At 35.6% G+C, this 70,304-nt stretch overlaps 6 protein-coding genes across 10 annotated transcripts; 3 read left to right on the forward strand and 3 right to left on the reverse strand.

Annotated features, from left to right (window-relative positions):
* Window positions 1-246: 246 nt before the first annotated feature.
* itcha (itchy E3 ubiquitin protein ligase a) lies at window positions 247-21,166 on the reverse strand. Of its 2 annotated transcripts, none has more exons than XM_038306521.1 (24): window positions 21,038-21,166; window positions 18,700-18,762; window positions 14,742-14,883; window positions 13,716-13,840; window positions 12,924-13,055; window positions 11,969-12,014; window positions 11,687-11,865; window positions 11,282-11,516; window positions 10,946-11,041; window positions 10,635-10,809; window positions 9,722-9,788; window positions 9,498-9,582; window positions 8,871-8,999; window positions 8,710-8,782; window positions 8,528-8,599; window positions 8,341-8,429; window positions 7,955-8,114; window positions 7,722-7,855; window positions 6,515-6,655; window positions 6,300-6,420; window positions 5,897-6,001; window positions 5,315-5,411; window positions 5,149-5,221; window positions 247-4,483 (listed from the first exon to the last, which is right to left on the reverse strand). In XM_038306521.1, the coding sequence occupies exons 2-24, from the start codon at window positions 18,722-18,724 to the stop codon at window positions 4,384-4,386; spliced, it is 2,601 nt and encodes an 866-aa protein (XP_038162449.1). In that variant the 5' UTR covers window positions 18,725-18,762; window positions 21,038-21,166; the 3' UTR covers window positions 247-4,383. The 2 variants fall into 2 exon arrangements, with proteins under 2 accessions (XP_038162449.1, XP_038162385.1); XM_038306457.1 differs by having other exon boundaries at window positions 11,969-12,017.
* Window positions 21,167-25,646: 4,480 nt separating this feature from the next.
* bloc1s1 (biogenesis of lysosomal organelles complex-1, subunit 1) lies at window positions 25,647-28,310 on the forward strand. Its single transcript, XM_038306639.1, has 4 exons — window positions 25,647-25,846; window positions 25,952-26,024; window positions 27,096-27,228; window positions 28,159-28,310. Exons 1-4 carry the CDS (start codon window positions 25,786-25,788, stop codon window positions 28,267-28,269), a joined length of 378 nt encoding a protein of 125 aa, XP_038162567.1. The 5' UTR covers window positions 25,647-25,785; the 3' UTR covers window positions 28,270-28,310.
* A 2,824-nt stretch (window positions 28,311-31,134) lies between these two features.
* On the forward strand, window positions 31,135-34,905 carry rdh5 (retinol dehydrogenase 5 (11-cis/9-cis)). The gene is made up of 6 exons (XM_038307082.1): window positions 31,135-31,284; window positions 32,238-32,315; window positions 32,411-32,733; window positions 32,832-33,090; window positions 33,421-33,584; window positions 34,435-34,905. Exons 2-6 carry the CDS (start codon window positions 32,239-32,241, stop codon window positions 34,653-34,655), a joined length of 1,044 nt encoding a protein of 347 aa, XP_038163010.1. The 5' UTR covers window positions 31,135-31,284; window position 32,238; the 3' UTR covers window positions 34,656-34,905.
* Window positions 34,906-36,949: 2,044 nt separating this feature from the next.
* On the forward strand, window positions 36,950-47,478 carry gls2b (glutaminase 2b (liver, mitochondrial)). 4 transcript variants are annotated; one of them, XM_038306755.1, is made up of 18 exons: window positions 36,950-37,203; window positions 37,609-37,708; window positions 37,859-37,980; window positions 38,809-38,938; window positions 39,129-39,208; window positions 39,897-40,060; window positions 40,245-40,303; window positions 40,899-40,931; window positions 41,035-41,093; window positions 41,240-41,306; window positions 41,429-41,479; window positions 41,585-41,761; window positions 42,608-42,739; window positions 43,401-43,493; window positions 43,575-43,636; window positions 45,143-45,219; window positions 46,811-46,874; window positions 47,009-47,478. In XM_038306755.1, the coding sequence occupies exons 1-18, from the start codon at window positions 37,031-37,033 to the stop codon at window positions 47,163-47,165; spliced, it is 1,800 nt and encodes a 599-aa protein (XP_038162683.1). In that variant the 5' UTR covers window positions 36,950-37,030; the 3' UTR covers window positions 47,166-47,478. The 4 variants fall into 4 exon arrangements, with proteins under 4 accessions (XP_038162683.1, XP_038162759.1, XP_038162833.1 ...); XM_038306831.1 differs by having other exon boundaries at window positions 37,609-37,770; window positions 47,009-47,165; XM_038306905.1 differs by lacking the exon at window positions 37,609-37,708 and having other exon boundaries at window positions 47,009-47,165.
* A 1,001-nt stretch (window positions 47,479-48,479) lies between these two features.
* LOC119797982 (elastase-1-like) lies at window positions 48,480-53,688 on the reverse strand. The gene is made up of 8 exons (XM_038307311.1): window positions 53,532-53,688; window positions 53,334-53,431; window positions 51,502-51,602; window positions 51,226-51,351; window positions 50,531-50,667; window positions 50,165-50,307; window positions 48,661-48,810; window positions 48,480-48,572 (listed from the first exon to the last, which is right to left on the reverse strand). The coding sequence occupies exons 1-8, from the start codon at window positions 53,569-53,571 to the stop codon at window positions 48,561-48,563; spliced, it is 807 nt and encodes a 268-aa protein (XP_038163239.1). The 5' UTR covers window positions 53,572-53,688; the 3' UTR covers window positions 48,480-48,560.
* Window positions 53,689-56,993: 3,305 nt separating this feature from the next.
* Window positions 56,994-61,822, reverse strand: LOC119797900 (elastase-1-like). The gene is made up of 9 exons (XM_038307196.1): window positions 61,671-61,822; window positions 61,442-61,515; window positions 61,259-61,287; window positions 59,937-60,023; window positions 58,782-58,910; window positions 58,384-58,520; window positions 58,145-58,305; window positions 57,202-57,351; window positions 56,994-57,114 (listed from the first exon to the last, which is right to left on the reverse strand). The coding sequence occupies exons 1-9, from the start codon at window positions 61,708-61,710 to the stop codon at window positions 57,103-57,105; spliced, it is 819 nt and encodes a 272-aa protein (XP_038163124.1). The 5' UTR covers window positions 61,711-61,822; the 3' UTR covers window positions 56,994-57,102.
* Between the last annotated feature and the right edge of the window lie 8,482 nt (window positions 61,823-70,304).

Genomic DNA, 70,304 nt, shown 5'->3' on the forward strand with positions numbered 1-70,304 from the left:
TATTTTAAGAAAAAATATTTGTGGCATCGTAGGTGGTAATAAGCACACATCCAGCTTTTTAATCATTTTACTATAATTTGTTTTTATCAATCACTTCAACACATGAAGCTCATATTTTTAATAAATAGAATTTACCTACTGACTTTCACTTATCAAAAAGTTAAAAATAAACTGTGACTACACAATTGACACCAACTTACAACATTGCAGTCAGTACAACTAAAATACACTTTTGCATATTTCTACAGACTTGTTTGTCCCATGATATGGAACAAAGTGGTGATTAGAGAAACAAGCAGGGAATTCAACCAGCTTTGTGTGTCATTGTGCCAGTATTAGCTATAATCTGGTCACATGTAGGGTAAAGTTTACATATTACATTAATCCTCTGCAGTAGTCTGAACAACAGATACAGTCTTTGTTATGCTTGGGCTGGTTTACAGACAAACACAGACAGAAAATAGACTAATGGTAATAAGGACCGGATACAGTAAAGGACAAAGAAAGCATTTAATTGTAAAGAAGGGGGGAAAAAAAAATCTTTGGATAAAGTCAATGTACAAGTGTAGCAAAAACACAAAAGGAAATAAAAAGTAACTTTAAAGGGAACCAGCAGATCATTTTTGTTTTAATTCTTTAGTCAAACGTAACATCCTTTCCAGTTATAGTCCTTAATTTGCAGCACAATCACAATTTAAAGCTCAGAGTTACCAGTAATTACATCGTTTATAAAATGCTTGGATTGTGTGAAACTGTTTTAGACTTAATTTTATTTAAAATAAAGGGTGTATAAAACCTTTGCACCAAAATGTTTAAATGGCAAATAAAATTGCAAAAAAAAAAAAAAAAAAAAATAGATTTTAAAAAATCCAGTTGCTGTGATAAACACAAAAAAAGAGGTCTTAAATGAGAGCTTCCTCAAACAGCATAAGAGGAGGTTGAAAACGATAAAATAGCTCTGTATTCTGACCAGTCAGCAAACTTTCTTATTTTAAAAGCTTAAAGTAGGATTACGACTATTTAAAACGCATCTTGCATGACTACTGGTACCTCTGAAACAGGCCTTACACCAATGAATCTTTTATTGCAGTAGTATAATCCCTCAATGCAAAACTTGCTGCAGTTGCAGACAGATTTTTTAAAAATATTTCTTTTCTAGGTGACTAGATCTGAGCGTGGTCTCCTACCTTTCCCTCTTTCATTCAAAGATCACCGCAGAGACATGGTCTTCAAGAGCACCACATAGTTACGTTCCAAACAGGAATTGATCAATCCCATTTCCTAAACAATAGGGTCATCCTAACAAAGTACACATTAAAAATGCTTCGCTCACATTTATTCAACTGCAACTGTTGGGACAGACATCATTTGTGGCACCATCAATCTTTTGTTTTATTTTATATAATTTCCCCTCAACACACATACAAAATTTTGCAGTTTGATAATGTTACTGCAATAGTAGATTGTTATAAGGCTTTTGGACACCTTTAGAAGAGGTAACAATAATCATGGAGGACTTAAGCTAAATGGCTCTAAATGTTCTAGGCCTTTATGAAATGTAGAGAACACCACTGACATGAAAAGGTTCACAATTTTACTAAACACCTTTCTATACAGCCTGGTTTGATTTTAAGTTCCTAATTACAATATACAAATCTAAGTGAGTCGCCCCCCTCCCTATAAAACTAGGGTTCTGTGTCACTCCTTGGGAAATTCTGCTTTATTGATCGAGTATTTAAATACACAGTATTAAGACATGCAACCTTTAGAGTCTGGCATAAAATCAGACTAACAGCCTCCAGTTTTAGTAAAATGTTTATATTAGGAATATCCTAATTAATATTTAATCAATTCAAGCATGGCAAGAAAGATATTTTAAAGAAATTTATATCATAGTCTTTAACTTTCAGAAGTCTATAAATTTGGATACAATTTAGTCCAGTTGTTTATTTTAAATTGTCTTTAAAAAACTTAGAGCAGCCCAGATAATTAAGAGAAGAATTTGTAAGAATCTAATAGGTTTATTTAAATATATAAGTTAAACAAAGGAAAACCAGTGATTTTATTTAAAGCAAACCTAAATTACATTTTTTTTAATGTGAGAGATTAACAAAAAAATCTAAAGAAAATGGCTGAAATATCAGGAGATCAGTGGATCTGCAGAAATCTGGTCCATCTATGGGAACAATTTCAGAGGCTACTTGTTCTTCTGTTAAATAATGTCCACTATAAACAGCGTGGGAACATCCAGCAGTGACACCGATCAGGACATTTGCATCAACCTCAAAACAAAAGCAAAACATTTTAAAGGTGCTGACTTAAGCTGGTAGGGAGGTGTGATTACACATAGAGAAAACTGTTTTGTGCTAACATGGTATAATGGCTCCACAAGGAAAAAATCATAACCTCAACAGCAACAGAAAAAGAAATATTTAGTTCAAAAATGCACCCATCGCTAATTTTTTTTACTTCTGGATATCCTGTGATGTGAGGAAACTAGAATGAAAATGTGTGACTATCATAATCGCCACAGTGGAAATGATACAAGTCTAGGAATATCATCCAAACTGTAAAATACAGGAAGCAGCATCCTGTGGTGTGTGTTTTCTGCTGCAGGAGGGAATGGTGCACTACATTAAGCTGGGATGATATCGCGAGGACAGGCCTGTGTGGAAATATTTAACAATTTTATAAGACAAGTTAAAGCTTGGGTCATCTAAATCCACAATGAAACCAAGAATAGTGCCAAGTTACATAAGAGCATATATGAGTCAATGTTTTGGAATGGATCACAAAAGCTCTCCTCTAATCCTATAAAATGAATTCTGGGCAGAGCTAAAAAAAAAAAAAAAAAAAAAAAAAAAGGGGGTGTGTGTGATCAAGATGGACTACATAACTGACCAGTTCAACCTGATACTTCTGGAGAAATGGACCCAAGTCCAAAAACGCTTGCATAATGTATCTGATTACAAAATAAATAAAATCAGTGATCAGTGTCACTGTTTGAACACAAATGCTGCAAGATACATAAAGTTTTTATGGAAATCTCTAAAAGGAAATAATTGTAAAAAAAAAAAAAAAACATATTTCAAAAAATGTAAATATTCTGGTGCTTTGTAAAATAGTTTTTAGTAATCCCAACATTTCTACAACATGAAGTTTAGTCTGATTTAATCCCAGGGGTATAAAAAAGCATGCATGTCTTTATGTAAAGTGCATTTAAATGTCTAGTTTGTACATAAGCTGCAAAAGTCAATCGATAAAACCTTTCAAATTTTAAACCTTAAATTTTCTTTGCTTGAGACCAAAGCTCAGCAGAACCCAACTGACTCACTTTTGTTTCATCGCAGTGATTTGGGTTCCTGAAAACCAGCCAAGAACGGGTCCTCGGCTTTGTTATCATAACCTTCACAGTATCCTTCTCCCTGAAAAATTAGGTAAACATTAATGATCTAAGCTGCAGAATTAACAGTAGCATCACTCACTAGCGAAAGGCAAACCACAGCAATAGGAAAGCCAAAGCATGGGACTGTTCTATATAATGTACTGAGTTTTAACTACAAGGTAAAAACTAAACCTTAGAAAAACTAATCAAATACTTTTCTGACTCTAACATTTGCAAAATGATGTTTCCTACAAAACTATTGCACTTAAAAAATACCTTCTTCTAATAGCAATCATAATCTCACAGCTCACAAAAACCATGTGCAAACTAGTTCAACTTATTAACTCAGTCAGATGTTAAGCAGGTAACCTGTCAAAACAAGAGAACGTATTATGCAATGAAAGTCATCACATCTAGCAAAGTTAATAAAAAACTGTATATGTGCTACAGGATTCATGTCAGTGACCTCTTAGAAAAATATTCATCCTTTCATTTGTACATCAAAATCTCAACGACCTCAAACCACAAGGGTCCTTTTTTTATCTTTTAGGTATTAATCTTCATATTTTGACTCATATATTACACAAGTTTTCTTCCTCATACATTATGCTTGTGCATAGGCCCAACAAAGTGGTTCTGAAGAAATGACTACACAGAATCAGTGCCCTAAGTGTAGAAACTGCCCTTTCTCAGCCATACAGTGGGTGCAGGCATGACAGAGTGAGAAAGGCGTCTCGTTTTGTCTCCACCGCCTTAATGTGGGCTTTGAGACATTAGCTGGATAAGGGAGGATAAGGGTGTGGAAGATTTACAGGTCCATTGTTAAAAAAATGAAACTATGATTAAACAACTTTCTATTCTTTTGTTGACATGCTATTAGGACAGATTCTACCAGGGAGAAAGCATTTCTGGACTGCAGAGAGAAACTGCTGAAAGTGCTTCTTTCAATCTGTTCCATGCGCAGGTTGCCCTGATAAAAATCAGGAGTTTTTGATGTTTTACTCCTGCCCAAAGCCTTCAGTCTCCTCAATGGCGAACATGAGTTTCTCCTTCAGCTGCTCATAGCTTTTATAAGGAGGGAGGTCCAGACGGTTGAAGCTAAACAGAGAAACAGAAAGAAATTTCTTGTGTTAAGAAATAAAGTATTAGCTGAACATTTTCCAGCCTTAAATAAAACAAATGCTAAAATGATCATGTTTAAAGAAAAAAAAAAAAAAAAAAAACTTATGCAAAATTGCTGTTTTTTTTTTTTTTTGGAAAGTTTTAAAATGTCACAAAAAAGAAGGAAATGTTTCGATCTACTGGTCTAAAGTGAATTAACCAGGCTGTGCAAAGCTTCATTTAGCCAAGAGGCAATGTTATGCATAGTTGTAAGAAACTGGAAGTAGTGGTTACAAACTAGAATGGACAGCACATCTGAGAAAAATGAAGAGAGCTTTTCAGGTATGTCTTGCTAATATGTTGTAATAGTTCTGCCACATCAAATAGTTGGTGGTGTTACATCCTGTCTGCGGAATAAAGAAAGAAATTGCAAATCTAAAACATGCAGTAAGAGCCACAGGCACCGTAGGCTTGGCAGAAACTGCTGCTCAGTTATGTGAGGCAAGCAAATGTGTTTCCATCTCCGTTTAGGGCTTTCACTCTTTTTTGAAAGAGCCAAAATCCATCTAAACAGGAGAACAAGCTTTTTGGTATAATCAAAGAAAAAAACAAAAAAAGCTGATGGAGAAATGTTTATAAATTTAGCAGGAAAACATTCTTACCATGTGTGGCTTCTCGGAAGCCAGTTTTCTTTTCCTACTTTCTCAATGCAAAACTTCTGTGGACCATTGCTTCCTATTTTCATGAGGCAGAGGAAAATTGAATTAGGAGGAACTCATGATGATGCACAGAATGGCTGATTTTCACGTCGGTGTTGATTTTTCATACCCATCAAATCAGCAAAGCCTCCTACAGGAAGGCGGCAGGTCCCCGTTACAAACTGCAGGAGTCTCATTCGTTTTTCATTGTCCATCTCCTTCACAAACTGCAAACACAGTTATGTTTTTATTAGTTTGCAATACCCGAAAATATATCTATCTCTAATATGTAATATAAAAAAAATGAAATTCATATTTTATTGCTTATTAAAAGAAAATAAATCGACATTTTTTTGCAGAGCTTTAGTAAAACTCCAGCAGCACACAGCTAGCATTAGCTTCAATGGTGTTTAAATAAAAACTTTATGGGAATATTTGATTCTGAATGGGCAAAAGTCAATAAAAAATTTCGGCTCGTCTCCCACTTTCTGAACATGTCTCAGGAAGGAAATCTCCAAATTCTTATTTTTGACATATTATTTTCCATAAAACTTTTTTTCCCCTTGTTCATAGAAGGATTTCATATAATCATAAAAAGAGTTGCACTAAATAAGGAATTATTCCCAAACTGCACCAATACAAAAATGAAGCTTTGATTCACTGAAGAGCTTAGAAGGTTTGATTCATTATATGAAAAATTTTCGGAACAAACCTGCCAGAACCAAAGAATCTGCTTGCTGCTTCGAGCATAATGTCTATAAATGGTGTTTCTCTGCCAGTCAACCAGGTCGATTTCCTGCATCCCACAGAGCATTACCTAAAGCCAGAGAGAAGCATGTTAGAAAAGTTTACCACATGACAGAATACACTATAACAGCGTCTATGCTACAGGTAATCCTTTTCTACTGCTCATATTTGTGAGACTGACAATGTGCAGAACGAGATTTAACGACAAGAAATATTTAGTTCAAAATCTAAACCTTTTTTTTCAATACGTTTTATTGTTATTGCATTAAATGCAGAAAATATATTTTCCACTCTGGAGAGATTATCATCACATTTTAAACTTCTTGCTTTTCAAACATAGTTATAAAAAATTCCAAATATTTTTATACTTCCAACTCCTTTGCATCAAAGTACTGCAGGTACTGCTGAGGAAGAACTTCATTGAAGCCCTCAAAGAACGCCTGGGTCTGCTCCTCCACCCCTCTGGATAGCCTCCACTCTGCCACCAACCTGCAGCAACAGAGACATAGACGTTATACTCTGAAGGATAAAATTCATTAAAAGATCATTATTACATAAGAAGCAGAAGAGAACGCAGCTGCACCTGATGTATTCCTCTTTGTTTTCCTCAGTTACTGGAATGTTTCCTCCATCTGGTTTCAGCTCATGAGTGCTGACCTCTCCCAGGATCTCCTTATCAACAGAGAAGAACATTTCCAGACCGCACTCCTCTATATTATTGTCCCTGCATGACAGAAAAATATTTTATTGCCAATTCTGTTTCAAAGCCTCCAGTGCAGCTGGCATCGAGTGTGAAGCAGCAAACACCCTAGACAAGAGATAGTGGACCATGCAGACACACAAACTTTAGGAGTTCAGAGAGAGCAGTTAACCTAACAGTCATATTTAGGCTGCTGCAGGAATATCTGATGGAATCTATTCCTGCGCCGTAAAAATGCTCAAACCACATGAAGAGAATCCCCCTTCTTGTTGCAAGGCAACAGCTCTACCAACTGCCCCATGGTGCAGCCATTTGTTTGTGAGACTTTGTTTAATACCCAGAAGAAAAAAACATTAACAATGTGGGGGATATATAAAAACCCTGAATAATGTAACCATGTTTTTTTTGCAGGTCTAGAGCCATATTTGACACTTTGGAGCCTCTATAATGGATCTTAATAGAGGATAAAAATGATATAAAGAACTAACTAATATACTATAATAACAAATACCCATCTTAGAGGATTTAATGTTACTTATAACAAATATCTAAATACAATTTTCACAAAACAATGACATTAAAAGAACCAGAAATATGATTTCAGAACTATTTTTCATCTAATTACCTTGGAAATTAATTGTTTTGGTATCATGTTTTTTTTTTTTTTACATCAAATGGTGTAAATTAGAATAAATATCCATATTTAATCTTTATTAATCTTTTTTTTTCCCACATTTTAAAAGCTAATAAATACAAAAAAGCAGTTGCTTGTTTAAGATAGCAACTGATATAGCAGCTATTTAACAAAAGAACAGCATGTATTTTATTTAAAAGGCATGAAATATTTTGCAGCTCTGAACGACTTTTATTTAGTGACACTGAAGGCAAAATGGCTTTTTGGATAAGAAAGGTAGCAGAACGCTAAACCAAGCCTTCATTTCTCATGGAAAAATAAGCAGCTGACCATAAAGAAAAATATCTGACTTCTTTAAACCAACTGTAACATTAATGCTTTTATGAAGTGAGTTAAATTAACCTGGATTGTAGTGTTAATCGTGCCTCTCGTGTGTTTTGCATACGTGCTACCTACTTGATCCAAATAAGTGAATTGTAGAATTCTGGATCTATGGATTCCAGGTCTTTAAGAGCCAGAGGTTTGTTCAAAATCCGCTTGTAGAAAGGCAGCGAGAAACCCGTATCAATGAACTTTCCATGGAACAAAGCCTAAGGGGAAAATAATGAAGGAAACAAAAAGAAAAAAATCCATGTAAATCAAAATGTATTATATCAAGAATTAATTTCCAAATCAAGAGCAAAAAGTACCATGGCAATGAAGCGGCCTATGAACTTAAAATATTTAAGATGATCCGGGTTGATATAAGAAGCAGGGTTGATCTGAAGACAGTAGTTGTCCTTTCCAGCGTACTCAAACAAACAGTACATGGGATTTAGAACTTCATGGGAGAGCAGGAAGAACCATTCTCTGAAAATATAAATGGACAAAACATGTAAGGCACCATAAGTGATGTAATGATGTGATTAAATTGTTAATGATCACAGTATCAACTAAACGTCCAAAGCTTTTATTACATCATGGTCAATGATTTTTTTAAACCTTGGGTGTTCCCTAAAAAAAATAAAAATCATATCTGCCAGGGAGGTGTTTGCACACCCAGCTACTCATGCAGCAAAAATTTCAGAGGGATTACCTGGCTACGCCTCCGTAGTCCAAGCCTTCCTCTCCAGGGAAAATAATCCACAGTCTCCGCCTCAGATCTTGCGGGTGAAAACTCATTATCTTTGAAAGTCAGAAATGAAACCAGTTACATAACTCACCAACCTGCAAGAAAAGACCAGAATAACACTTCGAAACCAGGCAAAAAGGCAAGACCTTACCTGCTGAAAGGAATCCTCAAACAAGGTTTTCCTGGAGACGGTAATCTTGGTATGCTGAGGCATCGATAATTGCTAAAAGAATAAACACAAAACGTACAAAAGTACTTAAAATAATGAAGGTAAAACATGAAAAAAACCACAACAAATGAATTAAAGTGTGGTGTGATAAATAAAGCACAAACCTGACACCAGAACCTGAAGTATTGCACTTTGGCTTTGAAGTCCCGAACATAAGTGATCTGTGGGCCGTTCTCGCTGTAAAAATGAGAAAAAAAGAACGGATTATCTGCAGGCTGCTCTCCCTATTTACCGACACCATTAAACATTATGAAGAACCACTTACAGGGAAGATTTCCCTGTGCGGGGGTCAATGTAGGTTGTGGTCTTCCGGTTGTGGTCTACAAAGTAGGGTGTGCCATCCACAGTGAACCTCATCTCCCAACCTTCAGGTAAGGGTTTGTCATTCAGAAGTCTAAGCAAAATATGTAAATAAACAAAGAAACAGAACATAAATAATCAGAAAATCATTCATTCACATATTGGATTTACAATCTAATCAATCTTGTTAATATTAATGTCTTAGAGTGACCCAGGTTCTTAGAGGAAACTACAGATTAGGGCGATAGAACCAGATTGTAACAGCACCTTTTTATTTATATATGACCAAAATACTGTAATCTCAGAAATATTTTAAACACAACATAATGTCAAGCTTTAAAGTAGCTCAAAGAAGGATTATTTTAATCAATGATAATCTATACCTTTTACAAAATGCATCTATAAATCATCAGTCCTGGCAGAAAGCTGTGACTCTAGCTAACGCACTTGTTCCCTGTTTCCCTTTAGGAAGTTGAGGACAATTTTTTGCAGGTAAACTCAACAAACTGGTGTTATTGCTGTACAAGGATCTGCAGCTGAGTTACCAAAAACAGTGACACTCATCCACAGACACACGATGATATACACTCACCCTTGCGTCCTTGGGTCCTCCCACTGCGTTGTCCGAGTTGGATGATGAACAAAATACACTCTGCCATTGGTATCTGTCCTCTTCTCTAAAATAAAACACATTTATAAATCTTTACATGTGTCGATCTACCTCTGTGCACTCCCTTTAATATTACATTTGTACATTCCTACAACAAATCATTGTGTTTGAAACTTAAAAGGGAATTCTTATGAACATGTATTTACCCCAGCCGTGAGGCAGTGGTCCCAGTGGGTCAAACTCTTTAGATGTGGCTGCAAATTGGTCCTGCAGCTGGGCCAGAAAGAAAAAAAAAGCCATTAATAGTCTCTCTTTATTAAACAAAATAAAAACCAAAACGTATGTGAAGTGATCTTACCAAAATCCTCATATTTCCTCTATAGGTATTAATCTTTTTATTCTTTTTTTTTACATTTATTATAGTATATAATAAAAAAATAGCCATAGTTCAATGTGTGAAAATAAACAACTGATATAAATGTGCTGTGTGCAGAATTAGAATATCACGAAGATGTTATTTTATTTCAACAATTCCATTAGAAAGTGAAACTTCCATCCATCCATCCATCCATCCATCCATCCATCCATCCATCCATCCATTTTCTTTACACGCTTGTAGAAAGTGAAACTTGTATATTATAATTATGCATTAAACAGAGATGGGTATATTTGAAGTGTTTATTTCTTTTAATTTTAATCATTATAATTGATAACTAATAAAAATCCAAAATTAAGTATCACAGAATATTAGAAAATTGTGAAAAGTCTCTATATTGGAAACACCTGGTGCCATAGCCTCATCAGATAATTGCCCCCAAAACACATTCAAAGGCCTTTCCATTGTCTCTCTGTAGCTCGGACTGCTGAAATACTTAGAAACTTTTCATGACCTGCTGATAAAGAAACAGACCTGTTTTCCTAAACTAGAATAAATCAATCAGTAAATAAATAAAGAGGTTTTTAAACCATAAATCCAAGTCATCCCATCTTCTTTGTAAAAGCAAGAGCACCAAACTGGCCAAACATTGCATGAAATGCGCTCAAATATTTAACAGAGCCTCGACTGAAACTAAACAATCCATGATTTAAGGTTAAAGTAATTAAAGTGACTGTTCTCACCCCATAAATAAACCTCTGGTTAAACTGGTGCATTGCTCCCTGAAGCTGGCTGCGCTGGTTCTGCCACTCCTCATAGTTCCGCACCGACTCCTGAGTGGGCCGTTGCCATGTTGTGGTTCTTGTTATGTGGTCAACATAGTAAACTCTACCCATTGGGTCAACTCTACGCTCCCAGCTGCAAAAGAAAAAAAAAGAGAAGAACAGATGAAAAACATTCCCAGTCGGGTATAAACATAAAAGATAAAAGTCGATTTAAATAAAGCAATTAAAAGGAAATCAGCTCCATCAGTTTTAATCATAGAAGTTGATACCCTGTAGGCAGAGGCTCAGGCCTTTCCCAAGTAGTTCTTTTCTCAATGTGGTCGACATAATACACCCGTCCATTCTGATCCACTCTCTGCTCCCACCTACAGTAAAATATAGGTTATATTAAACAAACTCTCAAAAACCCAAGCTATTAAAATAGCACATGTAAATTTGCAGTGACATAAGGGATGTTAAATGACTCTCAATGTTTAAATACATTTTTTTTTAAAGTTACTTTACATCAGCTCTGTTGAAAAATATTTTAACCCAAAATACTTTTAGCTCAATTAATTAAAACCACAACTGGTGATGCACCAACATAACTGGTCATGTTTTTTTACCCTGGTGGCAGAGGGGCATTGTTAATGGGGTTGATTCTGGGAGCCGTTGTAGCTGGAGCCGCTGTTACAGCACCCCCTGGTTTGGGAACACTCGTTGTTTGTGGGGAAACAGCCGATGCTGCTCGTGCAGCGGAGTCATCTGGCTGGTCTGAACACCCGCTTGCAGATGCCTGAGAGGAGCCGTCAGACGGTGGGGCTTCACTCAGTTCACTGGGAGACGAACTACTGGAAGAGCCTGGAGACGAAGGTGGTAATTAGCAGAGAAGAAATGTGTGACGTATGAAATATCTTTGCAGATCTCTGCTGAGCTGATAGACATCAGACACAGGAAGTCTTAGAATGTCTGTCATTTACTTTATTTTTATTTTTAGCAACTGTTTAATGAAAGTCTTAATGCTTCCCTACTTGGTGAGGCAGCAGGTTTTTGTGGCATAGAAGGAGGAGGTCTGGCAGGCCTGGGAGGACGTGAGGAGGTGGAGCCCCCTGGAGACGGAGAGGGAGAACTTCTACCAGTGACGGCGAGACCGTTGGGTACAATTACCCAGTCATCAGAGTCACTGGATGGAGACGTGTCCCTGCTTGACCTGAAAGTGGAGAAGAAAAAAAAAAAGATTTTAAGGATTTAGTAAAAAATTTGATTATAAAAAAACTATGAGATTTTATTTAAAGAAAAAAAGTTTACAAGACCTGTTGCTTGCGTTGCCATTTGGTTTTGCATTTCCATTTGGAGGAGCTACTGGAACACAAGTAGAAAACCTTGACATGTATGATAAGTTTAGCAAATATCTAATAATATAACCACAAATAAGCTTTTCGAAATGTAAAAAGCACAACAGGCAAATGAATAGCGATAGGTATAAATCATTATATCTTTCTTAGTGATCATATAGAAGTCAACTGAAAAGGTAATGACGTTATAAGAAAATACCAGAATAATATCTTAACACAGCTGCTTCAAGCAGTCTAAGAGAGAAAATATGTCAATGTTAAGTATCTACTACCCTCCAGTGGCTAATACATGTAATGCAAGAATGTAACAACTTATTTGGAGGAAATAATTTAAATAGGTTAAACAGAGCAAACTAAAACAATTTGAATGAATTATGAAATATAATACTGTAGGGGTGGAACGGTTCACAAAATCCATGGTTCGGTTCGGTTCACGGTTTCGTGGTCACAGTTTTCGGTTCGGTATATGTCGATTGTTAGCAATGGTTGCACACTGTTTTTATCCACAACTTTCTTTCCGCAGTCATCGTAGGTCACTCTAAATGCAAAGCGCTCCCATACAGCAGACCTATAAAGTGCTGCTGGCGCATCTTCCTACTCCTGTTCTTTCCCACTCGCCATACCCACACAATTCTCCACAACACCTGATTTTTTTCTGCTACACCTTCTTGTTTACTACTGGTGGTTGGCTTTGGTCGCAGTACCGCCACCTTCTGCTCTGGAGTGTAAACGCTTCGCCTATGAGAAAAAGGAGCAGCGCATGAACCGAACGCAACACACGCGAACCGAACGGTTCTGACGGTTTTCAAAAACCGTTCCATCCCTATAATACTGCATTACATTTCTAGACCAAAAAGAGAAGTGTTTCAGTACTGCATTATTTCTACTGTAAATGTATTTCTGCTTCCCATACCTTGATTCCTCTCTGCCAGAGCAAAGGTTTCTGGGTCAACCTGCAAACCATCCAGACAGACTGAGAGGTCTCCAACGTTATCCTGAGGGTCTCTGTCAGAGGACAGCTGCAGCGTCTGCACCACCTCACACACTGAGATTAGGATCAAATACAGCAAATGTTTCAAATGCAACATGATTGAGAAACACATTTCAGAAAAGGAATGAAAGTGGAGAGAAAAAACAATGTTCCTCCACTTTTAAAAAAGAACAAAAGGTGAGTAACTTTACCCAACATCAACAAAAACATTGACAGTGAGCGCAGTCAGTGGATGAACTCCAACAAAACAAGACAATCAGTTTCTACAGAACTATTGAAAACAGAACCAAAGTTTAAACTGAACTTTGGTTAAAAAGTGCCAAAAATATGACATTACTGGCTGGCTCTTTTAAAGCAAACATTTCATGAATAAAATCTGGTGTTTATAGATAGAAATTATTTAAAGTTTAATTCATCACAAAAAAAAACTAGACACCCCATGGGAGGTTGTGCTCCTTTATTATTTATTCTCCTATGGAAAAAACAATCAGATGGTATTAGGTTAGCTTATACCATTTGAGCTCTTTAATCAACAAGTGAAAAAAGAAAGCAACAAATTGAATCAAAACAGCTGTTCAAACAAACGATTTTAATGATTTTATAATCTCTAACATATTATGGTTATTATGAGAGGTGAAAATTTGCTCTCAATTTTTTTTAAATATATTTTTTAAATGAAGGTTACATGGACGAAATATTTAAATGTATACTCACATTTAAGGTCATTGGCTTTGAGGATAGAGCTGATGTCTAGAGTAGCCATGCCTAACAGAAGATCTGCCTTCAGTGTCTGATGACTCCAAACACGAAAGATTAGTTTGCTGACTGGAGTCACAATTCTGCAGGAAGGAGACAGAATAAAATATATATATCAGTGAGATTTTGGACTGAGGAAGGCAATGATTTTACAGGTCTGTGGCATACACTTTCAATCTTGTGTTTTCTATGGGTTGTCAGGAAAATCAAAACATTTTTTTTTTTATTAAAATCTATTGTGTAGAGTATGTTTTTAACACATTCTCTAGATTTAGCTGTTCCTGTAGTTTTTTTTGGTCCAATGATTATATGTGCAAGTAATAAAATTCCATATATTTAAAGTATCTGAATACATCTTGCTTTGAAGTTATAAACTAATTTTGTGATTTAAAGGAAAGCAATATGTGTGACTTGAGTTGGCCCATAATGTAATGCTTTTAGTGTTTTCATAAACAAGCAACTAGATATCAATAGGAATCCTAAAGTTGGGGTCATGATACTACCTATAGTACACAGTTAATGTCTGCAAGATCAAGCTTGATAAAGTACAAAGGCAACATTTTAAAATACAACCATTAGTTTAAATTTCATTGAAAATGAAGAGCTCTTTTTTTACTCATTACTTTTAGAAACATGCTAAAGGCACCTTATGGGCATCTAAGAGAGATGAGTATTGGAAAACTGTATGTTTGCATTATGACAGCTTGACTGAAACCCAAACATAACTTTATGATTCCACAACTTCAGTCATAACAAGTTTACACAATGATACACATAACTATGTGTATAAAGCCTGTATTATGAACATTAAATGTACATTTATGTTCATAGTTTAAATTGCTTCAATGCATTGACTTAAGTATTTTTGACTACATCAAACAAAAATACTGACAGGATGTCTTAAGAAATCCTTTTTCATATCCTGCATTTCAGGTGGAGACCAACTAACTTCTCCTTTTAGAGACAAATAACATCAGTACTCACACAGTGAGGGCCTGCTTCCATTTGGGACTGTGGGTGTTGTTGCATTTCTCTGTCCTCTTTGATTGGCCATCCACAGCTACCTCAACGTAAGGACTGGGACCAAACCAGTTCTTTTTGTTTTCCTTTAGCTTGGCTGAGAGCACTGGAAGGACAATGACAAGCATGAGCGGCAGTGACAATAAAAGAACATTTCTGCTGATCAGACTGATTCAGTTGTATTTGGAAAAGATATTCAGACTTCACTGCACTATTCTTATCTTTTCTTTATTTCATTTTATTCTAAATAAAATCTTCATGTGGCTAATCTTTATATAAATAATCACTTTGCCTCACGAACATTTGCCAGATTTATAAGCAATCGGTACTGTCAGAATAATTAAATTACTGACTATTAGAAAGACTGATCACAGTATGGTCTGTATGTATGCTTTAGCTGCTGTGTGTGTATTAGCAAGATCTTTTTTTAAGCTTATTAGTGGAAATAAAAGACACGTCCAACAGGTTTTCCAGTCATGTGACAGTATTACAGAAGTCTAATGTGGAAACATCCTTGTTTATTTTAAAAGCAAGAGGAAAAACTCAAATATCAATAAATGAAAACATTTATAGAACCAAATTTCTGCCGTTTTGGTTATTTATTGTAATAATCCTGTTAAATTTCAAAGAATCATTGGTTTCTACCGGTATAATTAGGCCCAAAGACCTTTACCTCTTATTAGATTGCTGATTGTTTTATGATCGCTTTCCAACCCAGCAACCACCAGCTGAGAATGTGAATTGCTTGACTTCTACATCTGAAAGCCATGAAATATCAGGAACTAAAATGTTCATAATAATTTTAGAATCCATGCTACATTAAGCACTTAGTAAATTCAGAGGTAGTTAATAAAGGCACTGTGACTAATGTAGAATATGGACTTCTAATGTTAGATGATTTATTTTTATTTACTAAGAAACTGTTTCATTCAGGCTTTACAAAGAATTATTTTAACGTTTCATTTAACCGTTTTATATCATCACTATAGGACCGACTTTTATGTTATGGAAGTAAATCGTTACCATATTTAAAATGAAAAAGCATTTTCACAAATGCTTTTTCATTTTAAGAATTGATTACTAATTTCATTTATGAGTCAAATAATGCAGCCACATTCTTAAAATGAAAAAGCATTTCTGGAAATGCTTTTTCATTTTCAAATTTTATATTTCAAATTGAATTTTGGTATGTATTTGCTGGGGGACATTTTGAAAAATAAATCTCAAATTTCTTTTGCTTTTTAATTTTAATTAAGTAAAAGGATGAGCAGTGTTGAAGAAGAAATGAAAATGCAAATAGGATGACTGATTACCAATTTCATTTATGAGTCAAACAATGCAGCCACATTCTTAAAATGAAAAAGCATTTCTGGAAATGCTTTTTCATTTTAAATATGGTAACGATTTGTTTCCATATTATGTAACCCTGTAAATAAAATGAAAATAAAGTACACATCTATAGATGAAACCAGATACTTGCCATAGCTTTATATAAAAAAAATAGCTGTATTGTAACAAATGTAATTATTTTAATGACAGTATATTGAGCCATAGATATTTTCTTTTCCATCTTCCTGACAAAAAAAGGTGGAGTTTATAGGCATCTTTTGACCTCTCCTCACAAATTTCCATTAGGACTAAGATCAGGGCTTTGTGATGGCCACTCCATAACAGTGACTTTGTTGTCCTTTATTGAACAAAGTGCACCTGTCCCTGCTGTAAAACAGCCACTCAGAATGATGCTGCCACCACTGTGCGTCTCTGAATGTTGTTTAACTGTAGATAACATCTAGCTTCAACCAGCATCTTCATGAAGTCTGTGTCTTTTATTCTTGGGTGCTTTTGTCTGGACGCTCACACTAGAGTAAGCCCAGTTCAGTCCGTATCAGTGACCAACCTGTTTCTCTCCTGGGTCATTGGAGGCTGCTGTGTTCCATGTATAAAATCAGAACATCTTAGTAGTTAAAGGTGTGTCCTGCTGAATCAGCACTGCTGACTCTTCTGTGCTGTGCCATGTTTGGTTAGTTGTTTGATCTGGTGTTTTTTTTTTTTTTTTTTTTTTGTTGGGTTTGAAGTTTACCAGCAGAGATGGGAAGTACCGGTAACAAAGTACAAATACTTTGTTACTGTACTCAAGTAGATTTTTCTGATATTTTTACTTTACTTTACTACTTATTTTTATGGCGACTTTTTACTTCTACTCCTTACATTTTTACACAAATACCTGTACTTTCTACTCCTTACATTTTAAAAAATTGGCTCGTTACTTTAGTTTTGAATCATTTCAATGGAGTTACCGTTATTATTTTTCACGTCATCAATACCAAATTCAATCTAATTGGATGGGAATCTACGTTGCATTTGATGCACCACTACAAGATGAATCCACAGATTCAGCGGTATTCATTCGCGGCAAATCATTGCAGCTTGGTGGCGGTGGCGTTAGCATAGCATTATGGAAGACGAGATGATTGAAAATGAACACAACTGAGATCTAGTCCTATTGGCAGACATCCATTTAAAATGCAGGCAACGGCATGAAAAAAGTGGTTTCTACTTTTACTTTTATACTTTAAGTAAATTTACAAGCCTGTACTTTGTTACTTTTACTTGAGTAAAGAAGTTTAATCAGTACTTCCACTTTTACCAGAGTATTTTTTAACACAAGTATCTGTACTTTTACTCAAGTACGAAAAGTAAGTACTTTTGCCATCTCAGTTTACCAGTATGTTGTGTTTTAAGAAAATTCTTCTCCTGACACAGGAGGTCCCTGAGGAAAAGACATCTATTATCTCCTTTATGTTAGATGCAGTGCTGTATTTTCTGCTAGTTTGGGTGACCACATATTTAGAGTGATTTCCTGGTGTCTTAAGTGTTCTTCTTGTTTCTCCTCTGTAACGGAGGGTTATTCACCCAATAACTCAGGGTTCTGATAACAGAAATCTGTGTTCCAGTGGGTGATGTGAATTAAAACGGTTTGAAAGAAGTCCAGTGGGAAAAAGCTGTATTTTTTTTCTTACGGAAGACAGCACTTCCCATGAGAACCGGGCATTGTGTGGTAAAATCCTGCTCTCCCAGTTGCCTGCAGGTGAATTAACAACTTTTCTGTTTGCAGTTGCTGTGTGTAGATAAACAGCGAGGTTATGAACCTACAATGTCATATGATGATGTTGAAAATAAGAAACATTTAACTTTGGTTTTGGACCGTACTACTGCACTCCCACCCAACCACCTGACTCGTCAGTGACTGATGTGCTGACAAGTTTAGAGCCTTAAAACATATAAAATTAATTTCACAGTTAACACACGTAACACAGTTCATAATAAAGACAGATTGATGCATCTTTCTCTTTCCAGTTTTTAGAGAAAGCCTGTTATTTTTCCTTTCGTAGATATCAGGTGAATCCCTTTTCAGGGCCTGATGGTCATGATGGTTGTGTTGCTTGATGCTGTGCATCTACCTTTGTCTACTACAAAACTCGCAATGTTGTGGTTTTGGCTGAGATAGGGTCCTGCCTTGCTTTACTGTAGCGTGATCTTAAAAGAGGGCATTTTCATTCTAGAATGCCAGCAGTAACTTTAATCCTGATTTCTTTCCCTTCTGCCTCTGCCATGTTGCTGTTTCTAGAGTTTAATTCAGTGGCAGTAATGATGAGTTCTGTTGCTGGATGTTGCATAGCGGTTATGGCAAAGTTCAGACCTTTGGAGCTTTATGTTTGGCTAAAGCTTTACATTTTAAAACACCATCAGAGTGGTAGTTTTTCCATCTGCAGTTGGGGTTACGTTATAAATTGGAGTGAGTTACACTTTCATAATCACTTTCATAACGTGAAGAAAAAAATAGTATTTAAGACAAAACTGTAAGTAAAATCTACTTTCAACTTTATCTGTAGTTCTTAAGTTTGTTCTAGCAATAACTCACCTGTGACTTGTAATTGTGCCTTCATGGTTCATCCATAACACTTGATTCTATGTTGCTTTGAACCTGGAGACAAACAAAATACATGAAGGGAATGACAAAATGGCACGCAATCACAGGACGTTAAGAGATGCTGCTCTTATTCAAATGGAGGGCTTTTTTTTGTTAGTTTGCACTCGTTTATAAAACTGGAAGTTTTTCCTGTTTTCCCTATCCCAATTGAGCTTAGTGATTATTGTTGTAATCCATATTGATATAGATTTTTTTCTGATTATTTAATCAAAATGTCTCCCGGTTCCATTGTTAATTGGTCTTTAGGATTCCAAGCTTATCAATCTTTGACAAGATGATTTGCATAAGTATACACTGAAAAGTAACAAAGTACATGTACTTGATTACTGTACTTAAGTAAGGTGCTGCACTGTGGAACAATGGTTATCACTGTTGCCTGGCAGCAAGAGGGTCCTGGATTTGAGTCCACCCGGGGTCTTTCTTGAAGGTTCTCTGGCTTCCTCCCACAATAGGTTTCTCTAAATTCTCCTTATATACTTTTGACTCCATTACATTTCTAAGAAGCATTACTCATTCCTTTTGTCTCAGATTAGGTTAGTAATCCATTGGCTGCTGTTTTCCTTTCTTGAAAAACAATTAGCAACAGACACATTCCTTTAACACAAGGACACAATCAGCAACATAATGTTTCTCACAAAGTTAAGAGTTCATCCTTAAGAACAGGCATCCTGGATGTTTTATTTATCTGTTTGTCAACACACCTGGGTCAAATGGTAATTCATTAGCAGACATATGCAGAACTTTGACATGCTGAGTAGGTAATAACTACCTCAAAGGGAGATGAAACAAAACATGTAACATACCAGCCACAGAGGGCTGAATTTGAGATTTGAATGAAATTCCACAAATGTGAAAAAACGCAGCGCATATATTATTTGTGGTTTACAAATTTTATTAAAGGCGTGAGTTGATGTCATGTGGACAAATTGTTCAGTAGGATGAGTTCTCAAAGCAGAGCTGCAGTATTCATTTTTTGTTGCATTTTTAAGCTGAAGTTCACAGACAGTGTAGAATTTGTAGCAGTTGGTTCTATGCGTCAATACATTAAGTGGTTTATTAAAGTTAGAAGGTTCTTTAAAATCAATCTGAATATTATACAGCACAGACACATATGTATATTACATATTTGTTTTGCCTTTGAATACTTAAGCCATTTCAAAAGTGAGAACTTCAATACATGTTTGACAGAGTAACTTTTACTTGTAGTTGAGTAGGATTTGCCCATGAGTATCAATACTTTTACTCAAGTACTACTGTTGAGTACCTTCTCCACCGATTTTCATTAAGTGAAAATAGTTGCCAAAAAAAACAATATTGTATATTGCGATTATATCTAGGACTATTCATTGTCCGGCTAAACTTGTCATAGAAACAGGCCTTGCCTCTGTTTGTTTATAACCTGGTTTGTTACGGCTCAGGCTAATACAAACAGACAAAGACCATTTTCCTAACTATAGCTAGAATAGCAATAAATATTAATAAAAAATAAGCTTTATTTGAGTAAATAAATTGGAATTTAATAATGCTGATATCTCAATATAGCATTTATGTTATCTTAAGACTACATTTCAAAAAATGTAAGTTAAACATTTCCATTGCTTTGGCTGTCTGTTAGATTTAACCCAGGATATTTTCAACCGTGCAGAAAGAGGCTCAGAACTAGTTCCCCCTAAATCCATCTAAAATACCCAAGCTAAAAATAGATTTTTAAATAACTTCAGTCAAAATAGTCCGATTTTCAGTGCATCTAAGCAGGTGACTTGGTTTAATCTCGTCTATTTCTAGATCCCTTCTAGTCTCTTCCATAACAGAAAATCCCATCATCCAATCACTAATACGGTCTGACACCAACTACCATCACTGATATCGCTTTAATTACCCTACAGTCAATCTGATTTTAAGAAAAACTGATACATATATTGTTATTCCACATAACGTGGTTTTATGGGATAACAAACAATAAAAGCTTAACAGAAAATATCTGCCTACGTGTCTCGATAGCTAATTTCTGTAGAGCTAGCCAACTATCACATAGCAACATGAGATTCTCGTGGGTAGGTATAGTACTACGATACAGTTTAGATGAAATAATTGGGTGTTTTGGTCTTCTTGTTTCATAGAGTTCACGCAACAACTTTGCTCACGGGGCCCAGGCAAGGATGAGCTAGCCGTATCGCGTTACCTTAGAAATGCTACCAGCATCCGGGCCTTAGCTACTTCGATTTTTCAATAAACAGCGTTCAGACAAAACCAGACTGAATACCATTACCTGTCAACTACAGATGGTAATGCGACGTAGGGGGCTAAAGTATCCTAGGGTTGACCAGCCGATGTGCTATCCTCTTCTTTTAGGATTCTTCGCGGGCGGATGTTTAACTAAGTTAAATGAGCACTACCGCCACCTGCTGTTCAAATGAGATATCGAGTGAGGGGACTGTTCAGCAACTCCCTGAATGAAATCTGAACATCATCCTGGCCTTTATGGTTGAGCATCCAGTTATGCTGGGATTGAAAGCTACTTGAAAACTACTGTTTGTATTTTGTGTCTGATATATAACATCAGAGGTATTTTACTTTTTTTTTTATATATAGGTTTTATCAGAAGTAATATCAGGGCTCGATGTTAACCATTGCCCTATCGCCCGGGGCAAGTATTTTTTTATTAATTTCATATTAGTTTTATTAATTTCATTGCATTTGCCCGCCGAGCAAGTGCAGTGATCGCAAAAAAAATATTTATCACTCATAATCACTTTAAAATCACCGACATTAGCTGAAAACGACCCAGCCGGCCCCATTTTCGTTGTTTTGTACACATTCTCGCGTGATTTGGAAAAGACGCCTGATTTGAAAAAGCCGCGAGAATTTCCGCCAGATGGCGTAATTTACTTGTGATTTTTGTCAATCTAGCGGTAATTTTGATGTAGTTACCAAAATGATAAACACGCTAGAAAGCGCTATCATATGACAGTCTTCTGTACAGTGGTCATACATTAAAAAAATGTTTATAATTTTTTTCTCTCTCAGACAATGGAGAGGTGCATTTAAATGTTATAGAGCTAAACATGTTAAATTGGTGACCTGTTATGTTATTATTATTGTCTTGTTGCTGCATTTATTTTGTCAGGGAAAACTAATCCTGAGTCAGTTAAAAGTCAGGGAATTCTGAAATTATGTAAGACTGTGGAAACCCTGTGGAAAATAACTGTATAATGATTCTCTAGAAAAGTCACATTATATTAATAGTTTTATCTTGTATAAACATACTGTGACTCCAAAATAAGTTATTCATTTGTGACATTGACTTCTATCTTCTGATTTATCTTAAGTTTTTAACCTGTCAAGTTTTTTTTTTTAGATTTTTAACATTACAATTTGTATTTTTCCCAAGCACACAACAGTTTAAAGCAAAGGTTAGTTTGAAAAGAATGTGCAAGAAGGATTGAAAGGCATGTTAACACGATAATGTAGGCTTGAGTTCATTATCTGAGGCATGCATATACACACCAGGAACCTGTAAAATTAAATAATACTGAATTACAAAAAACATTTAAAAAACAAACATGTTTCATTGATATATATATATATATATATATATATATATATATATATATATATATATATATATATATATATATATATATATATATATATATATATATATATATATATATATATATGAATATTAGGAACTTTATTTATCAAACATTATACTGGGCAAGTAAAAATTGTTTCTGGGCAAATGAAATGTGACAGTCACTTGCCTGAAGGGCAGTGGTAAAAATCCTTAACGTCAACCCCTGAATATAGAAAAAATATTTATTCAGTCTGTGCCACCTGTTTTAAATATTCTGGTTAATTGTAAAACATTAATAGTTGTTTATTTTGTACAGAATGTTAAAAATGGTTTGTTAGAATAATTATTATTGAAGATGATGTGGCAGACTGGAGATGTATAAAATGCCTTTTTAACTGTTAATTGGGGCCACTTCCTGAGAGGTAAGCCCAGAGGTGAACAGCTGCCTTCTGTGAACTCTAAACAATTTCTCTGATTTTAGTAAGATTACTTTTTTTTTTATCAGAATCTTAAAACTCTTTAAATAATACATCTTATGATGTATTATTTAAAGAGTTTGTACCAAGCTATCTCTTTCTAGGGAAGAAAACATAAACAGAGTCCATCTTTAACAGGTAAATAGTCTTTACTAATAGAATCAGAATCAGAAATACTTTAATAATCCCAGAGGGAAATTACTTTTGTTACACGCTCTAGTTACAGTTTTACATGATATATACACACATCCAACTATACAATATAATAAAGATAAAAAATAAGAATAAAAAGAGCTAAAATATATATACACATATAGCTCTTCTATATATATATATCTGTAGGCTACGTATATCTATGTATATGTAAAACCTAAATCCAAATAGAGTGAAAAGTCCAATTAAAGTGAATAAATCCAAGTAAAGTGAGCATTGTGTCTAGTCTAAGGACCCCCAAAACACTCTACATCATATTCAGGCATTGTGGTTGTGGTTTGCCACATGGCTGTCTTGGTGCAGACTTAGGTTTTCATACACCACCACCACTCAGCCCTCTGACCATCAGCAGCAGACAAGGTGGCTAAAGTGTCTTGCCCAAGAACACAATGACAGAGAGAGTTGGCTCAAACTGCCAACCCAATGGTTAAAAAGAAATACCACTTCTTCCTTAGTCACCGTTGCCACAGAAGCTTTCTATTATCAATAAATCTTAATATATGTTGGGAAATAATTGATACTTTACATGATTTACAACATTTTGGTTAGGCCTCATTGCCAGGTGAATAATGGATATTCTTTCATAAAAGCATATAAATCAGAGCAGCATACATTGGGTTAATGCACATACATAATGCAGAAAGCTTTACTATTTAAATTTTAAGCCATCGGTTCAGCATTTAAATTACAAAAATGGTAAGCATGCAATAAAAAATTTTTATTTTAAGCATTCTTTTCCACAAAGAAAATTCAATACCTCTAACTCTAACTACACCACAAAGCATGTGACACTACATTCTAGGCCCCAAAAGACAAAGATAAAAACAATGTAATGTGTGCAAGGGTTTAAAACAAGATTAAACAATGGAACATATATTCTAGGCCACTCCATTGAAGTCACATGCTATGGAAAGAGTAAAAATCGGAGCAAGAAGAAACTGCCTAGATCGGTGCATGCAGTTGAAGAGGGGAAGAGAGGGGGCAAAATACACAACGTTATTGATAAAGGCTCCTAAGGTCTGCACCAACCTCATTTAAAACATGCATCAATGGTGCCTGGATGTCAGATGTCATTGTTTTTGATTTAAGGAGCACTGCATACCATATTGAGAGGAGAAAGACTCTTCTGAACAGAATGAGGACTATGGATGCACTTTGACCAGAAGGTTTAGGAAAAAAAATGCTGTATGTACAAAGAATACATCAACCATAAATATGTTAGCTACAATAAAGCAGGATATCATATCTCTTATCTGTAGCTTAAGGTAAATTCAAAGACAAAGGCTTTCCAGACCTAAAATGAAATAGGGGAAATAGTTAATATTGTCTCTCTCTCTCTTGCTTAAGCATTACCCTACCATTGCCTCTCTCTCTCTTAATAAATGTAACATCTTTTTAAGGATTTCGTTTTCTAGCACAGGCTGGTTATTTTAATTCTTTTGGACTCAAACCATACAGGTCAGCTAATCTCATAAAATATTCAGTCAGTTTCTCATCTTGTATCTCGAAGTATTTCAGCATACCAGGGTGCTACACTGAAAATTGTCAGCGCTGTGCTGAAATCAGGCCGACCCTCTTATTTTTCTCTGATCTTGGTTTCCCTCTACCAGGGTTCTGTCCAATCCATTTCAGCTAATGGCTTGGTTAGACTAAAAGTTGTCAAAATGAGGCTTCATTTTGACCGCTATGCTATAGGCGACAGTGGCGTCGGGTGCAGGAGTTTGCCCAGCAATCAGAGGGTTGTCGGTTTGAGCTCCAGTCTCAGTATTTCAAAGGTTAATTGTGTTTGCGCAGTTTACAGATCAGGGCCTGACATAGGCACCGACCAGTATCAGGCCTTATAGAGTTAATAACAAGAACCAGTAGGACAACTCTAGCTTCAGCCTTGCAAGAAGAGGATAAAATATGATTAGGAAGGAGTCAGATGTCATTAAAGTACTAAGTATATAGGGACACAGTCAAAACCAGTCTACACTGTCTGGTTTACAACCCTTGCTAAAAGAATTGAAGAGCAGAAACAGATGCATCCCAGAATCAATCAGGTCCAACAGTAGCGAACTTCATAGTTCTAGAGTTCAAACTTCATTTAAGGAGAACATTAAATAGAGGATGTATCTGTTTATACAACACACATGGTGTTATTGTTGTTTTCCAGAGAATGGATTTAGGAGACCAGACCAGATATGTTAATTGTTAAATTTAAGTTTGTCATTACTCAGAAATCCCTGCCCTAATATTTATTTAAGAAACATCATACTGTAAAATATTGTTTGCATTAGTACAGATAATGTGGAAAATATATTTTGTACACTGTAAAAAATATAAGGATGGCACTAAATTGGAAGATGTGGCAGGAAGGAGGGTATGTAAGGTCTGTTTTGAACATAAAAACTCAAGGGAACATAAAAAGCTGTTTTGTAAAATACGGAAAATGGAGGAATATACCTTTAGGATTTTAGTTATCTTTTGTTCTGTGCTATTATTTATTCATTTTTTATTTTTTTATTTATTTATGTAAAGTCAACCAATCGACGTTGTTCATCTTATATACTCCGATACAGTAGGTGTCGTTGTGCACTGTCAAGTCGTGGCTGCAGTGTGTAATTAAAGACAAAGAAGAAGAAAATCTACTGGGTCTCGTGACAGGCTAGTTGTTGTCGTTTCCATCAGCTGACGTTATTTTTCTTGCAGAAAATTATCGTTCAATGAGTTAGCTTTTGCTAAACTAACCCCAGCTTCTACATAAGCGATATGTTGTCCCGTCTTCTGAAGGAGCACCAAGCGAAGCAAAATGAGCGGAAGGAGCTACAGGGTGAGGAGGCTGGATGGAAGGGAAAGGATGTTAGCACAGGCTAAAAACAAGGATTTTAAGTTAGCACTCATCCGTGGTTCTTATAAATTGTTCCTTTTTGCACAGAGAAACGCAGACGTGAAGCGATCGCTGCTGCCACTTGTCTAACTGAAGCCCTGGTAGATCATCTGAACGTTGGGTAGGAAAAAAAAGCCCTTTCTAGTGTGTGTTAGTACAAATTGTTTAGCTATATTTAATGAGTAATATAATAATTGCAATGGACTAATTAATTAAACTAATTCATATTTTATTTGACGCTGTTTTTTCAAAATAAGTTTGATTTTGAAATGTTCGAATTAAATGTTTTTTTCCCCCCTAAAATCAGTATGAATTTATCTGGTGACAGTAATGCAACCTGCTGCAAAAAAAACGCATAAGTATTTTTTTTAGGTATTGATTGAAAATGAAAAGCTATGTGTATGTATGTGTATATATATGTATTTATATATATATATATATATATATATATATATATGTATATGTGTGTGTATATATGTGTGTGTCTATTAATGCTGCAACTGAGGATTATTTTGCAAATCGAATGATTAATAATCGAGTGGCCAAAGGTTCCTTAAAGAAGAATTTTTACAAAATTAAACCAGGCGAAACTACGTAAAACTTTTCCACTGAATCTTTTTTATCTTAAATGCAAAATGTTAGGTACATATGTGTATAAATATTCATATTTGTGTGTATTTGTGTCTGTTTTAAATGAGTTATTGTAGTTATATATACTTAGATTTATTATTACTATTACTTATATTGTTTGCTAGTACAGTAGTGGACGACTACATGTCTAGATGTTATTTGCATCCCTCTGGGTATAATTTATGTGTCAGTAGAGCTTTAACCAGATTGAACTGGATCTCTGACCACCACCACTGAGTCATTGAATTTAAATAATCTATTCCTGTTTAAGAAATAGATTAAGATAAAGATATAGTTTAAATTAAAATAAAATTGTTGAAAGTTTGAAAAAAGTGAAGAAAAAAAAAAAGCTTATAGAATTAGGGCAGAATTTAAAGTCCATCATGTCATGGTTCTTTTGAGGGAGATTGTGGCTTTTAGTCTTTATTTTGGGAGCTCTGGGACTTGAGTAGTCAAATATTTTGCACTGAGGCGCTCTCATTTTCCCTTACATGACTCAGTGGATATCTAATATGTAATAACAATGCTAGAAGTCTAACTTTTTCCCCCTACTCTGTTTCAGGGTTGCTCAAGCATACGTAAACCAACGCAAACTGGACCATGAGGTTAAGACCCTCCAAGTGCAGGCCAGCCAGTTCTCTAAGCAAACTGCTCAGTGGATCAGCATGGTGGAGGGGTTCAATCAGGCCTTAAAGGTGAACTTTACTGCACATCCAATTGGGTTTGGACCAGAAGAATATTTAATTCTTTTTTTTTTTTTTTAATCTGCAGTCAGTACATCAGATAAATCAGCGGTTGTCCAACTTTTTCTATTATGTACCCTCTTAGTGGATGGACGTTTTTTAAGTACCCCTTTGTTGACAGACATGTTGAAATAGCACAGTTTGTTGTGATGTCATAACAGCAAAACAAACTTACATATTGGAAATTGATGATTGAATGAATAATACAGTCTAATTATGATTTCCAGTTTTTTAATCTTAATTTGAATATCATTGTTCTCTGAAGTTGAAAAAATGAGAAGAAACCAGATAAAATTGAATTAAAATGAAAATTTGTATATTTGGACCGCTGACAGTTTGTATTTTGATAGACCTTTCTCATAAAAATACAAAATACCTGTACTTATACTAGTTTCTCTGCTTTTTTTTTTTAGAATCAAAGTTGCTCTAATTTTTTTTAAATATTGCCAAAGTTTTTTCTGTATACCACCAATGGTAGTTGATTGAATTTATTATTAAGATAAACACTGTTTTATAGATCTAACACTGAGCACTCTCCAAGCTCAAAATATACACCATCCTGGCCTGGTTAGTTAGGGTGAGCAAGGCGACTGGAAATGTTGACCATTTATCTAATTTCAGACAAATTAATGCAAGTCTGGAAGAAAATCTCCATTAACTTTTTTCAAAAGGGAATAACGTGTATTCTAGATACATCTCAAATAAAGGTGGAGCATTTCCACATCAAAGCTGTATAAGGTGCACACCGGGACACAATTTGCCTTGAGAGTTAATGTGGTTTTGATGCAGGGATTTTAGGTTGCTCTAGATGCTAAAATTGGTTAGAAGTTGGAAAAGGTTACAAACCTGAAGCATGTCTTGCGTATCCTCTCTCTCACATAGGAAATTGGAGATGTTGAAAACTGGGCCCGCAGCATCGAGATGGACATGAGAACAATCGCCACAGCCCTGGAGTATGTACACAAAGGCCACCTTCAGTCTACCTGCTCGTAAACATCACACTGCGGTTCTACAGTACAATTACTACTGAAAAATATGGACAGATATAATTTCTCTGTTGTTTCTGATTATCTGATTCAGAAAGGAGTTGCTGGTGATGTTACACCTTGTAAACTATTCTTTAAAGCATCTCTTTAAAACAATTAATCTACATATTTGGGTTTTTCACCTAACCTGTCCTGTATTCACATCTACAGACAGAGATGACTGTATTGTTTCAATAGTTACCTGTGTAGGTTTTTTAAAATGAAATGTGACCAGATGATCTTTTTTGTATCCAATTATAAATAACAATAAAATAATGACAGTGGAAATTGTGTTTTTGTGCCTATTTATGTTTCCTTCTCACACACACAATCACTAAAGAGGATGTGAGAATAAAGTCAACTGAAGAGTTGGGCGATACTGCAGGTTTTAGTCTGCTTGATATCTTTAATAAAGCTTGTTTGTTTCTTTAAGCTGTTTGACAGAAAAAAAACTCAAACTACAACTGGACTATTAGTGGAATGTGTGACGTAGAAGTTATGTCACAGTGCAACTGAGTGCAGTGTAAACCCACAGAATTACAACACTATTTGGTAACTAATTAAAGCTTAATCTAGCAAACAAGTACAAGCCTTTATTCTTTTGCCTATTTTCTTAGTTTACAGTTCTGAACCTTTTGTCATGAAATAAGTAGCAAATGCAGCTTTTCTGTGACTGAGGTTGCAGCAGTGAAACTAATATGAGAATTAATTAATTTCTTAGTTTTATATATATATTTTCTAATATATATGGTTTCACCCGATCCTTGTGCTTTACATAAAAAGATGACAATTTTAAAATGAGTAAAATTTTCATTGCAGATATTGTAATTTTAAAACTTTCTATTATAAAAAAATAACAGATTATTTAAAAAAAAGTCTCCAAAACTCAGTTATTAGTATATTATCCAACAAATTATTTGACTCTAAAGAATATATGCTTTTTATAGTGATGTGTTCTGTTTCCCAGCTAAAAAAAAAAAGACTCAATACAAGAAGGTACATAAAATGCAATACAATGTACATAATAATGACACAGAGACCAACCAGTATCTGACATCACTTATAGACCCAATAACCAGCAAATGACTAGTATAAGTTTAAACCTTAGTAATTACAGAATGCCAATTCTGGCAGAACCATATGGGAATACTGAACCCACAGACATAAAACTTGGTCTAGTTTAGATTAGGGCTGAATGATTTTGGCTAAAATCGAAATTGTGAATATTATCAACAAATATTACGATTTTATTGCCATTTAGTTTCGCATGTAGATGTTACAGTAAATTTGTAACATGCCAGTGTTGCAGGACTTTACAGTAACCTTTGTATGAAAAGTTCATACTTGTACTATCATGCAAGGATTTACATGCTAGCTGTGACTCTCTCTTCCCTTCTGTGTATTATTGACACTTAAAGGGCTGAAGTTAGAAATTTAGGGTCTATTCCTGTTAAATGTAATGTGAATAAAATTGAGGACCGCTGCAATTTGAAAATAGCTTTTTTTTTTTTTCTAAGTGGTGCTTATATTACAGTTGCTATTACTTGCCAAGCCCCTTGATCATTTTCTTAGTCTATTTGTAGTAATAAAAATAATAGAATTATAGTTTTGGAAAAAAGATCTGATCAAAATGAACAAATTTGACTTTGAATGGGTGGCTATTTGATTTGCATTCAACTTGAAATATGCTAAGGAGGATGGACCTCCATGCTGCATCAACTCTAACTACAGATTGCTCTGGTGCGAGTCGACAGAATGGCAAAGACTCCTGGATAGATGTGGAAATGTCTTCAGAAAAATACTGAGTGAAAGGCCGGTTGCTTTTCAATTTAATCCTTTTTTAGGGATACCTCATCATACAAGACAGTAACTTTATAATTTAAGTTTCTTATTTTGTCAGTAAATTCCAGCTTTGGACTAAACCTTTAGATCTTATGGAGAAAGCTGAAGATAGGGAGCAATTTATTTTCACAATGAGTCCAAGAATGTATCCGATCAACCAGAGAACGCCTTCACCAGAAGAAAACAAAAGCCTTTGAAAGGGCCTACTTGAGCCCCAGAGCAAATCTGGGAGCTCATCTGAAGAAGGCGGTGATCATTAGCTGTCCGTACAATCATCACATAGTATGTAGCTAAAAACACTCACCGGTGTTTTTGATTAAAAACAGGCATTTTAAAATGTTTTAGTTCAGGGGTGTGCACAGTTCTGTATACAGGTTATTATAAGTTTTATATTTATTTTTTATTTGCCTTTTAGCTGGATTTTTCCAGACACTTGTGATTTTAAAATTGTAAAGAAAGATTCAGAAGTTGTTTTTTTTTCATTTTCTATTTTTATTAAACAAAAAAGTGTTTTTGAGATCCAGGTATCTACACATTTGACTATTTACAGAGATGTTGATCCTAATGACATACAACCATTCACACACATACTCACACCAGAATATATAGAGAGCTCAACATGAGAGTATCCAGAGAGAATCCATGCATGTACAGGGAGAACATGCAAACCCCATGCAGAAAGACCCCCAGAGCCAGGAATCAAACCCAGATCGAATGCCATTTTCTTGCTGCAAGGCAGCATGCTACCCACTGGCCCACTGTGCAGTCCACACAGAAGTTTGGTTAGTGTTTTTTTTAATTTTTTTTTTATAACATTTGATGCAGTCATAATCAATTAAGCCCAATATCTACAGCTCTAAAAATTGTTCTAAAAGAAGTGCTCTGATACCCAATTGCCTACGCAGAAAATTCTTCGAGGGTTTAGTGTTCAAGCCTTGTTCCCTTCACATATTCCCTTTAAAACAATTGCAAAATAGTTAGGGATTGAGGATTACTAATAGTGAACATGTCTTGAGGGATAAGCCTCAGGGATAAAGCTTCTTTTGAGCAGCCCCTGTGAGCTGAAGCAGAAGAATAACCAGAAAGGGAAAAGGAAGGAGACTAACTGCGAGCATCCAGTGTTTCCCGCTCAGAAAATAAGGTAGGAATATACTGACTTTATTCACTCCCTTCTGAATTAATTTAGTAAATAAATAAAACTTTCTCCTTTAAATAGGCATGCTGTGAACTGAGGTTACCAAAAGTGGATGTCTTAAACTGTTTTATTTTTGCATAGGATAGATATTTATATGTTCTTAAAAATCTTCTAAATACTTTACAGTAAAACATAACTTATACGGGAAATAAAGGCTGTGTGTAAAAATATGCCAAGATATATTGTTGTTATAAAATGTGAACATTAACATTTCTTATTACCTGAAGCTCAAATATTCACTTGAATAATTTAGAGTATTTGAGGAATAAGCCTTTTTTTTGTGTATGTATACATTTGTGTACCTGTTTGTTTTCAAGTTTGCATTGTCATTACAAAGACGTTTTCTGATAAATGTCTCCATCCAGCCTTAAGGCTTAGGTTGCATTAGAAATAATGAAAAGTAAAAAATTGCAGTTCTACAAGGAAAACTATATACATTTATTTCTTTACTGATAATTTGTCTTCAGATCTTTGCTGGTTATCTTATTCATTCAAAATATGTTTGTATTAAATATGGGCACCACAGCTTATTGAATTCTGTTCTTATTATTTTATGAACAAGCCCACAAATTATTTTGTTTTGTTTCATGAGCCCAGCAGCTCTACCATGGATATCAAATTATAGCTAAAATAAAATAATCCCTTGCTTTGGTCTCACTTCATTATAAATGTCTTTCTTTCTTCTGTAAGAGTATTATCTAAAGATTTCTCATGTGCCAAAGGAAACTGAAACAGTTCTGCATACTTAGTGAACAAAGTGCTTGTGTGCAGTAGCCGTCAGGAATGTCCTTCTGCAATGCTGTTAAATCCCATTGGGATTTAGCTAAATGGGATTTTTTTTAATGGTTCTCGTGTATTCGTGATTTACTATTTATTCATGTTTGCCGCATTTTTTGCAGAATGTTTTTTGAATTTGGAAGCCAAAAGCAAACTCCTGAAGGTAACATGGATACACAGTACATATACGAACTTTTAGGGTAAGAAATAATTAATCAAAACAATTACATAAAGGTATGAATTTTAAGATTTGGACATAATGCATGCTCATAATCCAATGTTCTGTCTCCTTTAGTGAAAACGCCTGGTACTACATCGCAGCTTCCTTCGCTTTGCTTTGGATTCTGGTGTGGCTTTACAGAGACAGCCTGGAAATAGGGAACGTCTCAGACAAATATGTCTTTGTGACTGGCTGTGACACAGGATTTGGGAACCTTTTGTGTAAGAAGCTTGACCGTAGAGGTTTTCGTGTTCTAGCCGGCTGTCTCACAGAAAAGGGAGCTGATGATCTGAAAAGAGTTGCAGGGCCTCACCTGAAGACGGTCCTGCTGGATGTGACCAGTCAGAGCAGCATCCAGACTGCCATGGAGTGGACAAAGAAGGAGGTTGGTGATAGAGGTGAGACTGAAATCATACGATAGAAAAATAAATAAAAAATCAACCTGCATTTTATAAAATTAGTTTACATTAATTGTTCACTTGGTTTCTCTTTGTAGGACTTTGGGGTATTGTGAACAATGCCGGACGTTCCTTACCTATGGGTCCTTCAGAGTGGATGAGAGTGGAGGATTTTCACAATGTACTGAAAGTGAACATGAATGGAGTGATTGCCATGACTATGACCTTCCTGCCCCTTATCAAAAAGGCCAGTGGACGCATAGTAAACGTGGCATCTGTCCTAGGCAGGGTGGCTGCAAATGGTGGCGGATACTGCATCTCCAAGTTTGCAGTGGAGTGTTTCTCTGACTGCATCAGGTAGTTAGAGAAACACTGAACAGATGAGAAAAATATCAATTTCCATGTAATACTTTTATAACTTTTATTAGATATAGCCTGGGAGAAGAACATTTTCACATGACTCTTATTTAAGCTTATGCTAAAGGTATAAGTACTGTATACATTTACTGAATAAATTAATGCATCTTTATCCTGTGAAAAAACTAACACGGATGAAATATTTAAAGAATCTGCCTATTTCTATTGATTAAAAATGACCAAAGCAGTTTTATTATACAAAACACAGGGCAATTTAAAGCCTTCTTTGCTAAAAAAATGACTTTTCTGTTTGACTTCCCTTTTTTTTAGGAGAGATATAAGCTACTTTGGAATCAAAGTGTGTATCATTGAGCCGGGTTTTTTCAAGACAGCTGTGACCAGCCTTGATCCCATCGAGCGGGAGCTGCACCGTCTATGGAATCAGCTCAGCCCTGAAGTAAAAGCAAGCTATGGAGAAAAATACCTGGATAACTGTAAGCATAGCAAACTTTTTGAGGAAGAAAGCTTCACATGATAAACTATCATCAACTAGGTGTGTTAAAACCTCACTGTCGGCGGCTGTGGTTCATATATGGCTCAATGCCCAGAGCACTTGAGATTAAATTTTATTTTTTTTTTTTAAGTTTTTTTTTTTTTTTATATCATACTTACTTACTACAAAGGAAACTCCCCAATGTTGTGCACTCTATAAGCATTTTTTTTTTTTTTAAAGGCGTTACTTTGTGGATTGCAAATGGCACAAAAGTTGGGATCTAATTCTCAAATTTCAAGCTGGGACAAAATTAATAGTCTGTAAAGAATCTGGATGCCATTTCATCCCTTATAATAACATCTGAACTACTTAGATAAATCAAACCTGAGTAGGATAGTTCTGCACTATATATATTCTTTAAATAAATGTGTGGTTAATGACATATAGAACCTGTTTGCAAAACAAAACAAAAAGAAAAAACAGAGGTAGATTTGGTAAACAGAGAACAAATTCTTGCTTCTTCAAGAGCTCTCTGTTTTGTAATTAGAATATTTGTTGGTTTCAGGAATTTGAGAGGAAACACTTTTCCTCTATGTCACAATAAATAAAGATAAATATATTTAATTAGCATCATTTGCTGAAAACAGGAACAGTTTATATTTTCTGAGATTTCTTATAAAACTCTGTCCCAAAAAATGAAAACAGAGTTGATCAAAAACTTTTATGCATCAGATGATACATCAAGGTATTCTAAGTTTACACCCTGAACTTATTAACTAAGATTCTTTCTTCGTAGAAAATAGGAGCTTAAAATGTTTTCCTCTAAAATGTATTTACTTTTTTTTCTTTAGACATCAAGATCCAGCGATTGATCATGAATGCTGTGTGTGACTCAGACCTGAGCAAGGTGACCAGCTGCATGGAGCATGCTCTGACTGCGGCTCACCCACGCACGCGATACAGTGCCGGCTGGGACGCCAAGCTTCTATGGATCCCTCTCTCTTACATGCCTTCCTTTGTGGTTGATATTGGACTGAGGCTGGTGCTGCCTCGGCCTTCCAAGAGTGTTTAACCTGGCAAGACTTTAAAGAAACACCTTTAAAATTCTTTGCCACTTTATCATTTTGTATATGTTGATAAAGTACTGAGTGTGCTGTCCATAATCCACTCTGTCCATTTAATGATCAACGCTGTGTTTTGCTTTACTTAGAGTATATCAGTTTATACCATGGTACCAATGTAGGTGTTTTGATATTTGCATATTTTGTCAAGAAAGAATGGTCATTCCTCAGTGCTTCCAATAAAGCATAAAGTTACATTCACTGCAGTGAAAAATAATTATTTAAAACTAAGCGTGCTTTTATAACAACATGTAAATTTTGTAAACAATGAAATAGCAGTGTTGATACTACGCAGCAATGATCTGCAGCATTTTTATGGCTTTTAAGCCTGGTTTTGAGCATAACACTAATAGTGCATTAAAGACTAATATCTATAACTTTAATATTAGAGTCAATCAAAATTCAAATGTCAAATGTCTGTGACCAACAGCCTGTAGCAGCAGAGATAAACAGTAAATGACAACTGCATAAATCTTCAACTACTTTCTATTTACATACACCAACCTTTTTATAGAAATATCATTCAATTAAAATTTAGTGTAAGCCAGTGTAATGCCAAAGCCAGTTGGGATTTTGAGGGGAGAGAAGCAAACATAAAAAAAATGAACAAAGAAGCACTGATCCAGAAATACTTTCTATGTTAGAACATGTAACAACAAACAAGCTCCATAGATGGCTCTGTCTACGAAAGAAACTGATAAGCAGGTAAAATTAGGCAGGGTGTTTTTCTCATGGTCTAAAACTGATAGGTGGTTCCACCGGAAAGAAGCCATATAACTAAAAGATCTACCTCCCATTCTACTTTTAGAAATTCTAGGAACTACAAGTAAACCTGCAGATTGAGAGTGAAGTGCTCTGTTAGGAACATAAGGAACAATTAGATCTCTGATATACCATAGAGTTTGGTTATTTAGTGCTTTATACTCTATATAAATTCTATTCTGGATTTGACCAGAAGCATTAAAGGGGAGCTGATAGAAATAGGATCTCTCTTTATTTAAACTTTCATCCAAACTCTCACCTTGGATCAGCTGAGGGCTTTTAAATGCATTTTGTAGACTTCATAACAATAACAACAATAACAACAGTCCAACCTTGAATCAACTATTGCAGGGATCTTCAATGTTTTCCAGGCCAAGGGCCCCTGAACTGATGGAGAGATGGAGTGGGACCCCCTAATTATATATTTTGTATGAAATTGTGTTATATCAAACTGGTCCTATAGTCACTCTGTTATATATGGAGTAATGTAACAAAATTGATTTCCCCTTGGGATTATTAAAGTATGTTTAATTCTGATTCCTTGTTGATGGGACAGGTGTTGTGAATGACACTGTGCCCAGCTTAAAAGAGCTCCTGTGTGTCGCTGAATGTGTGCATTGATGACTGAAAAATATCTTTTGGCTCTATTTTTCAGTTTACTACAGTGTGTTGAATTCATGTTAATGTGTATTTTTAGACATTTTAATTAGTGGAAAAAATTGCAGGGGGATATATATATATATATATATATATATATATATATATATATATATATATATATATATATATATATATATATATATATATATATATATATATATATATATATATATATATATATATATATATATATATATATGTATATATATATATATATATAAATTTAATCAACCAAAACTTTCGTGACCCCCATGCAGTACCTCTGCAGACCCTTTAGGGGTCGCGGACCCCCTGTTGAAGACTATTTTATGGATCAGTTTTTCCGCATCATTCCTAGGACAGGATGTTGAATAAAATGCAATATTTCAGGGATGAAGCAAGGAAATTCTAGAAGCCTTTTTACTATTTAATTCAAATGACATGTCCTAAACAAAAGAAACACCATGGTTTAGAAATGTTATCATTGGATGCAAATTTACTGCAATCTAAATAAAGTGACTGACTAAGCAACATTTTTTCATAATGTAGGTTTTATAATGTAGTTTATTAAATACATAAATAAATAGCATGCTTTATTGAATTATTAATGGGACATTAATTGGTGGCATCAACACAATAATCTAAGTTTTAGTTTTTTCAGAACAGTTTTATTTATTAGGTTATCACCTCTTTTTTAACTATGTTAAGTTATTGCTAATATATATAAAAATAAAAACCCTCACCCTGATCAATGCTGCTGGGGAAAATTGTAACAATTCCGACGCAACTTGAATGCAGCACAGCCTTTGAAGCTGAACTCTGCGGTTTATCGGGGTAATTAGGTGGAGCTTCCAGCTGGATCTTTCTCAGCAGACCTGCCATCCAGACCAGCTGCGCACTGAGCGGCTGTGTGTTGTCTTTCACCATGCACTGTCTCACAGCGCTGAGATGGTCAGATCTCCTACAAGTTATTTCCAAAAATACCAGTAGGACGAGGAATTTTCTCTTCATACATCCAGCATGTTGTCTGAACAGAAAATCAACAAACACCTTCCAGCGACGGACTTATACCCACATGGATAATTTCCATAATAAAATGTAAGTAGTCTGCTTTTATTTGATGGACCAGAGCTACCTGTTGACAATTTATTTACATTTTTTTTTTATCTGCTGATAAGATAAAACCGACAAGCAACAAGCAAAAAAAAAAAATAAAAAAAAATAATAATAAAAATAAATAAATAAAAAAGTAGAGTCTCTGGAATTAATTGATTGTAGGAAATATGATTTATAAATTACTGAATGGAGTCCAAGAGTAAAAAAAAAAAAAAAAAATATGTGTCATATTATTAATGTGTACAAAACTGCTAATAATTGTTTATTACATTTTATTGAGCTGATAAGATTGCAATATATTGTGTTCTATTGCATTCTATTATATATTCTACTCCATTATGAAGGTATGATTCTTTTCTTTTCTCAAGACTTTACTTTTTATTTCAGAAACTTGCATTCCGTATCTCCAAGCTCTGGAGTGGAAAATATGCTTTTCTACACCATCACAGAAGGAAGAGACCAAGTGCCAATTTCATACTTTCATGCTGTAAATATAGTTTTGTTTTGCATATTAAGCATTCAATGATTCCATATGCCCTGTACCAACAGGTAAAATTGATTCCATAGATGTTATTTAATGGGTTTTACAAATTATCTGCAGAGACAGTTTGGTGAAGATGGATTTGTTCTTTTGCAGGCCCTGAAAAAAACTGGTCTTCAGCCTTCAGACCCTCGGCTCAAAGAGTGCATGGAGAAGCTACGGCGGGCAGTGAAGGACTCTGTTGGAGAGGTGATGATGGACAAAGACCTTTTCCGCAGGTGAAAATCATCCTTTACGGAATTAGCATTCGATCCATACAGCACAATTTGAAACAATTTGTTTCATTTTCTTTGATTGCAGTATTACTAGTGTGGTTTATACCTGTAATTTTAACTCAAAAAGTGTGGGTTGTGTTTTGCGTCCATAGAGTTTTCTACAGCTCTTCAGATCAGTATCTTTGTCGGCGCTTAGAGCCTCATGCTATTGTTTTGTTTCCATTCATCATCAAGACTATTATTAGTCTGACCTTCAGATAAGAATCAATTTTTCCATTTGAATAAAGGTATATAGCATGTGTAATGCTGCATAATTATGTCTCCGCTTACTTCTGTTGTATATTTTTATGTTGTGAAGTTTATGGGAAGAGTGGAATTTTCATGCTATGTGATCTAATATAACACCTGCCCCTCTCATTGTTCCCCCTACTTAACTGGTGCAATGGTCAGACCTTTTGCGAAATGCTTCCCTACCCTCCCCTATTAGACAAGGTGCATCCTTAGGTTTGTTTTATAAGCTATGATTTTTTTTAGAAATACAAAATACAAACAATACATTAATAAATCCCCCGAATTTAACCCATTCCATTTGGGATCAGCGGGCAACACATATTAAGTGGTGCCAGTCTAACTGAGGGACCACTGATAGGCTGAGTTTTGAACCTCAGACCTGTGTTGCCTTCCAGGATACACTTTCTCTAAGCTACTAACCACTAGGACACCACTTGAATTTTATTTTTGCTATAATTATTAGCCTAAACCTCTCCTTTTATTTCTCCAACCTGAGAATAATCTTATCCGATTAACTCTTTGCTGCTCTTTTACTTTCAGATGTGTGGGTGGCAACATCGTTCTCCTAATTCAGGCCTTCAGAAACAAATTTATCATCCCTGAATTTGATGTGTTTGCACAAAAAATCGATGAAATCTACAAGACAGTGCAAGAACAAAGTGATGGAAAGGTAATCTCATGTTTAGCTACAGCAAAATGTTTTTATTATGTATGATGACCTGGTTCAGAGTAACTTAATCAGATAATAAACATGTTTACATTAGCAGCCCTCTGCTGTAAATATAAGCCAAACTTCATTACTATGGTTTTATGACTGATTTGCCTTTTCTTTGCCTTTCTCTTTAAACCTGTGGCATCAGGTTGCTGACTACATCCCCCAGCTGGCCAAGTTCAGCCCAAAACTATGGGGTGTGTCTTTATGTACAGTTGATGGCCAGAGGTATGGTTGACATTAAATTTATTGGACCATTAATTACAGAGACTAGACTTACAACTGAATCTTATAGAGAGAGGATTTGAGATGGTAATAATAGATTATAAAATATGTATAGAAAGATCGTTGACTTGAAGGTCTTCTTTATAAAATTGCTTGAAGTGCTAAGGAGATGCACTGTCAAAGATAAGAAATATGTATGAAGATGACGATGAAGATAATTTAAAAAAGCTCTGCGACTGAGAACCATTTGTAACTGGGCTCAAATAACTTATTTTAAGTCAAAGTTTAAAAACCCGTTTTTTTAGAACTGCCTCGATTGTTGAAGTTAAAGAGTAAACTGAGGTATTTTTGGGTTCAGTTTGTGGTCCACCTGTTTTTTTTAAAACATGTTCTTTGTCTTTACTTGCTTTTATTTTGCTTTTATTTTTCAATTTTATTATCAAATTAATGTAAGCCCTGTGAATTGTCCATGTTTTGAATTGTGCTGTACAAATAAACTTGCCTTGTCTTTTCTTTCTCTAGGATTTGATTTAAAAAGTCATAGTCATATGTTTAATACAACATAGAGCTCCAAAAATATCCTCCACTGGCTGATTTTTTATCTTTATTGATGCAAAAATCTTTATTTGAGTCAGTGCTAAACATTTTTAATTCAAATAGGGTATCTCTGTGTTATTTTGTCCTTTTTCAGGCATTCTGTTGGTGACACGAAGCAGCCGTTCTGCCTTCAGTCATGTGTGAAGCCCCTTCAGTATGCCATCGCTGTGCATGAGTCTGGAACAGAGAGGGTTCATAGCTATGTGGGCATGGAGCCCAGCGGACTCAAGTTCAATGTGCTCTCTCTTGATGAGGAAGGTATGCAACAGATCATTACCACCTCGACTCACTACTAAAACCTCGCTTACTCTTTCCGTGTATGATCACGCTGAATATTTTCTTCTTTACTCACCTCAGCTAATTAATGTTTAACTGACTTTCATATTTCCAGATGTTATCTTAAACTCTTCTTATGTGTTTATCTTATTTCGCCCTTACACAGATAAGCCTCACAACCCCATGGTGAATTCTGGAGCTATTTTGATCAGCTCTCTTATCAAGGTAAACAGGTTGACTTGACTATAGTCACATTTAGGTCATGCTCAAATAATGAAGTTAGCAATTTCTAGTAAAAACAAATTACAGAAGCATATTAACAAGGTGGCTTTGCTGCTCTAAAGCTGCTCTAAATTCTTTATTGTTGCGTGGAAACAAAGACAAAAAGCAATGACCATTGAAGCCGTTGTTTTTTTTTGTTCTTTTCCAGACATCTAAATAATTTTTGCTTTTTAGACACTTGATTTTTTTAGATATAAGAAATAATCAATGTTAGAACCCTACAGATAATTGGGTCAGTTGCTCTGTAGATGTACAACCAGATTTGAACATGAAACATAAAGCCTAAATATGTATAATTTGTGTCTTAATGGTTATTTTTCTACATTTTAAACAGAAAAACTAACAAACTGATCCCTTTTCTGCAATTATATTAGTCTAAGATAATACCTACGGTTTATTTATTGCTGCCTATCTGTCTTTTGTTGCTCCAGGTGAAAGCAGGCCACTAAATTGTGCAATCAGTAAAATATTAATGAAACTTCTCAAGCAGGTAATAAGAGAACTAACATCTGCAATCAAATTTGCTCTTCATTTTCAGCCCCTCTCAAATAAGGCAGAAAAGTTTGACTATGTAAGTAATGCATTTTAAACCATGATTTTAAAATGAAGACACTGTTATATGGTTTTTCAAAGGTGCACTGATTTAATGAAGTTTTGTTCTTTTTGTTTCCTAGTTCATGGAATTTGTAAAAAAGATGGCTGGTCAAGAATATGTTGGATTTAGCAATGCTACGTGAGTGTTTCATACCTCAAAAATATCCTTTTTTCTCTCTATGAACATATATGCTGCAGTAGTTACTCTCCTAGGCAATCTAAATGTTCCGCTTTCTCAGAGTATTATATGCTATATTATTGGGCTTCACTGCTTTTCTTTTTTAGGTTTCAGTCAGAAAAGGAGACTGGTGACAGAAACTTTGCAATTGGATACTACATGAAAGAGAAAAAGGTCTGTTAGGGCATTTGTTTTTTTAATATGTTTGTTTTAAATTGTCTGTTTCTGCACAAATGTTTTGCCAAAAAGACTAGTAATTCATATTTTTTTTCTGATTCTCTTGTTATATTCACCAGTGTTTTCCTCCAGGAGCTGATATGATTGATGCCCTCGATTTCTACTTCCAGGTAAACTGCTTTTTCATCAAACAGGCAGCGCATCTTCGGCTCGGATTTAACATGGACTTAAATAAGTTGATCTATTTTTGACTTGACTTGCATGTTTGCCTTCAGCTTTGCTCTATTGAGGTGACCTGTGAGTCAGGAAGCGTCATGGCTGCCACCTTGGCCAACGGAGGGATTTGTCCAATCACAGGCGAGCGAGTCCTTAGTGCTGAGGCGATGCGGAACACCTTGAGCCTCATGCATTCCTGTGGCATGTATGACTTCTCTGGCCAAATGGCTTTTCACGTGAGTATGAGTCAAGGTTTAAATTGTTTTAAGTTTTTATTGTTCTTTTAATTGATTTAGTCCTGACTTCTGGTTTTCTAGTTTTTTGTTTTTAGTGTTTGTTAGCAAGTTTAGTTTTTATTTTTTGAAAATGCTTATTTTCATTTTAGTTTTTATCATTTTCGGTCATAGTTTGAGTTTTTTATGTATTATGATTTGCATACTGGCAAGACAAAAAAATAAAGTAAAAATAATAATAGAAATAAAATCCCAGATAAGGACAACCTGCTGCAGCAACATAAATGACCTAACTACCATACCTGCCATCTGCTGGCGTAATGTGGTACAGCGAAAAAAAGGAATAAACACCAACAGGAAACTAGACTTCATGTTAATGCATTATGATCAAAGTTGGGGTATATACCTGTAAACCTGGGAGCATACAGTCCTGTTGGGGTTGTTTTCTGGAATACTGTAACCCCTGTTTAATTATATTGCAGAGTATATTTTATTTTTTTAATTGTTTGAAAAAACAATTTTATCAGCTTCATACCTATTTGTCAATGTGCAAGATAGTTACTTTGGCTAGTAACTAGTTACTTTTCCTAAGCAGTAGTGGAGATACTAACTCAGTTACTTCTCTGGGGAATTTACTAGTAACTATAACTAGTTTCTTTTATTAAGTAAGGTTCCCAGCACTGATTATGATAAAGAAAACTAAACTTATTCTCTCTAAAAATTTGGTTGTTTTAATGAAAATGTTGAATTCTAGTTTTCGGCATTTTACTGTTTTAGTTATGAATAATATATATATTTTTTATGATTTAATTCTATTGTTGATATTGTGTTCTTCACCTTATCATCTAGGTGGGTCTACCAGCTAAATCTGGAGTGTCTGGGGCAATACTGCTGGTGATCCCTAATGTAATGGGAGTGATGTGTTGGTCTCCACCTTTGGACAAAGTTGGGAACAGCGTCCGAGGAATACATTTTTGTCAGGCAAGATCAAATATTAGTTTCTCCTGAGAAGTTTCTTCTTAGTTTGGATTACTGAGTATTTGTTTTTTAATATTTTGCAGATCTCGATAAGTATAAAAAATTTATAAAGATTTTTTTTGCAAAAATGTATATCCATACTTTATTCCCTCTCTAGTTGACAAAATAATATAAATATATGTTAATCTGGATAAAAAATACTTGTGTTGTGTTGTTTATACTTGTTTTATTAAAAAAATTTTAACGTCCCCACTGGTTTACGATAATAACCTCCATTATTTGTTCATTGTTTAAATGTGCATTTATGCATCACTCATTAGCTCATCTGTTAGAAATAATGTTTTTTTGCAGGTTTTCTGTATCTATACTTCTATTTTATAAAGTCAACTTTGATATTTACACTCTAAAACATGGGAAACACTTTGAGAAACGTGGGAAACATATGCCTGAAATGCAAGTCCGTAAAAAGCATTATCCTATCATGAACAATGTGAGGGAAGCCTGTGTGCTTTCTGATCATTCAGTCCTTGTTTTCATGCTGTTCTGATTGTGATAAGTTAGAATGAGGTTGGTGACTGATTTTTTTATTTATGTTTTCTTGTGCTAAACCTGATGTCTATAAAAAAGCAACTTTACTCTGAAGTTATATGCTCTTTATTTTTAGGAGCTGGTTTCACAGTTTAATTTCCACAATTATGACAACCTTAGGCACTTTGTAAAGAAGCAAGACCCTCGCCGGCAGGATGGAGATGACAGGGTAGGCTGCTGCACTTGTGTTTGGTGTCATATCTGTGTTTACATTCATCACTTTGTTTATGAATTTTCAATGTATTTGCAGAACAAGTCTGTTTTCAACTTAATGTTTGCTGCCTTCAGTGGGGATGTGTCAGCAATGAGAAGGTACTAGAAGCTTGATTATTTGGTGGGACTGAAAATATACTGTTTTAACATCGGGTTTGAATACATAATAAAAATAAATAAAAAAATGAGTGAAGGAAAAAGCTTACCTAAGAGAAAGTGTTGCTTGGTTAAAGGTTATGAAATAAATTATTTTACAAAGCATGAAAAATAGTATTAAGTGGAAAGCCGTCAATGCATATATGTTTCTCGCTCTGATGTTAGATTAGATAATCAGATATTGCACTAAAGTAATTTTCATCTCTTCAGAAACACCACAAGGAAGCATGGAGAGAACCATCTCAGTCTGCATTTTGTAAACACCTAATCTCTATAAATCAACCCGAGTTCTGAACACCAAATCTCTTTGAACCAACATGAGAAACTTTTGTATTTTCTTGTTTAAGAAAGTATGCTCAATTCTCTAGCATAAATGTTGCCTAGTAAACTAGCCCCACATGCGAGCGTCCAGAATCATTTTTGCCTGCGAGATTATATTACACATTTAATCTCACATTTAGCCTGGTTTATCAGGGTAGCATAAATGGTAATAATAGTACAAAAGCTTTTTCACTGATACTAATAACGCAATCCTTCCAGTAAAGATGCATGTGGCTCTCAGTTCAGAGGCATCCAAGTTTGACGTGTTCCAGCGCTGTGAAATGTTTTTTAGATTTTTCTTTTGTAAGACATGACAGGCAGATCAAATCGGTTCATTTCTTTCTTTTCATGCCACTCAAAAAACAACTACGCAGCGGTCAAAAACTGTATGCCTGAATACATGAGCTAACCTGGCCCCAATAGCCAACTCCTGCTGCAGTCACCTGTCTATATTGAAGGGGCGGAGGCAAGAAACTACGTCAATTATACACAACAGCAAAAAATACAACAAAAAAATTCCTTGTTTCATAATTAAGTCAACTCATACTACAAACCAACTTATTTCATGTTCATATATGTCATAAGAAGCCAGAAATAATGAAACAGTCAAACATAAATTGAGCATTTGGCTCCAACAGATACTTCCCACTTCAGCTATAAGAGAGTGATATATTTTAATATTTTGTGTCTTGTTTTTAAAAACTTTAGAGGAGAAGCCATTTCTCAGAGCAATCACAGAGCCACTAAGATCGGGCAACATGTATGATATGTTCCTCCCTCATTCCTATTACATCACTTTTATGTTATGGTTATGTTCAGTGGAGATGTATGTTTTGCCATAGAGATAGGCACCATATATTACTAATGACTCTCTCCTCTTGCAGTGTTGGATTTGCCTTTAGAGAAATTAAAGCTTATATTAGAATGTATTCAAAGTCATTAAGAAAATACTTCTGTTCTTCAGAAGCATAAAGACAATATTAACTTGGACACAAAAAACAATACCTACTTTTTTTATTTGGAGCGATCCCAAATATTTTTCCACTCATGTCCACTTGGTTTTAAATTACATGTTTGTCATTCGCAATGTGTTCACTGTTTATCAGTAACAACTGGCTGATGTTGCAGATTTGCTCTCTCATCTGTGGACATGGATCTGAAAGACTACGACTCCAGAACAGCGCTACACATCGCTGCAGCAGAGGGTGAGCTCCTCTATCATCTCTCATATCGTTAGTTATTTTTGGAAACAAAAATGTTCAGCTGTCTGGTGTTCATCAACCTAACTGTCATGGCTGGTATTCATGTTAATGTGCCATAGTCAGAATGTGTAAACATTCCCTTTCAGACATCTATTCAACATAATTTGGTATTTATCAGGCAGCTCCTAACTCTGTTTAGCAACGACTGAAGACTGGCAAGACGTTTATTGTAACTTCTTTGGGTATATTTTCTTTTTGTTTTAGAAACTATTTTCAGAGCATCTAATTGAAAATCAAATAAATATGAAATACATAGATAAACTTTGTGTAGAAAGCTATTTTTAAAGGTTATTTATCTGGGTAAGTGGTTAGTAAGAGTTTTATTTTTTTGCAAATTGGTTAAGCTAAGTTCTTCCTTCCATAATCAGATTTTAAAATGATTATGTGTGGAAAAAACTGGAATTTTATAAAATAAAACAATATTTATTGTAATTTCAGTAATTCATGCTCACATACAGAGATGTCAAGTAGCAAAGTACAAATACATTGTTACCTTCAGAAAAATCTATACTTTAATGGTGTAATTATTTTTTTGTGAAGTTTTTACCTCTAATCCGTACATTTTTTTTTGCAATTATCAATACTTTCTATTCCTTACATTTAGAAAAGGATTTGTTAGTTTTGTTTAATATAAGCCAATGTTGTTATGGCCTCTTGATATATATATAAATAAAAAAAGTTTAATACAGACAGTTAATTTCTTTGTTGTACTGCACCAACTTGTTCTTCCACACATACCAAAATAGTCTTTGAAGATGATGCAAAGATAATTTGCTGCCATTAGTTATAAACCTAAAAAGATTAAGTAAAAGGGAATTATCATCCAGAATTGTAAAAAAAATAAAAAATAAAAAAATAAAATAAATGTTTCTCTAATAGGGTAGTGCATGCATCTGTCCTCAACATTTTTTTCCTGCATTACTTTTACTTTTATACTTTAAGTAGTTTTAAATGGCTGTTTTTACACTTTTACTTGAGTAAAAAGCTTAAGTTGATACTCTAACTTCTACAAAAGTGTTTTTAAATGGTAGGATTTATACTTCTACTTGAGTAATAAACATGAATACCTTTGACACCTCTGCTCATATACTATATAGACTCATTGTGCAGAGTGAAATACATTAGTCCTTCACTTTCTGTAAGTTACAAGGTAACCTACAGATAATCTACTTTCTGTAGATTATCTGCTTTCGGTAGATTATCTGTAGGTTATCACTTACAAAAAAGAAAAAGGCAACATTTAATGTCTCTGATTGTTAGTTATATTCTAAATTAAGTTATATTTTAAACATTCCCTGTGTCACGCACGCATCAGCTAATTAACAATTGCAAACCTTTGCTGAGCCTCTGATCTTTCTATCTGGTTTAGTGAGCTCAATCAATCAACCTTTATTTATAGAGCTTTACAACAGAACCTGCTGAACTAAAGTGTTTTCCATAAGTTCAATAGAAACAGTTTCAACACAGTAAATAATAAAATTGAAAGTAGAAAGTATAATTTTAAAATGTATAATCTTTGCCCGTTTGTTTTCAGGTCACATTGATGTTGTAAAGTTCCTCACTGAAACCTGCAAAGTTGATCCTTTTGTGCAAGACAGGTCAGATCTGTTCATTGTTAGAATCCTTTTTTTTCTTTTTGTTACAAAGGTTATCAAACATCCTTTTTTAAATTAAATATCTGACCTATATCTGTGTTCTGCATGCATACATAATTATCTCTGATTATGTACAGGTGGGGGAATCTTCCAGTTGATGATGCCATGCAGTTTGGCCATGAAGAAGTAGTAAATATGCTCAGAGAATACCAGCAAGACTGGAAGCAGCAGGAAAGGCAGCATGGCGAGGCCGAACGTCCCCCAAAACTGGACACAATTGAGGGCATGGTTTGATATTTTTAAAAGTAAAATTTTAACATGTCAGAACATGAGTGACATTTGTTAAACTTGAACTAAGTGCAGAACCAAAGAAATCTTGACTAAATGAATGTAATTGAATTTTGCATATTGTAACAATTACGTATATAAAGGGTATAAGGTTTTAAATTTGTACTTCTTCTAAACTTGTCAAGTAAAAAACTTTTGAGCAAATTATAACTTTGGACATTAATCTAAAGCTCTGCTGAAATATTTGTATGAAAGAACGTCCTTTTTAAAACGTAGACTCTCTGTATGATTTAAAAAAAAAACAGTATGTCGATAAAATGCTTTTACTGAGGTTTTTTTTTTACAAGGGATTATTGAACTATATTGTACCTATATGCACACATACAAAGACAAACTCTTAAAGAAATCAAAGATTTTAACAAGTATACTGTAGTATTTATGTCTGCCTTCCTTTATGTAGATTTTGTGTAATCATAAGAAAAACAATCACTTGCACTGGGAGAATTGCAATTAATGCAATATAAGTTTAGGAGTTTTTTATGAGTGATAGCCATTTCTAAGGAGTTTGTCTTTAAATCACCAGATTTTTCAGTTACCAAATAGTGCTATGGAGCCATCAGACTAAACATCTATTCAATCGGAGCAGAAAAAAGAAGCTTCATTAATAAAACAGTTTGGAGAAACCTTTAGTTGCATTCAGATGGACCACTCCCTTAGAAACAATGCATCCTTTAGGATCCTTTATATCGCTATTGTTGATAAAACACAGATCCAGCCTTCTTAGTAGCCAAAACAACACAAGGTTATCCAACTTAGCTGGATTCCTGAATTTATTGAATAAAGGACTTACTCATCTGGTTTTGATTTCCTCTGACCAGCATGCTCCTGTGTAAGGAGCAATGTAATGTGAAACATAACTGGAATTTAGAGGATAATACATTCTAATTAAAACCTAATCTGTTAAGGGATTTTAGATTTTACACAAGGAAGAAGAAAACAATGGTTTAAAATAAATTATGGGGACATCTTTTTAGTGAAGTTTTTCAGAATTCTTTTTGTTTTTTCTGTTTTGTGGTAAACATCAGGTAAAAAAAATGTCATAGTCCTTAAATATAACTGTCATGAGTTTTGGTGAGTTTGATGTGTTTGGTGAGTTTGATGTGTTTGGTAGCAACAATTCAAGCAGCACTTGAAATAAAATTGTTATTTCAATTAATATGATTTTGAATGATGTTTTTGTTGCTAGAAAAAAAGCCATATAATTTATCTATCATTTTCCAACATAAAATTTAAACCAAAAATGAAAAAGAAATCAGGATATCATTTTTATTACTTTTATTTTGATGGAGTGAAGAAAAAATCCAGACTTTTCTTTTATTTCGAGGTATATCGCTCATCTTCTTAACCCATGATCTGCAAAATCAAATTTAAAAGGATCAGTCATGATGTTTAAAGACGAAGCATTTGTATCAATGCAATTCTTGAGTTATCAAATACTGACGCTGTTCATCCAGCTGATGTAAGCAGAAGAACGGGTGAAGACGGTGGGTTTTTTGTAGGTGTTGCAGCCAAGTGAAGACACAAAGCTGGTCACTCCGTGGACCACCCATTGGCCGTTGACACTGCAATTCAGGGGGCCACCAGAATCACCCTGTATAAATGAAATCAAACAGAATTCAATAACCAACACCACTGCCTCTAACTTTATTCATTCCGTCTTATTGCCTTGGAAAAATATTCCTGCCCCTTTAAATCTATTTGTGTTTTTGGCAAGGAGAACATTTATCAGAGACTCAGCAGAGAGGCCAATAAAAAGGAGTACGAATAAAGTTGCTCTGAAAAGAGAGAGCAGCATATTTCAGTTTGATGTTTACTAAAATACTTATAAAGGAAATAAAAAACATGCAGGGAGGTGTTCAAAATTAAACCTATGTGCCCTACACATCTATCTACAGAGGGGAATAGTAGCAGCAGCATGCTGTGGCCAACCTTAATTTCAGCAGGTATATTGGATTAGGTCAGAGTGGATGTGGAGATATAATAAATTAAATGGAGCAAAGTACACAAAGAAAATGTTAGAAGCTTTAAAAGTCTCAAGACTCAATGGTGTGTAGTTTAACTTTGCAGCAGAACAAAAACATTCACTATTATTACAGAACTTCAATATACTTTATGTGTTACAGTGGCTCAGTCAAAGTACCAATATCTAAAATAGATTTTAAGACATCTAAGACTAAGATTAATAGGAACCTTTATTTAATCTAGCTGTGCAAGCAGTTAATTGTCATTGGCATGGTTCTGTTTAGTTTGGGTTTGGACTCATGACAATTTTTTCTGTTCAACTTGTCACTAATGAGCCACCAGCAGTTATCCTACCAGCTCAGTCTGCTTCCAGCCACCACTCCATTCTAAATTATCTCCACCTGTTCCCACTAATGAGTTACTGAGCTCAGTTTTTCACCAGCCTACCTATACCTGCCTCTGCCTACTCATCTCTGCCAGATTGTCTCACTCTCTTCATTGCCTGTTGGTTCTGTCTCCGCCTACATCTCCTGGTTCTCTGCTCATCCCTGCAAACCAGTACTTTCGGCCAAGATTATTCTGTCAAGATTGTGATTGTTTGCCTGCTTCATCTGCCACTATTCACCCCTTCAATAAACCCTTTAAACGTAACTCTGTGTCTGGCTGAATATCAGGTTCACCTACAGTAAAGTGTGACAGTTAATTCAGTGGACTAGATGTCCAAACCTAGTAGACTTACACTAAAAGCCACTTTGTGAGAAAAGATCCTAATACAAAGAACAGGTTCCGGTGTGAGTTTTTACAGATGAATATGTGTCAGATAAAAATTGTTTTATTTTCAGTAAAAATACAAATATGTGTAATTCATGGTTTTGGGTAGTAAGGTGACACAAGGTAATTAAATCATTTTTAAACAGCACTGTTTTCATCAGATTTAATTTAATTTAATCATCCAGATTGTGGTGTACCAACAGATAGCTCACCTGGCAGCCAGAGTCGCTTTCACCTCCAGCACAGACCATGGTGTTCTTCACCGTGCTGCCCCACCATCCGTAGCTGGTGCAGGTTTTGTAGTCAACAACAGGCAGGTAGGCTTGTTTCAGCTGAGCAGACAGGCTACCACCAGCTGGGAAAAACATACAACATATTGTACAGCTTGTCAGTAATGTTAATCGTGTTGTTTGCTGGTGAAGATTCTCAGTCATCCAGTTCATAGTCATTCCAAAAAAAGATTAAAAAAACAATGTTTTACTTCCCATCCAGGAAGCTTTTTCAATTCAAAATGTAAGAATTAGCGTTGAGTTCTAAGCTGTGTTCATCATGTTGATGTGAAATTGCATTTGACGTACTCTGAGTGCGTCCCCATCCGGTGATGTAGCAGGGATGGTTGTGGGACAGAACCTGGCCGGAGGGGGGCAGATTGGCCAGCTGGACGTAGTTGTTGAGGACAGCATCAGAGGACAGGCGCAGCAGAGCAATATCATAGCTAAAATAAGGAGGAGGCAATATACTTTTTTAAAGATCTTTGATAAGCTGTTTAGAGAAAAGCTTATACTAGAATGTCACTTTCTGTTCTTGGTCAGCTTAAAAAATAAGGCCTGATATATTTGATAGATCAAATATCTGTTCTTAAACACATTAAAACTATGCATTTTTTTCTTTAGGAATCAGATATCTTGTATTTTTAATAAAAGTTCAGCAACAGAAAGATAGTTTTATTAAAAACATAAAATGCTAAAGCCTATGTTTTATTGTCAGTAGAATTCTTTCATTTTAAAAGTAAAGATAAAATGCTTTAAATTATAAATTTTACATGAAAGTGAATCTGATTGCCTGAAATAATAGATCTATTGGAAGTAATAAAAAATCCAATGCTTACATAAATACAAAGCAGCTACATACAACATCCTCTCAATTAAATAACGGAACATATAAACCATTTTTAAAATGTTTTTTAAACCTTAATGCAGTGTAATATGTAACAATGTGCAGTTTTTCGCTCTTCAAACCCCAATAAATATGTGAAACCACATTTTTTACTAACCCTCCAGCGACGTTGTTGGAGTTCCAGTTGGGGTGAATGTAGACCCTGCTCACGCTCATGTATTGCTCTCTTCCCTCATTTTTGTTGATGTCATGATCTCCAAGAACAACACGCCATGTCCTGGAGCTTTGGTCATACAGAAGATTTATTTTTATTTTTTTTATATATATTAATTCAGTAAATAAAAAATCAATTTAAACTAAAAAAAAATGAATGATTTTCTATCTGATTCTCTTTACTGTGTTTTAACTTTACTGTGATGTATTAGACTCCCACCTGTCCACACAGTGAGCAGCAGTCATCACCCATCCTCTCCTGATTAGGGTTCCTCCACAGGTGTGATAGAAGTAGCTTCCAGATTTGTACTGAAGGGAGATCTGAAAGAAAAATTACAACAAAAATCTTTTCAAACCATTTTTAAATGATTTAAGTCTATTTTTAAAGGCTTTAAACGAACAGATATAACGATTGCTCAGTTTTTGGGTCACTGTGGCAGGTAAGATTCATTAACTGCATTTATTTCTTAGAAAGATCCAAGAGATGTATTTTCATTTCCAGTCATACACTATATTGCCAAAAGTATTTGCTCACCTGCCTTGACTCACATATGAGCTTAAGTGACATCCCGTTCCTAATCCATAGGGTTCAATATGACGTCGGTCCACCCTTTGCAGCTAGAACAGCTTCAACTCTTCTGGGAAGGCTGTCCACAAGGTTTAGGAGTGTGTTTATGGGAATTTTTGACCATTCTTCCAGAAGCGCATTTGTGAGGTCGCACACTGATGTTGGACGAGAAGGCCTGGCTCTCAGTCTCCGCTCTAATTCATCCCAAAGGTGTTCTATCGGGTTGAGGTCAGGACTCTGTGCAGGCCAGTCAAGTTCATCCACACCAGACTCTGTCATCCATGTCTTTATGGACCTTGCTTTGTGCACTGGTGCACAGTCATGTTGGAAGAGGAAGGGGCCAGCTCCAAACTGTTCCCACAAAGTTGGGAGCATGGAATTGTCCAAAATGTCTTGGTATGCTGAAGCATTCAGAGTTCCTTTCACTGGAACTAAGGGGCCAAGCCCAGCTCCTGAAAAACAACCTCACACCATAATCCCCCCTCCACCAAACTTTACACTTGGCACAATGCAGTCAGACAAGTACCGTTCTCCTGGCAACCGCCAAACCCAGACCCGTCCATCAGATTGCCAGATGGAGAAGCGCGATTCGTCACTCCAGAGAACGCGTCTCCACTGCTCTAGAGTCCAGTGGCGGCGTGCTTTACACCACCGCATCCGACGCTTTGCATTGCACTTGGTGATGTATGGCTTGGATGCAGCTGCTCGACCATGGAAACCCATTCCATGAAGCTCTCTGCGCACTGTTCTTGAGCTAATCTGAAGGCCACATGAAGTTTGGAGGTCTGTAGTGATTGACTCTGCAGAAAGTTGGCGACCTCTTCGCACTATGCACGTCAGCATCCGCTGACCCCGCTCCGTCAGTTTACGTGGCCTACCTCTTCGTGGCTGAGTTGCTGTCGTTCCCAAACACTTCCATTTTCTTATAATACAGCTGACAGTTGACTGTGGAATATTTAGGAGCGAGGAAATTTCACGACTGGATTTGTTGCACAGGTGGCATCCTATCACAGTTCCACGCTGGAATTCACTGAGCTCCTGAGAGCGACCCATTCTTTCACAAATGTTTGTAAAAACAGTCTGCATGCCTAGGTGCTTGAATTTATACACCTGTGGCCATGGAAGTGATTGGAACACCTGATTCCAATAATTTGGATGGGTGAGCAAATACTTTTGGCAATATAGTGTATTTTGATTATATCTATGCATAGAGTAGGTCTATTCGACTTTTACATAAAGTTGATGTAAAACTGTAGATTTCAGAAGTTTAACATCAAGTCAACAGGTTTCATGTAATTGATTTGCTGATTGATTGAGCTTGACAAAAAAAAAATCATATTCATATTTCAAAACTTGTTGTAGTTTAGAATAACCCAAAACTGTTTATTTATTTTTTTTTCTTATTTTACATGATGTTGGGAATTTTTTGTTGTTTGCATGCTTTTAACAGAAATTGTGGGGTCAAAAAAGGTTTAAAAGTTTACCTGCCACGGCCAGGAGTTTGGTCTGGCCACCTCTCCTCCCACCACTCTTTCCTCACCAGACTCATCCTCCAGGTACCTGGGCTGGGGCTCAGCCAGCACTGAGCAAAACAGATATTCAGGGGGAGAACAGGTGAACATTTTAAAGTCAATTCCGGGCTCCTGTGAAGAATCTTTAAAATAGAATAAGGCTGGACTTACCCAAGGCTGCAAGAGAGGTCAACAAAAGAAACCTGAGCATGTCTGCAGTCTCCTCACACTTTCTGCTGCAACAGCCTCTGTCCACTTCTCTTTTATACCCTCAGGGCAGCTAATACTGATAATGGTGTGGATAATGTGTCCAACATCATCACATGTCCACCTGTGAAGATCCCACAGTTATCGTAAAGGCTGAAAGAAGAGGTCAAACGTATTTCAAAGAATAGTAGACACTGTCCCTAGAAGTGACCAAAGGATTTTCTTCACTCTTTACATTGAAATGTGTGTGCAGCCTACACAGGTTATGTTTTAGACATTAATCACGGTTTTATAAATTGCTTTGCTGCTTTCTTAAGTAAAAAAAAAAAAGAATCCCACAGAAATTGGTACATGTTCTGCTAACTCATGACTTAGATAAAAAAAATCACCACTGGATTCATTATAAAGGGCGGATATGGGTGAGCAAAGGTTTTCTTTAAGCTTAATGAAATAAAAGCCAAGCTTAAAAAGATCAGATTTGAAAGATAAAATACCATAGGTTACATTATAGATTTAATTGTGCTGACAATCCTATTAGCCCAAGAGGGGGTTAAATGAATCACATAAGCAGAGAGGACATTTATATTGTTCAATATTGGTTCATTACTACATCAAGGCAGATGGTGAACATATACACCAGAGATAAAATAGATTTCTGTAAGGGTTGGGATATCTTCGTGTGTGTTGTCTTAATTGTTATTTATTGAAATCTTATATTTTTCTCTTAGAAAAAGTCTGGAAATGTATATTTGTTTCATTGCTATTGTTGTACAGTAGTAATACTTCTTGAGAACTTTATATATGCACATATTTACAAACCAAAAGCAAGAGGAAGAATTTGTAACAAAGAAAATTTTTTTTTATCACATGTGCCATATATTGATTATTTCCACTCAGCCATCATGCTTTCTCAGCCTTTTTTTCTAACAAGCTCAGGCATGTGTTTGGTTCCCATAATGTAAGGACATCTTTACATCATGTATTTACTCTGTCCTCACCTTTTTTTTTCTTTTCTCACTTTCCAAACAGGGTAGCACTATTCTTTATTAGCTGGGTGAGGTAGTGCAGAAGGCGGATAGCAGTTAATGATGGCAAGTTTACTAATGAGTGTAGAGTACAGTGTTAGATGTTTACATTCTTTTCACAGAAAAACAGCAAGACTCCATTATAAGTAACATGCAAGATCATGACCAGAGCGAGCTGCAAACTGAATAGCCCTTTGGTGGCAGTAGTTTAAAACTAAACATTACTGAAGTCTAATGGTGGTACAAAGTTTGTTAGCACAGGGTCTTAATGAGCCACAAGAAAGAACATGAATATGACTGTATATATATATTTTTTCCTTTTGCTTTTTGGTGACATGCAAGCACAAAATACAATAGTGCGGTTGCTTAATAGTATAAATATGAATGGAACTTGTTTTTATTCTGTAAAATACTTTTTTTTTTTTTACGAAAAGAAAGCAATTCAAAAGCGAAGAACAGACTGGATAATATGTTTTTCACCTCTAAACGAAGAGTTTGTATCACATTTTATAGTAAACTATAGTTTCATTCATTTCATTAAGGGAGTTTGTTTGGTGAGGAGTTTCATCTTTGCAGGATTTTTTATGTGTTATTTTATAGGTGATCACATAAAGCAAAAGTTCAAGGAAATGTATGTTAAACGATGACAAATCCTAGAAGTTTAGAAGTCTTGCAGAATAAAGATTACTTTCTTAGATATATCTATTTGGGTACAGTGATCAGCTAAAGTAGTAGTTATTTTATGCAAATGTAATTTACTTTATTTTCACCTCGACAAGGTGAAATACTGAAGAAAGGATACTGATAAAACACAGAAAAAACATAATTAGACTGATAAAACACAGAACAATCATCAACATGACAGAACGTTGAAATTTAAATATCAATGATTTAATTGCTCAAAGAGGCTATATATCAATAGAGAAGAAATCTTCTTTTATACAAATAATATTTCAGATATGTTTTTGCAACCTTTCAGAATGATAATGTATGTAATTTGGGTGGTGGTCAATGTTGATCAACAGGGTTTTACATCATTAAAAGAAGTCTTTGCTATACCTTCTAAGGTTTTGTTTACAGCTCTTTCTGCCAAATTGCTTTTTTTGCAACTACTGTGCCACAAAGCTAATTCACATAAAAACATAATCTGACATTTGAGGAATATTCCTATATACACACTGAACACCAAGTAAAATGCTTCTGCAAATAGTTTAAAAAGTGTTGTCTAAATAAAGTTTGATTGTTTGACTTATAAAAACAGGATTACTCATGCAGGAAAATGTCATCTGTAGATTAACTATTTTTGATTTGCTTACTGTTTTTTAATGCTTATCTGAGGACGTTTAAGCAAAAATTCCATCTGGCAGACCCTAATCAGCCTCACTAACTGCTGACATTGCAAGTTCAAGCTTCAGCTAATCAACGTCAAGGCCAGTGGTGGACGAAGTACTCAATAGTTGTATTTGAGTAAACGTATTGATACACAAAGTCAGATCTTACTCAATTACAAGTAAAGTTACTCTGTCAAAAATCTTCTCAAGTTAAGTTTGAAATACTCACTGTTGAAAACACTTAAATATTTAAAAGTACTTAAATATTCAAAAATATTTCTGTATGATTTCCAGAGAAATTTTAAAAACAAACCAAAAAATAAAATAAAAACGGGGTGTCTTGATTCTCCTCACATTTTCACTATGGAATCAAGGATTAAGGTTACATCCATTACCATAAAGAAACCCCAGCTCTGATTTGAGAAACCAGCCTACAAAAGAAACTTGGCCACGTGGCAACAACTAATACCTTAATAACATTTATAAACTACAAATAATATCTGCCATGAGTTTCTCACATTTTTTTGAATGCCATGCAAACATCTAAAACAGTGATGTCAAAATTCAGACCCAAGGGCTGAATTCCATGTTAAATTGAATTTCAAGAAAGAAAAGCAACAGTGAGTTGCAGAGCTAAGCTGAGCCAAAAGAACAAGTAACTTGTAGCTTCCTCCAAATGTAGTACAGTAGAAAGTACAATATTATACTTTGAAATGTAATGGAGTAAAAGTAATAATTACCCCCAACCCTAACCTAGAAAAAATTGCTAAGGTAAAGTAATGATACTCATTCCCCAGGGTGGAAGACTACTCTAATCCTTTTCCTAATTTACTCATCTAAATGAATGTAAATTCACAGCATCAAATTCTTCTGCCCCTGTGGCAAAAAACTTATTTCATTGTTGTTAAATAAAACTTTTGTAACTGCATCTTTTCTGTGTTCGTCTCTCCAGGTCGAGATGCTTTTATAGCCCTAGAATAATTTTCTTAATCCCACAACAAAGGTAGAAAAAAATATGCATATAAAGTATATATATACACAAACATATACAGACAAAAAAACTCCAAAGACAGTGTTTTATCAAGTTTATTTGTTTACAATAAGACTGGGTAGATGAGCAGATTCCAGTGGAAACATATTATTGATCACAAATGGTTTCTGTCTTGTATGCTGCAACATCTAAGACATAGTCTGTAAAAAAAAAAAAGTGAAAACTGGTTAGGCACCATCCTTTTGAAAGCAGATGAGGACATTTCAACAACAACAAAAAATACTAACCGAATTTATCCAGTCCATATAGTGAGACAAACGAGTGAAGATAGGAGGCTTTTCCCTGCTAGCACATCCAGATCCAGATGAAACACTCAGACTACCATGAACATAATACTTGCCATCAACCTGACAACTCAAAGGGCCACCAAGAAAACCCTGAAAGAAATTATTATTTAATCACATTATTTAATCACATTAGGGCAATATGACACAACTTTAAACACCTATTCATAGTTACAAAAAACTAATTATAAAGTTATATATGCAGAAGTGAACTGATGATTAGATTCAAGTTTGAGATATCAGGCTGTTAGAGAACAGCAGAAATGTTTCGGGATAAATGGCTCTTTATGCTTTATTAAGAGATTAACAATGGAGAATTTCTACTCAAGAACACAGGTTTTTTTTTTTTTTTTTAAGTGAGTGGAGGGCTTTCTGACTCCTTGATAAATATGAATATTTGATGGCCTTCCTTCAATTTCAGTTATGTTAGCTACAATGAATAGGATAAACATTACAGCGACTACAGTTATTACAATTCTGGCCTGTATGCTATTCACCAAACTTGGCAGATGAACTCTCTGCCATCATAATCAAGCTCATCCTCTCTCTCTTTGCTGATCTTTATAAGCCATTTTTTAAATCTTCTTGCTGATCAGATATACAGTGTTCTCCATCCCAGATTAATCTATATCAACCATGTCTCTGATTTTTTCTGCCTTGTCTTGTACTTTATAGACATCTACAAAAGCTTTGGACATTGTCCATAGCACATGTCTTGCATGAAGATCAAATTGCCTACTGTCTCCTTATAACAGTTGCAAGTAAAACATTATAACATCTTAAATTTATACCAATCCATTTGATGTTAATGCATACACTCACCAGTGTAGTGTAAACCTTTGTTAACGTGCAAATACTGAAAATACTGAAACAATGTCAAACTCACTCTTCTTTCATAAATCCCTGCATTGCAGGTAATTTCACTCCTTCCAGCACAGATCATAATGGGTTTTATGACGCCCCACCATGAGTCCCTGCTGGAGCAGGTTTGGTAGTCCACCACTGGAGTGAAGGCCTGCTTAAGCGGCAGAAGCTCACCTTTTTCAACTGATAGAATATGTTATTGATTAAATGTTGTGGAAGAAGAACTGGCTGAAGTGTAACATTTGAGGGATTTGCACCTACCGTACGTTCGTCCCCATCCGGTCATATAGCATGGGTTGTTGTGAGGCAGAATTTGGCCGGGGGAGGGGAGAGAAGCAAGCTGAACGTAAGAGTTTAGGGTGACCTCAGATGATAGTTTCACCAAGGCAATATCATTTCTGAAACACAGGAGGGGCCATTAAACTAAAGAGCCCTTAAGGTTTCATTTAAATTAAGATAAAAATAAAAATAAAAAATGTAAAAAAAAGATTGAGGATGGTTGCAACACTTTTTTTTGGTTCTCCCAATTCCTTTCACAACCTGAACTGCAGCCTCACTTCGCTTCCTCAGTTTTTTTCTCAGTCTTCCCTATATATTTTTTTTTTACTACCAAAGGATTCTCTTTTATATTAAAAGATAATAGAAAATTTGAATCTTACCCTTTAGAAACCAGAGAAGACCATTCAGGGTGAATGTAAATAGAGAAAACAGGGATGATTTGTTCCGTGTCACTGCTGACACCTAGGTCATGTTCGCCAAGAACAGCGCGCCACTTCACGAAGGACACACTGCAAAAGGTCATGTAGATAAACCAAAAAGAGGTAGAAAATCAGCATGCCTTTGCAGGTTTTACAAATTGATTAATCAGATATAAATTTAATTCAGCTTATTTATATAGCGCCATTTCACAACACATGTCATCTCAAGCACTTTACATTTCAACCAAATCAGACAATTTATTCAGAGTTTTCTATCTAGGGAAAACCGGTTGATTGCATCAACAATCAATAAATAACAATAAATGAGTAAATGAGAAGTTTCACAAAACTGCACACATTTAAAACAACCAAAACATATATTATTTAGATAACTCCAAGGTAACACTTTACAATAAGATACACAACATTTGATTAACTAGTAGAGCACCTTAGAGTAGCGTGAGAGTACCTATGTAGAGAAATAGTAATGAACTAATACGTAGTTAACTAATACTTACTGGGGCAGACCCAGTTCAGCCTCATTACAGGACTACTGCTTAGTTTGCTTGGAAACACAGAGTAACTAATCAGTAACTAATGGGTAGTTAAGCAGTACTTATCAGGGTTCTATTGGTTCTTGACCTTAAAAGACCTTGGAGTAGAAATTCCTAGCGATGGTTTTGAATAAACCCTAAGCCTGTGAAGTCAGCTTATGAAAAACAACTTTACTGAGTACCAAAATATTGCAGAGCTTTTATTTTATGGAGTTCATTGAGTTAAGAATAAAATCAAGTAGTGACTAGGTGATTATTACTCAGTAAGTACCTGACCATTAACTAATGCTTTTTTGTGTACGCTTAAGTGAAGTGAAACTATCCATAAGTTCCTGCTTAGTTACTGTGCATTTCCAAGCTAACTAAGCAGTAGTCTTGTAATCCAAGCTGGGCTGGGTTTCCCCGGGTAAGAATTGGATAACTATCCATTAGTTCCTGATTAGATGCCTAGGCGCTCCCTCGTAGGTAATTGCATTTTGTGTAACTTGTTGTAAAGTGTTATCAAATCAGAAAACACAATCAAATCAAGTTTCGGGAGGTATTTGCACTAGCATTACCTTACCTCTTAATACATCTAGCAGAAGAGATGACCCAACGTCGCTGAATGAGGCTCCCTCCACAGTAGTGGTAGAAGCGAATATAGGAACTCCTATTGAAGAAAATTACTGCCATTAATTAGGTGTTTGTCGTTCAAATATAAGAGCAGGATTTCTTATTTTAACGCTCAGATAACGTTAGACTACGAAACATATTTGCCTTGAAATAAGACTTTCTCATTGCTCTTCCGGCACAGAAACAGGTGCAGCAAAAGAGAACATATGATGTGTAATTTTGCAAAATTCTTGTTTATCTAAACATTTTTGATAAATGTTTAGATAAACACGCAGAGAGCTTCATCCTTATATGTATAGCAAAATGCTCAAAGATTAAAAACACACGACAATGTGTCTGTAAAATAGTAAACCTTCCAAACATAATTGTTTGGCCCCATTTATTCTTCTAGAGTAGAATAGAATAGAATAGAATAAAATAGAATAGAAGTATTAAAATAAACCTTACTGTGTGTATATTAAGGTTTGTCCATGAAAATGCAAAAAAGCAATATAAGCATTCAGATACATAGAAAAATTATAAATAGATTGTACAGGATAGGAAAGGCATCTAAAAAAGAAAGCACTGCAGTCATCAACCTCATCGTTGAGGTCTGCAAACAGCATATAAATGCATGAAATCAGAGCGAATTCAAAAGTTCCTGTAAATATAAAAAAAAAATAGACTTGTAAACACAATTTAAGACTAACAAATAAAAAAATAGACTAGCAAACTCAAAGATTAGTTAATTTTTGAGTTTGCTGGTCTAACTCTCATTAGCAGCATTTTTTCTTTGCAAATGTTTTTTTTGTTTGTTTGTTATTCTAACTTTTGTGTTTGCTAGTCTCATTTAAAAATTATCTGTGAATTCATGCATTTGCTGGACATTTCCACCCCTCGACCACATACTGTAAGGGACCTACAGATTAACGTTTGTCACTAAATGAGTGGGCAAAAGACCCAAATCTATGCATTAAAAAATGAGTGAAAACTTTTTTAGCCTTGGAAACAAGTCTCAAACACATTTTTGCCAAAATTGTTCCAAAGAAAATAATAAAGCTGTGTGATGTTTACAGAAATATTAAGTTCAGCCCAAAGAACGTGTGTGAAATCTGAGAACAACTTATTTACATGAGCCATCAATATGCAGCATGAATTCAGGGTAAACACATATTGCTATGTTAGACTAAGCAACATGTTTATGTTGCTGAAACTATGTTTTGTTGAAGAGTCTCCATCATCTGAGTGTGAAAAAAAAGAAATATACGGATATTTCTAACAGCGGTAACTTACGCAAGTAGATGTTTGTACTGAAGAGAGACCTAAGGAGAGAAAGCAAATCTGAGATAGGAAACTACTTCATAGCATAATTTAGGTCTCATTTGCATGTACAGTATGGCTACAAATATTTATATTTATTTTATTCAGTGACAGTGAATGCATTTAAACCAGTTCTTATTGTCGACCATGCCTTACCTGCCAAGGCCAAGAGTTAGGGGTAGCGACCTCAGCCTTCAAACTCCAACTGGTTTTCTTAAGTTCAGCCAGAGCTATCAAAAACAAATTCACAAATGCTTTATTAGAAAGGACTGCTACATAATTATTATAATATAAGATGGTCAAAAGATAAATATTATGAGCTGAGTAAATAAAACCCAGATAAAAAGTCACTACTACATTTTATTGTGTGCTGTCATTATCTTACCAAAGGCTGAAAGAATTGCTAAGAGCAGAAGTTTGAGCATCTTGGTGTCGTGTCAGACTGTTTTTAAAAAACCGAATGCTTCCCTCTGCCTTTAATACCTGTGGCCGTCCTTAAAAAGTGAACTTTGGTCTTATTTTTGACCTAACTTCCATTTCATTTCACCATACACCTGTGATCACAGTGAGTGATAACCACTTACTGCTATCAGAACACACCCACTTTGGTCACGAGCCACTGAGCAAACTAAGGAACAGGAGCTGCAGTGACTCAGAATCTGTAAAGTTTTTTTGGCTTTTACTTTACATCATCCTCAGTGGAAACACATCTAATACCCAGTTCAATTCAATTTCTTTATATAGAACTTATTCACAGCACATGTCATCTCAAGGCATTTTACAGAGACAATTAAACCAGATCAACAGATCTGCTTCAAAGTTTTCTACCTAAGGAAAACCAGCTGATTGCATCGACTCACTAATTGGACAAATCCCACACACTAACAAATACAGTGATACTACAATCGCAACACATTTCCCACAAATGATTAGCCTCTGTCCCAAACAAAAGGTGCGGTTTCCCACAAATGCAATAACTATTGCATTTTTTATGTTTGTTTGGAAGTATATTACTTCCTGCAAATGCAATGATGCAATGTGTGATTGCTGTTGCCCACTCACCAATGTAGAGTACAGAGAAACAGACACTGATTAGGGCTTTTTAAGTGCTCCTTATTTGTAAGAACAGACAGTACAGGAAGGTGGAGGAAGACATTCAGCAGAGATCTCCAGTCCCTAGATTTTCCTATAGTGAGGGTGCTCTCCACCCCCATAGACATTATACACTATATTGCCAAAAGTATTTGCTCACCCATCCAAATTATTGGAATCAGGTGTTCCAATCACTTCCATGGCCACAGGTGTATAAATTCAAGCACCTAGGCATGCAGACTGTTTTTACAAACATTTGTGAAAGAATGGGTCGCTCTCAGGAGCTCAGTGAATTCCAGCGTGGAACTGTGATAGGATGCCACCTGTGCAACAAATCCAGTCGTGAAATTTCCTCGCTCCTAAATATTCCACAGTCAACTGTCAGCTGTATTATAAGAAAATGGAAGTGTTTGGGAACGACAGCAACTCAGCCACGAAGTGGTAGGCCACGTAAACTGACGGAGCGGGGTCAGCGGATGCTGACGCGCATAGTGCGAAGAGGTCGCCAACTTTCTGCAGAGTCAGTCACTACAGACCTCCAAACTTCATGTGGCCTTCAGATTAGCTCAAGAACAGTGCGCAGAGAGCTTCATGGAATGGGTTTCCATGGTCGAGCAGCTGCATCCAAGCCATACATCACCAAGTGCAATGCAAAGCGTCGGATGCGGTGGTGTAAAGCACGCCGCCACTGGACTCTATAGCAGTGGAGACGCGTTCTCTGGAGTGACGAATCGCGCTTCTCCATCTGGCAATCTGATGGACGGGTCTGGGTTTGGCGGTTGCCAGGAGAACGGTACTTGTCTGACTGCATTGTGCCAAGTGTAAAGTTTGTTGGAGGGGGGATTATGGTGTGGGGTTGTTTTTCAGGAGCTGGGCTTGGCCCCTTAGTTCCAGTGAAAGGAACTCTGAATGCTTCAGCATCCCAAGACATTTTGGACAATTCCATGCTCCCAACTTTGTGGGAACAGTTTGGAGCTGGCCCCTTCCTCTTCCAACATGACTGTGCACCAGTGCACAAAGCAAGGTCCATAAAGACATGGATGACAGAGTCTGGTGTGGATGAACTTGACTGGCCTGCACAGAGTCCTGACCTCAACCCGATAGAACACCTTTGGGATGAATTAGAGCGGAGACTGAGAGCCAGGCCTTCTCGTCCAACATCAGTGTGCAACCTCACAAATGCGCTTCTGGAAGAATGGTCAAAAATTCCCATAAACACACTCCTAAACCTTGTGGACAGCCTTCCCAGAAGAGTTGAAGCTGTTCTAGCTGCAAAGGGTGGACCGACGTCATATTGAACCCTATGGATTAGGAACGGGATGCCACTTAAGCTCATATGTGAGTCAAGGCAGGTGAGCAAATACTTTTGGCAATATAGTGTATATTATTCATTTGAGATTAAACTGATTTCAGATAATAAAGTAAAAAATCTCTGTGTTATTTTTGATCAGGAAAAAAAACAAAAACCTTTACTCTCTTTTGTAAATCACTTTACAACAAATTGTTCTCTATAGATCATAATACTCATCAAATCTTTAAAAGTACTGAATAATAATATACTACTAAAATATATAATATTTGTAAAACATGATCCTTATATTAATATAAAACTTTGTGTTTGTCATATTTAAAAGCAAAATATATAACTTTGCATTTATCTCATCCAATTTAAGTTCAGTTTAAATCGTTTTTTATCTGAATAAATATGTGAAATCTAACTGAAAGATAATTTCAAAACTTGTTTTGGTTTTTTAAGGGGTTGTGACATGTAAGAGATTATTGTAATATTATCTCTGACTTCTTTCATGTAACTAAAATGAGATCTAAGGCACCTCCTATTCATTCTGACTGCAGCTGTCTGAACTGCGGTCCGAACCAAGTTGACGGCCTTCTAGGCAAGTCGGCCAGCGTCCCATGAGGCGTCTACGTATATAATGTCTATGTCCACCCACACCTGCCACATTTCCTTAGTAGAAATCTGAAGTGGATGGATTTTGCAACTTGTGAATGTACAAGTTAAACAACTGGGTATTGCATCAAGGCCATAGTGGGAGATAAGACTTTATCACCTCTTACAACTGTGTCAGGAAAGCAGTGGCAATTTAAATAGATTTATAGCTGTGTCATCACCATAGGAAATTCCAGAACGTGTCCATTAACAGGATTTTTTATTACTTACAATAAATGTTTCCTCATTCTAAATGTTTCTTCTTTTTATATATATTGATTTAATATATATAAAAACATTGGAAATGTGTGATTTCTGATTTTGTTTTGTTTTATGCCACAGTGGGAATGTTTTATAGTGGCTCTCAGCCTATTATAGTAGAAGTCAGTTGAAAGTAGTAGTAGTAGTTGAAATTGTGATAGTAAACTTGCTTTCTTAAGCATTAGTGTTACCAGAGGCCCCAGGGTAATATTTCAGCAAGAGCTCATCTCAATACATCACAGAATCCTAATAACATACATATTTACTTATTTTTCTTTCATTGTATTACCTGCCAGAAATACTCCTTTTTTAAATGCATGCCAAACTTTTATGCCTTTCGGGCTGTATTCTCAATTAGGAGGGGTAAACATTTGCTTATCAACTACAGACTGTGTTATCAGTAAATTTTACATGTGGTTAATGTTTGATATGATTAATTAATACCAAGAAAACCTTCTACCAATATAGTAGAGCAAATATGATGAAAAGTCAGCTCTAATCCACCAGAGACACAGCACCAGGGCTATAGTGTACCTTTAAATGCAATTTTTTTTTTATAATTTCTGCTCTAAATGTATTGCTCTGTCAGCTAAAGATCTGTTTTGGTCTCTATACTTTAATTAAATAAATCAATTCAAGCTAAAATGTAAGAGGCTATACTGAGCCTGATCTCTTTGTATTCTTACCTAGTAAAACCCCCCCTGCAACCCTGGTTTGCATTTGTATAGCTCACAGCATGTTCATTTACATGTTAAAGCCTCCCCTAGAATTCCATGGGGGGGAGGCATGGGGGGAACACTGCCTAAGAGAGTCCACGTCAATTTCTGACAATTTACGGGAGTTTTCGGCGAAGCCTGCAAATTGTCGTAAACTGCCGCTAACCTGAAGTTCCACGACAATCTACAGTGCCGCATATTGACGAAAATCCCACTTTTCATGCAGTGGATGACACCAAACGCTGCAGCACTAAAGAGAGCAGAGCCTCTTCATTTAGCTTAAAGATGATAGGCTGTTGTTAACATATGAAGACACAATCTAATCCAAGGCATCTTCTGCCATTTATTCAAACTTTGACATAATATGTAAAAAATTAAAAATGTGTGACCTCAGGAGATTTATCCACTATATTCACATGGGTGGAATGTTAAATGTACACCTTTTTGTACTTTTTCTGTAAACCAACAGACCACAATGACTAAAACTGGCATTTAAATGGACAATAAAACCTGAAACTAGCTGTTAATACAGAGAGACCTGAAGCTCGAAGCAGATTTTTATTGCGCCTATTATTAAATTGGCAATATTGCACAAAATAAAAATTGATCGGAAAACTGTTTGGTACTAATCTGACGCTCAGATAATACCTCTGAATAAAAATAAAAAAAAAATCCAAGAAGTTTAAATGTGGCATGAACAATAAAGAAAAATAAGCTTTAATTTAGGGCTGAAACAATTCATCAGATTAATCGTGATTGATTATTGAAATAATCGTTAACTAATTTAGTAATCAATTAATCATTAAATGCAGTGTAGAGACTATGAATCCTTCCTTTAGCTGACAGAGCTACCCACTTAGAGCAGTAATTATACCAAAGTTGCAAAAAAATATATAAATATTATGTTTATGTTTTTTAGATTTTTTTTAAGCCTGCTCTACTATTTTAATATGCTCTACCCAGAACTCCTAACGTGGAAAGTTTTAGTTTCACTTGGTTTACATTTCATTGCTTTGTACTTGTGACAGTGTAATGACAATAAAAGTAAATCCTATTTTATTATTTTACCAGCCCTTTAGCCATTCACTTTTTGGCAGAACATCACTGTTTGGCACGACAAATGAGAAGCATCAGTGTGCAGAGGAAGGCCAAAGTTGGAGCTAAGCGAGAGCAATGATGCATTTCTGCACAAGCACAGCTGGAAGAGCAAAGTTGGTCTGGAAACGGAAAATTTCGGAATACTTTCACCCATGCTGCAGCTGCCAGCCCCCCCACCGTCTGTTTTGACTCCGCCCATGCAGAATGTTCAGCATTCTAAGTGGGCGGGCATTATGATGTCATAACATATCATACATAGAACACAGCCCAGTCATAAGCCAGTTTATGTTTCAGAGCAGTTTGATCGAGAGCTAGTTCACCACACACGAAAAAAAAATTTTTGGAAAAGATTTTAGAGATTCATTTTAAGTCTTCGAAATGCTGTCAAATATTTACAAAGACGATATGGACTGGGAGAATAACTCCTGCGGGATCCCTTCTCCTCAAAGATACCCATACCTTTGGTCCGAATTATGCTCAGAACCCAGTACTGTGACACCCCAACTCTACTCTAAAACCTCTGATCTACAAGATTATTCAATGACCTTCTTGACTGCTGGTGGTACACAGCCAACTGATTGTGGGAGATTGTGTGAAAAAGTATTCTTCTGGGTGAAGGAGGAACAGCAAAAAAATTTTTTCATTGGAGAACACCTGTTCGAGTATGACGGCATGGAAGAAACATTGGCAGCAATTGTTAAAATGTTGGGTGAACCACATTGTAGTTATACTTGTTCCTCTGCTTGTGACAACGATTTCAGGGATTATGATCCCGTGTTGAAGCTAAATTCTTTGGAGGGACCTGATGAAAACCGACCCCCCCAAACAAGACCCCATTAAAAGGGGAGGATTTCTAAGTTTATCGACCTTCAAAAAACAAATGTTGTTACTACCCCGCGGGGAAAACCGTTTTACATAGCGGGCCGCCTTGAACACAGTTTATTACAATAAAACCAAACTTGTCGGACTTTAAAAGAAACAGTTTTTTTATGTTTATGAGGCCTACGAGGCCATGAAAATTTTTCAAAATTTTTTGCCCGGCAAAAAGGGGTTGGGACCACATAAATTACACCCCAAAAGGGAAAATTTCTATTCCAAATTTTTAAAAGGGAATTTCCCCCCCAAACCCCAACCCCCTTAAGCTCCAAACCCCCCCCCCTTTCCTCTTTTTCCGAACAAAAATTTAAAAAACCCATTTTGTCTCTTCCCCCAGGGCAATAAAAAACCCTTTTTTCACCCAAGGGGATAATTTCTTTCCTTTGGGCAAAGGGGAACCGGGCAGAAATCCCAAAAGAAAAAGTTTGCCCCCGTTGCACTTTTTATCAAAAAGGAAAAAAACCTACCCCAAATTGGAAAAAAAGGGGAAAAAGGAAAAAAAGGGAAACAGCTCCCCTAAAAGGAAAACCCCATCCCTTTCCCGGGTCCCGAATTATGCTCAAAAACCCATTTCTGTGACCCCCAAAAAAATTTTACTTTTAAAACCCTTGGGGTTACAAGATTATTAAATGCCCTTTTTGCCCTGCTGGGGGTTTACACACCCAAAAAAAAAAAACGGGGAAATTAGGGGAAAAAAACCGTGGTGAAGTTTTTAAAACTACAAAGAAAAACAATACCTGGTTTTTTAAAAAAGCTGGATATGGGGATTTGGGCATTTTTTTAACAGAACATATTGTAGGTGGGGGGACTACTTTTGGTTTGATTTTTTCGAGTTATTGCTCAACGGTTTTGGTAGCTTTAAATTTTTTACATAGAAAGAAGGGCGCATAGAGATCTAAAGGGCCTAAAACATAATGTGGAAAGGCCCGGGCTCGTCACTTAAAGTAAATATTTAATCGATGTGGGGTTTAATTTTTTTTCAGGAGATAGTTAAAAAGGGAAAAATATTAGGTGTAATCCCCCTGCTGTACACCCCCCCTCCAGAGGAAATTATGTTTAATAAACCCAAAAAGGGAAAGGGTGTGGTTTATTTGGTGCTTAGCCCTCACTTTGGTTTTTTTTCCCCCCTACATTGGAGAAAACCTGTTGGGAGTATGACGGCAGGGAAGAAACATTGGCAGAAATTTTGTTAAAATGTTGGGGGAACCCCCCCATTTGGGGTTATACTTGTTCCCCCCTCCCCCTTGGTGAAAAACTTTTTTCCCAGGGATTTTGTTCCCGGGGTTGAAGCTAAATTTTTGAAATGCCCTGATGAAAATCCGACCCCCAAAACACAAGCCCCCATTGAATGGGGGGGGATTTACTAAGTTTTATCGACCTTCTAAAAAAAATGTTAGTTACTACACCACGGGAGCGTATTACATCAGCAGCCGCACTTGAGCACAGCTTTATTAAAATGAACCACCTGTCGGACTTTAACAGCAACAGTGCTTATGCTCATGAGGCCTACGAGGCCATGAGATATTACACATTTTTTAAGGCAAATTGGTCCAGCGAAAACGGCTCTCCGCAAAAATACTCATACCTTTGGTCCGACTTATGCCCAGAACCCGCTACTGTGACACCCCAACTCTACTCTAAAACCTCTGATCTACAAGATTATTCAATGACCTTCTTGACTGCTGGTGGTACACAGCCAACTGATTGTGGGAGATTGTGTGAAAAAGTATTCTTGGAGAATCCTTTTGTTTTGGAAACAGATATAAGCAAATACTGCGTCGTGGCAAATCTGGGTGAAGGAGGAACAGCAAAAATTTTTGAAGGTAATAAACCAAGAAACCGGAGAGATTGTTGCAATAAAAAGGAGCAACATTTTTCTGCAAAAATCGAAAAAAACTGGGAAAAAAAAGGTTTTTTAAAGAAAATCAAAGTCTTGGTTTGAAAACCCCCTACAAATAGTCAAGTTTTATGAAGATTTTATTAAAAAAAAACCCAAACCCTTTGGTTTTTTAAAAAAAGTTTGGATATCGATTTAGACGTTTTACGAACATTTTGGGGGTTTGGTTTGGATTGCATTTGAGTGATTTTGATTTTATTGAAAAACGGTTTTTGGTGGCTTTAAACTTTCTAAAATTGAAATGGAATGGCGCATAGGATCTCAAGCCGGGACAACTAATGCTGGTAGACCCTCGTCACTTAAAGTAAAATTAATCGATTTTGGGTTTTCATAAAGGAGATAGTTTAAAAAAATGGAAAAATTAGGTTTTTAATTTCTCTGTTTGTACATCCCTCCTGGGGAAAAATTATGTCAAAAAACCCAGATCCCGTGTGGATATGGGGGTGTCTGCCCTCATTTGATCTTTCTCAAATTGGAGAACACCTGTTGGGGTATGACGGAATGGAAAAAACTTTGGGCCCAGCAATTGTTAAAATTTTGGGGTTTTAAAAACCACTTTGTGGGGTTTTAACTTGTTCCTCTGCTTTGTTGGACAACGATTTCCCGGGGGGTTTATGTACTTTTTGAAGCAAAAATTCCCTTTGGATGACCTAATGAAAACCCGCCCCCCAAACCCCAAAAGGGGACCCCTTTTGGAAAGGGAGGATTTACAAAATTTTCATCGCCTTCTAAAACAAATGCTAGTTTTTTCCCCGCAAGGAAAGTATTACATCGGGCAGCCCGCACTTGAACACAGCTTTATTAAAATGAACCACTTGTCGGACTTTAACAGAAAACAGTTCTTTTGTCATGGGGGCCTTTTACAAAAGGCCATGAGATATTACACATTTTGAGGGGCCAAAAAGGGGGGGGAAACCTTTTTTCATTACATAAAAAGGGAAATTTCCCTACCCAAATTTTTGATAAATTTTCCAAACCCAAAATCTGAAGCTCAAAGCTCCTTTTCTAAAAAATTTTTTACAGTGTCACTTCGGGAAAAAACTACGATTTCCCCCAAAAGATAATTTTTTTCCCTGCTAAGCCGGGGAAATCCAAAAAGTTTGCCCGTGCACTTTTACCAAGGACCTCATA

The sequence above is a fragment of the Cyprinodon tularosa genome, unplaced genomic scaffold (assembly GCF_016077235.1).
Source record: "Cyprinodon tularosa strain WSP-4 unplaced genomic scaffold, ASM1607723v1 ctg10, whole genome shotgun sequence".
NCBI classification, from domain to species: Eukaryota; Metazoa; Chordata; class Actinopteri; order Cyprinodontiformes; family Cyprinodontidae; genus Cyprinodon; species Cyprinodon tularosa.

Excerpts from the sequence above, each read along its gene's own strand:
- LOC119797900 (XM_038307196.1), bottom strand. The coding sequence starts at position 61,710 with ATGCTCAAACTTCTGCTCTTAGCAATTCTTTCAGCCTTTG. Across the intron at positions 60,024-61,258 it reads CAGTACAAACATCTACTTGC|GAGTTCCTATATTCGCTTCT; the intron begins GTAAGTTACCGC and ends TTTCTTCAATAG. Across the intron at positions 58,306-58,383 it reads CGGATGGGGACGAACGTACG|TTGAAAAAGGTGAGCTTCTG; the intron begins GTAGGTGCAAAT and ends ATATTCTATCAG.
- rdh5 (XM_038307082.1), top strand. The coding sequence starts at position 32,239 with ATGTTTTTTGAATTTGGAAGCCAAAAGCAAACTCCTGAAGGTAACATG. Across the intron at positions 33,091-33,420 it reads TGTTTCTCTGACTGCATCAG|GAGAGATATAAGCTACTTTG; the intron begins GTAGTTAGAGAA and ends CCTTTTTTTTAG. Across the intron at positions 33,585-34,434 it reads AGAAAAATACCTGGATAACT|ACATCAAGATCCAGCGATTG; the intron begins GTAAGCATAGCA and ends TTTTTTCTTTAG.
- LOC119797982 (XM_038307311.1), bottom strand. The coding sequence starts at position 53,571 with ATGCTCAGGTTTCTTTTGTTGACCTCTCTTGCAGCCTTGG. Across the intron at positions 53,432-53,531 it reads GACCTCTCTTGCAGCCTTGG|TGCTGGCTGAGCCCCAGCCC; the intron begins GTAAGTCCAGCC and ends TGTTTTGCTCAG. Across the intron at positions 51,603-53,333 it reads CAAACTCCTGGCCGTGGCAG|ATCTCCCTTCAGTACAAATC; the intron begins GTAAACTTTTAA and ends TTTTTCTTTCAG.
- gls2b (XM_038306755.1), top strand. The coding sequence starts at position 37,031 with ATGCACTGTCTCACAGCGCTGAGATGGTCAGATCTCCTACAAGTTATT. Across the intron at positions 42,740-43,400 it reads GAGGAATACATTTTTGTCAG|GAGCTGGTTTCACAGTTTAA; the intron begins GCAAGATCAAAT and ends CTTTATTTTTAG. Across the intron at positions 45,220-46,810 it reads ACACATCGCTGCAGCAGAGG|GTCACATTGATGTTGTAAAG; the intron begins GTGAGCTCCTCT and ends GTTTGTTTTCAG.
- bloc1s1 (XM_038306639.1), top strand. The coding sequence starts at position 25,786 with ATGTTGTCCCGTCTTCTGAAGGAGCACCAAGCGAAGCAAAATGAGCGG. Across the intron at positions 26,025-27,095 it reads GTAGATCATCTGAACGTTGG|GGTTGCTCAAGCATACGTAA; the intron begins GTAGGAAAAAAA and ends ACTCTGTTTCAG. Across the intron at positions 27,229-28,158 it reads GGTTCAATCAGGCCTTAAAG|GAAATTGGAGATGTTGAAAA; the intron begins GTGAACTTTACT and ends TCTCTCACATAG.
- itcha (XM_038306457.1), bottom strand. The coding sequence starts at position 18,724 with ATGAAGGCACAATTACAAGTCACAG. Across the intron at positions 14,884-18,699 it reads GGCACAATTACAAGTCACAG|TGCTCTCAGCCAAGCTAAAG; the intron begins GTGAGTTATTGC and ends TTGTCCTTCCAG. Across the intron at positions 10,810-10,945 it reads CCTGAGCCTCTGCCTACAGG|CTGGGAGCGTAGAGTTGACC; the intron begins GTATCAACTTCT and ends TTTCTTTTGCAG.